The 72089-nt window shown below is 42.6% G+C and overlaps 2 protein-coding genes across 2 annotated transcripts in view; one reads left to right on the top strand and one right to left on the bottom strand.

Annotated features, from left to right (window-relative positions):
* Positions 1-15172, top strand: part of ltk (leukocyte receptor tyrosine kinase) — a 186992-nt gene extending 171820 nt beyond the window's left edge. Inside the window, exons 20-29 of the mRNA XM_028822370.2 lie at positions 1-19; positions 3731-3821; positions 3982-4046; positions 4198-4327; positions 5875-5972; positions 6258-6350; positions 8378-8479; positions 8893-9027; positions 9255-9345; positions 12660-15172. The exon at positions 1-19 is cut by the window's left edge and continues 168 nt beyond it. Coding sequence (XP_028678203.2) covers positions 1-19; positions 3731-3821; positions 3982-4046; positions 4198-4327; positions 5875-5972; positions 6258-6350; positions 8378-8479; positions 8893-9027; positions 9255-9345; positions 12660-13535 — 1700 coding nt within the window. The 3' untranslated portion in view covers positions 13536-15172. The remainder of the gene's footprint in view (positions 20-3730; positions 3822-3981; positions 4047-4197; positions 4328-5874; positions 5973-6257; positions 6351-8377; positions 8480-8892; positions 9028-9254; positions 9346-12659) is intronic.
* Positions 15173-18470: 3298 nt separating this feature from the next.
* itpka (inositol-trisphosphate 3-kinase A) lies at positions 18471-69118 on the bottom strand. The gene is made up of 7 exons (XM_028821254.2): positions 68289-69118; positions 36477-36573; positions 35799-36012; positions 31495-31699; positions 24677-24778; positions 24507-24578; positions 18471-20385 (listed from the first exon to the last, which is right to left on the bottom strand). Exons 1-7 carry the CDS (start codon positions 68940-68942, stop codon positions 20182-20184), a joined length of 1548 nt encoding a protein of 515 aa, XP_028677087.1. The 5' UTR covers positions 68943-69118; the 3' UTR covers positions 18471-20181.
* Between the last annotated feature and the right edge of the window lie 2971 nt (positions 69119-72089).

The raw sequence follows: 72089 nt of genomic DNA, 5'->3' as shown, positions 1-72089 counted from the left end.
GAAACATCTCCCTACTAAGGTAAGGAGCCTGAAAAAACCTGCATCAGCCAGTGCCTACTTGTTCATCCTGTCTTTGCCTTCAAATTATAGGACACCTGTTCAAGCAAAGCTAAATGAACATGCTACCCAAAAATGGTATTTTTTTTAATAAGTTACTTACCCCAAATAGTTTTGTAGTGATGACAAAGAAAAAATTTTAGTCTCATGTTTTCATTCAGAATTTAGATAAAAAAGTTAATGACATAATAGAAGCCAATGGTGACCAATGCTGAAAAATGGCAAACAATATAAAAAAAACATTCATGGGAAAAAAAAGGAATCTCCCACTACATGTTGCATAATCCACATGTCTGTTATAAAGTCATATGTTCAAATGTGCAAAACATATACATTTTTTCCAAAAATGTTGTTACATATATAGTCCTGGAAAAATCCGCGCACACCATTAACAAGAAACCCAAATCCACATGGGATTGTCTTGTTGTGGCCATGAAGCCAGACTCAGGCTGTTACTGTATAAAATGTTGATTTCTTTATTTTATTTAGGGGAAGCCAGCCTTAACTCAGCTTATACACAATCACAGACACAGAAATGTATCACATCAATTAAATAAAACAATGATAATGAATGCACTGAATAAATGATGAATGCATAACCAATGTGCCTGCAGAAACCCATTTAAAAAAACCCAACAGCAAAAATTAACACAGATGGAAAAGATACCTGACAAAACATGAGGCACAACAGATAAACAATAAACACTCACGACAAAGTCTAAACACACAAATGCAGATTACTGTGAAAAATGAAATTAGATCCCAACTGGACACCCTTTAAAATGTAATGTAATGTAAAGTTTTGTCCTACTGTGGTGGGGTTGTTTACTTTGTAGAAGTTGGAAGTGCTCCACAGACGAAGATGTTTTCAAGCTCATACAGAATCACAAAAACAAGCAGGTGCAATACAAGAACGCACATCCAACAGTATTTTCCAAGGAGAATGTCATTATAATCCAATTGAGGGGTGAATGCAGTGAAATAAAATTGCACAAGATGATTACAATCCTGCTGGTGTCTTGTGGCTTACTTTAAAATCCAGCTCCTCATCTTCTTTCCCCCAGCAGCCCCCCGCAACAACAATTAAAGCTGCCCAATGATGCAATACTTCTCTGGATGCTGGGAATTGCGTATCATTTTAAGTAGCTCTTCTACAGAAATCTTGAACTGAACATAAGACACTTAAACATTGAATAAGGGAGAGAGCCAGATCTTCATACAACTGGACAACTGACATGGATTTATGCAACATGAGTAATTTTAGATTATTTATGTATTTATTTAAACAATTTGCTGTTGTACAGCATTGGTCACCATTGGCTTGTATGGTGTCAAACTTTTTTTCTCTCCATTCTGCATGAAAACGTGGCATTACATTTTTTTCTTGGCCATCACTACAAAGTACATGGGGTAAGTAACATATAAAAAATACCCTTTTTGGGTGAGGTGTTCCTTTAAATGTGTAAGCTGACCATGGTGTAATTTGATGTTTCTGCTTTTTCGTAAAACAACTGAATTGACCAGTCCAATTTAAGAGTAACCATGAGGCACTGACACTCTTGCTTACCAGTAAAATGATTTCTTTTTTTTCTTTTTTCTTTATTTATTAATTTTATTGTAATCATTCCATACAAATAGATCAATTTATAACAAAAAAAAAATTGAAGACAAATCAAACCCCACCCCTGAGAAGGAGAGCTTAGCCAAAGGAGAATTGCTTAGGGCTTTTTAATAAGGCAACAATAAACAGAAGAAAGGAAGAAATATATATAGGTAAATAAAAAAATGGAGAAGGGAATTAAATGCGGTAATAGTTATTTCTCTTATTCTAAAATAATATTGATTAGATCCTGCCAGGTTTTAAAAAAATTCTGTACAGATCCTCTAACTGAGAATTTGATTTTTTTCAATTTCAAATAATATAAAACATCGGTTTCCCACTGACTTATCAGAGGAGAGTTAGGATTCTTCCAATTTAACAAAATAAGTCTGCGTGCCAAATGTGTAGTGAATGCAATCACCGTTTGCTTGTCCTTCTCCACTTCAAGTCCGTCTGGAAGAACACCGAACACAGCTGTTAATGGGTTAGGAGGGATTGTGACCCCAAGGCTGTCTGAAAGGCACTTAAAAATTTTGGTCCAAAATGATGTTAGTTTGGTGCAGGCCCAAAACATGTGACCCAGTGAGGCAGGAGCTTGGTTGCAGCGTTCGCAGGTTGGATCTTGCCCTGGAAACTCTTTGGACAGTTTTAAGCGAGACAGATGAGCTCGATATATAATTTTTAGTTGAATAATTCTATGCTTTGCGCATATGGAGCTCGAGTGAATTCTCTGCTTTGCTACCTTCCACTCCTTTTCTGATATATTGATTAAGAGATCTTCTTCCCAATGTCCTCTTGGGTCTTTGAAAGGTAGGGACTCTAATAAGATTTTATATAATGTGGAAATGGTGTTTAATTCCTCGAAATTGAGCAGTATTTTTTTAAAGCATGATGGAGGGTACGAGGTGAGGAAAATCGGGCAGTTTCTGTTTAACAAAATTTCTAATTTGAAGATAGTGAAAGAAGTGTGTAGCTGAGAGGTTGAATTTGGAATGTAATTGTTCAAAAGATGCAAATATGTTGTCTATATAAAGATCTCTGAGCATTTTAATCCCAAAACTTTTCCAGGTATTAAAAACTGGATATGTTTGCGAGAGTTGAAAGAGTGTGGTTCTCTTGCAGAGGTGCCACGGATAAAAGATTTTCCATCTTAAAATGCTTTCTAAGTTGGTTCCATATTCTGAGTGAGTAAAGCACAATTGGGTTATTAGTATATTTGCGATAACTTGCATTTATTGGAGCGCAGAGCAGGGAGTATAAAGAAGTACTACAGGATTTTACTTCTATTGCGAACCAAACCTGTGTATGTTCATTTGTTTGTGTCCAGGTTTTTATGGCTTGTATGTTTGCTGCCCAGTAATAAAACTGAAAATTAGGTAAAGCCATGCCACCTTCTGCCTGAGGTCTTTGTAGGGTCGCTCTTCGGATACATGGGTGTTTTGAGTTCCAAATGAATGAGGTTATTGTTGAATCTAATTTCTTAAAAAACGATTTATTGATATATATTGGAATGTTCTGAAATAAAAAAAGAAGTTTAGGAAGGATATTCATCTTAACAACGTTAATTCTTCCGGCTAGAGTGAGATGAAGGGTTGACCATCTATGCAAATTTTGCTTAATTTTTTCCATACAGACGGCAAAATTTTGTTGATAAAGAGCTTTATGTTTAAATACCTAGGGGTAAATATCACAAGTAAACTGATCTGCTATGGTAAAAGGTAGGGTGTCCAATCTAATATTATATGCTTGTGAATTCACTGGAAAGAGTATACTTTTATTCCCCAGTAAAATGATTTCATTTATCAGAAAGAGGACTAACTGGAAGGAGCTGTTCCTTCAGATTCTCGGTATGGATCAAGAGACCAGTTGTTAACAGAAGGTGTTTTCTTAGCCATTCCCTGCTCCTTCCTCTTACTTATTTAAGAGTTCTGCCTTGTCCAGCAGCTATGAGTATTAGTCCAAAAACGGTGATCCTGGTGATCACATGTTAAAAATATATCAAGATTCTCTATAATCAAATAATGAAGAACATAAATTTGATTTCATTCTTTTACATTCATTTCTTCCCTCCAGGGCCCTGGGTCATGGAGCATTTGGTGAAGTATACGAGGGCCGTGTGTTGGGAATTCCAGGAGAAAGTGGCCCACTGCAAGTTGCAATCAAGGTAAGACTTCATTGGAACTCTTCAAAAGGGACAGAGTGAAAGCATGAGTAAATGCAGCTAGAACAGAAGGTGACCCTTCTTGTGACATCCAGTTATTTGAAATTATGGAGGTCACTGTAAATGTGAAGACACGTGGATGAGTGTGATATCTCACTTACAGACACTCCCAGCAATCTGTTCTGAGCAGGATGAGATGGATTTTCTCATGGAGGCTCTCATTATGAGGTAAGAATATCCCACTACTGGGGGTGTAGGACAAAAATATGCTGCTTTAACTTAAATCACACTTACATAGTATGTCCCCCGTCATCACCCTTGCAATTCCTTGGTCTCCATCAATCTTTGTGATAAGCTGCTTTCTGGAATGTCTTTGCAGTAAGTTCAGCCATCAGAACATTGTGCGCTGCATTGGAGTGAGTTTGCAGACACTGCCACGCTTCATTCTGCTTGAGCTGATGACTGGTGGTGACATGAAGAGCTTCCTAAGGCAAAACAGACCTCGACTGGTGAGTGGCCAGTAATCCTAATCCTACACCTGACCAGCCAAGACACCATTGCTGTAACCACAACATGCTAATGCCAGCCCTACTTGACTTGCCCACAGCCCTTTTACCAATGGACATCACTACTGCTTCCCCTCCTAGGGTCTAGCAGCCTGCCCTGTGCTTGTATCAGTTTCTCATGAGCTCAGAGTATTATAGCAGCCACCTAATAGTTTTAGTCCCTCGTGCAACCTTTCTTGTAGTATATGCTTACAGCCTCTACACTTGTGTTTTTCAACAGGTTTATTTAGTGACTCTTTGTAATTCTTTGTGGTGGTGCACCTTAATGACTTGTAGGTTGTTGATTCAATGACTGGCACTCATTCACAGTGTGATCCTGATGAAGTCACATACCCATCTTGTACTTCAACTGTGCAGACATGGAAGGGCATCTTACTGTAGCTTGTGCTGGTGATCATGTCCTTGTAAACAACAGTGTATCTGGTTCAATGCCCCCACCAACGACTCCCTGGCTGACCTTTAGAAAATCTTTTATCCTGCTGGCACTCCAGTTGTAGAAATACACCAGTATTTATCTTATAAGAGAGAACAGATTGCAATGGGTATTCACTGTGGAAAGGTGATAAAGGTTACTTGATTAATAATATCCATGTAAAGCACAAGAATGGACAGTTCAGCACTCGCTTATTGACTTCCTGGTAACCTTCAGTAAGTCACCTGAACCGCTGGTGATCCAGTATCAGACAGAGGTACAACAAATTGTACTATACTAATATCCATCCATTATCCAACCCGCTATTTCCTAACAGCGGGGGGTCTGCTGGAGCCAATCCCAGCCAACACCGGGCACAAGGCAGGAACAAATCCTGGGCAGGGCGCCAACCCACCGCAGGACACACACACACACATACCAAGTGCACACTAGGGATAATTTAGGTTCGCCAATGTACCTAATCTGCATGTCTTTGGACTGTGGGTGGAAACTGGAGCACCCGGAGGAAACCCATGCAGACATGGGGAGAACATGCAAACTCCATGCAGGGAGGACCCAGGAAGCGAACCCAGGTCTCCTTACTGCGAGGCAGCAGCGCTACCACTGCGCCACCGTGCCGTCCACTATACTAATATGTCACATATGAAAAGTACTCACTTCGCAAAAGTACTCTTTGAAAAAAGTTTACTTGATTGACACTGGTCATGTAAAGCACAAGGTAACTGTATTTAAAGCTCACATTTGACATCCTGATTGACCTTGAAAAAGTCTCATAATTTGCTGGTGTTTCAAAAATACGAATGAACACAGTAAGGCCAATGAAAAGTGCTTCAATTGAAAATGTATGAATAAAATAAAGGTTGCTTGATTACTTCACACCTGAAAGCACAAGGTAGCCAGTTCAATGCCCACCACTGGCTCCCTGAGTCTAGCAGCTGAAATGCCCAAGTGATTGTCTCATAACAGTGAAATATGTTAAACAGGTGTTCACTGTGGAAAGATGCTATGTCATTATGTCTTGTTCTTCCTAATCTGACTGTATCTCTTCTCCTGGCAGACACAAAGGTCATCACTCTGCATGCTGGACCTGCTACACATGGCACGAGACATTGCCTGTGGCTGCAAGTACTTGGAGGAGAATCACTTTATTCACCGGTATGGAGAAGAAGGAGGGAGTTAGGCTTAGTTGAAGTCAGCAGTTGCAACAGACATTTTTTTCTTGTGCCCTGCCTAGATGGTAAACACAACAGTGACCTTTGTAGAGCTGGGCGCCAACACATTCCTGTGAGTGGGTCGCTGCATTCTGTGGTGACTCTGAGGCCAGGCTTGTAGGTTACTAAGTGTTATAAAGTGTGGCCTCCAGAACACAGCTCTGATTGGAGAGTCTATATTTTTTTCACACATCCTCGAGCTCTTACAGTTTTTGTTTCACTGTTTTAGAGACATTGCTGCTCGGAACTGTCTTCTGACTTGCGCTGGATCTGGAAGAGTAGCCAAGATTGGTGATTTTGGGATGGCTCGTGATATTTACAGGTACTCTGTCCTGTCAGTTAGTCCTGTATTCTCCACAGTTGGCAATTCTATGAAGGCAGGATCCCATTTTGTAAAATGAGTTATGAGTTCATATTTTCAGCATATATCATCTTTCTGTATGTATAGTCAATTGATCATTCTTTATTCTAAGTAAAGGATAAACCTTGAGATTCAACTGTGACGACGCGGGTTCTGCTCCACATTCCCATCTTGCTTTCGGGAGCCCTTGAACCCTGCACCGTCGGTAATGTCACCGATGAGCTTGGCAATGAGGCACAACAAATGGAGCAAGGGGATTGTGTAAAAAAGTGCAAAGTGCTTTTATTAAAAACAACAAATCAAAACAGTGTCCAAATAAATAGTGTAATGTCTATCAAATCCTTAAATCGTCAATCAATAAATTATCCAATAAAACAGTTGTGAAATGGAGGTTAAAATAACAAATAAATCCTTTAAAACGAGGTTAAAACAACGACTGGAAGCAGTCCTTTAAAAACAACGAAGCCCGGTGTCTTCTTTTACCTGGCGGCTCCCCTGCTTCTCCCATCAGGCTTCTCAACAGGGGAGTCGCCCTTCCTGCAGCTGACCTTCTGTCCGCTCATCTGGTCTGGAGGCTTCCCGATCCCTGACTTCGGTTTAGCACTCTCCAGACCGAGACTTAGGTTTTTCCCCAACGTCCAGGACACTCAAGTCAGGGAATTCATCACCCAAGCCTCCTGACTCCTGCTGTCTTCCACAGCGAGCCATCCTTCTCGGTGGTCACTCCCGCTCTTCACAATGCTCAATGGGAGCAACCACTACCAACTGCCCTCGGTGTTGGCCAAACACCCCGCTAGGGCACAACTGACAAGCTGCCTGCGCTCGCTATCTCTCTCTCTTACTCACTCACTCTCTCACACACAATGGCTTTCTCTCCACACTGCTTCCTGCTTTCTCACTCCTGCAACCTCCTTTTCTTTTACTTTTTGTCATTCTCTCCTACTAGCCGCCTCGCGCTTCTATATATTACGGGGACGTGGATCAGCTGTGGCAATCAACAACTCCCGGGAACAATTACGGATGCGGACGACTCCTCACCTGTACACTTAAGTGAGAATCGCCCGCATCAATGAATCACCCCAGGAACCGATCCGCAACACTTACCACGCCCCCCTCTCTAAGCTGCGAGTGCGGCGATTATTTATTTAAAACTGGCCCTTTTGACATGAGCTGTGGACCTGTTATACCACATCAACATTTTGACACTTAAAACTTCGAGAAGCTAAACAACTTTTTCAGGGATATATGGTTATTTAGCAGATAGATCTGAACCTGTGAACTTATGGTTTCATGTTGCATTCTTTAACCATAAATTTACACTGTCTGGCACCTGCTATTTACGTAGGATATAGAGCAGAAGAAGTTTAACAGATTGCTGACATTTTGCTGGCCAGACCAAACACACCCATATTTTTGATGGGAAAGGTAACTGGAACACTCAGAGAAAGCTCATATGAACACAAACATGCAGACACCATGCAGATGATGAATAGACTAGGTATTGAATCTGAGTTCCCAAAGCAATGAGGGAGCAATACTAAATACTGTGCAATCCACCTGCAGAGCCCATAAAACCTTCATGTATCCATGTGCCAAATCCACCTTATCCAGTTTTTGGATTGCAGTGAACTGGAGCCTACCCTGTTTAAATTGCAAGATAACCCTAAACAGGACACCAGACCATAATTTGACACTTTTATTCCTACCCACACATACTCATACTGGATAAAATCAGAGTGGCCTTGGAGATGTGGGAGGATACTTCAGTACCTGTAAACCTCACAAAGACACAGGAAGAGCACGCAAACTCAACACTGAGACTATGCTAGAAGTTTAAGCAGAGTTTAACATAGCTCCAAAGACCATGGGGAGTGAGAAGAAGCTTGAAAATGTTTACAGAGAATTGATTTTGATTCTAACATAATTCTCATACTCTTTTGGAGATGCTGATTTACATTCTATGCCTTTCATGTTTCTTGCCCCATCAGAGCCAGCTACTATCGAAAAGGGGGACGAGCAATGTTGCCTGTTAAGTGGATGCCCCCTGAAGCCTTTTTGGAGGGAGTTTTCACTTCTAAAACAGACACCTGGTAAGAGTCAATGCCCTTGGTGCCAAGTATCAGATGATTTAGGCATATAACTGTTGTTGAGCTGGACTCCAGGAGGTAGAGGTGATCAAGGATGGGAATGGTCATAACTGTTGAAGTGACCAGCTGTAAATGAAAGAGAGGCAGACAGTTGGTGAACTGCCTTGGCTCAGAGGTCACAAAAGCAGACTCTAGCTAAAACCAGGAAAAATATCAGAAATGTCCAAGCCCTGGGTAAAAAGCAAGTCTGAAGATCTGCTGGGAGGTTTACCAGGCAGACTGCATTAGCTCACCAGGGCCAGAACAATGTGAGGAATTGGTAAGCTTTGCCTGTGGTGTTTGTTTAACTAGTGGTGGGATCCATATGTATTTCTGTTAGCAGTGCTTTCATCAGAGTTTTCTGTTGTGCCCTTCAGGTCATTTGGGGTTCTTCTTTGGGAGATCTTCTCTTTGGGTTACATGCCATACCCCTGCAAGACAAATCAAGAGGTTCTGGAATTTGTTACAAGTGGGGGAAGAATGGACCCTCCTAAGGGATGTCCTGGTCCAGTGTAAGTGATTCAAGTGGGTTTTTACTTGTTGGCAAGGACATGAGTCATGAAGTTCTTTACAACTGGCAACAGCCGTAATGTCACTTCAGTGTACTTGCAAGGTTGTTGGCATCTAGTGGTGCTAGTTTGAGAGCCTTTCGGACACATTTGGAGCTCTTTTAAGACAGCATGGGCACACAGGGTGAGGAAAAGTGGATATCCTTGACACAAGTTACTCTCTTTTGCAGCTACCGCATCATGACCCAATGTTGGCAGCACTGCCCTGAGCACCGGCCCAACTTCTCCACGATTTTAGAGAGGATTGACTACTGCACTCAGGTAAAGGAGTTGCTTGTTGGTCAACCAAAGTTTATTATTCTGGAGGCATCTATACTCACTGCCTGGGTTTGTGGTAAAGAGAGTATTGGAGTTATTAACTTTGCTATTTCCATTGTAGGTAATTTGTCCGCTGCTGATGCTGCTGATTTATCTTAGCTAGCTGGCTATATTAATTATAGAACAAATGTTGCGTTACATTCCTAAGGCAGGATAATGAAGCTAGTTAGACTCCCATCTCCTCATTGTAGCCTTTTAGGACCTGCAGGCCACTTTGTCTGTGAGGTTAGAATTGGCCATGGGATAGAAGAGGTGGTTACTAGTAATATGTGGCCTCTCTGTACATATTTGTGGAATAAAATTCTGAAGAGGAAAGTGCCAGCCTCTTGGAGAAGGCAGAGAAAAGTGATAGTCTGGGAGGTTTGTGTCTTATAGTGTGATGGGAGCCATATACAAGTACCATGGATAATTAGGTGGGAGTCTTCCAGTGGTGCCATCTACATGTCATCCAAGAGAGGTCTCTATTTTACTCCAATCCCAGTTTTGACTTTTCACGTAGGGGGCTGCAGAATTTGGAGAGATTTTTTTCATTATAACATTATTTGAATTTAGAATCTCTGACACATGTAGGCCAATTTGCTATTTAAGTATATCTCATTTCATTTTTGCTTGACTAGGACTATGTTACCACTTGTGCCTTTTTCATCATTAAATCAATATTTGTACAAAGACAATAGTTTCATCTTTGCTGTACCTTAGCTGTACAACTGCAAAGAAAATAAATCAATTTTTAACAGCTAATTAAATTATTTTATGAAAAAAATTGTCTCTAAGTAAATTACATACAGTATATCAAGTCTTTTAGGAATTTAGCAGATTGATCTGCATCAGTATATGACCGAGCGTACTTTACATCCACCCTCACTTTCACTCTGTCATTCATGTGTTGGTAATGTGTATGTGACCTTTAACTCTTGTATTTTGCGTGAAGTCTGCCACTTCAGTAATGTGTACTGTATTGTATGTTTAAGTCCATAGACCACATCACATACAGTAATCAGAAATCTAGGGCTGTAATTCTTTCAGGAAAGCAGTTAATATGTAAGTTAAAGATGTGCTTGATTTCACTGTCAGTATTGCAATTACTTTTACTTATTTGGCTGACGCCTTTATCTAAGGTGACTTTCAGCATTTATGATACTATTGCGTACATTTCTTTTGTTTTTTTTTAATTGAAATGTTTTTCAGTCTAGTTTCAGACACATGGGATAATTTTAATGCTTTTCGGGATCTGTGTCAATACTATATACTGTCTTTTTATATTTTTTTTCTTGGACCAGAAAACATTTTATTATACTTCAGCTACTCCCTCCATTCTTCTTCAAAATCAGAAATAATCTTACAGGCCTTATAATAAGGGAAGATTCTTTCCTGTGGCTGAAATTGAAAAATTTCTGATTTATTTCATTAGTTGAAATTTTTGTCATATTTCACAAGGCTTACTTTCTGAAATTATTAATGTACCAAAATGACAGCATGTGTGCCCTCTGCTAGGGGCAAATAATGACAAACCAAGTCAAGGATGCATTGCAGCATTCTTCTTAATTTTATTGTGAAGACTACAAGTTAAAGACCCTGCTTCAACCTGATCTTTCATTCCAGCTCCTTTGTGTATGAAAGACAACCAATAAATTGCAAGCGATAAATCTATGCTGGGCAAATAAGGTGCTGTAAATTTCAATACACTGTAATAGTGATATAATTAAATTATATGTAACATTATATGCTATATTATAATATTCATACACTGATAAAAACAAATGTTGAACGGACTCACTCAGAAGTAAGTAAAGTTTTGTATAAGCAGCACGGTGATGGATTGCACAGTGCTGTCCAGCTGCATGTGGATGTTGTCTCGTGTGGAGTCTACCTACTTGTGAAATGTATCGGTCGGTGTGGATTTTTCAGTAGGTTCCCTGTTTTTCCTCACATAGTCCCAAAGTCGTTTGCGATTGGTCAGTTGTGTATTTCGAACTGGCCCAAGTGTTAGTGTGAATACGTCAGTGGGCCCTATGATGGACTGGTACCGTGTCTAGGGCTGTTTCCTGTCTTGTGCCTAATACTGCCAGGATAGACTCTGGACCCTCATAACCCTGAATTGGACAGAGCAGGTGGCGCAGTGGTAGTGCTGCTGCTTTGCAGTAAGGAGACTGGGGAAGATTGTGGGTTCGCTTCCCGGTTCCTCCCTGTGTGGATAGCGCTTTGAGCACTGAGAAAAGCGCTATATAAATGTAATGAATTATTATTATTATTATTATGAATGTTTTGTTAACGGTGTTTCTATTTATTATGATTGTGCAAGTATGTGTAGCCTGTGTAGTGGGTCTTTACAGGTCGTTCTATACTCTCATTGAGACATACTCAATCTGGCTAGACTGAATGGTATGGCAGACCCTCTTCTAAGGGGAGGTTTACCCCTTCGTTTTGTTTTTACTTTGTCATAGCGTCCTCGGGCTCCTTATTTGTTGCGTACCAGGGGCCTGGCCAGCTTCCTGAAAGCATGGTTCCCTGGGGAAAGATCAAACGGAGCCCCTTAAATGTTTCTTTGTAAACAAGCCATTGTAACAATAAAATATATTACAATGATGACAATATGATTATAATGACATATTACAAAAAGTAAACTGGTGTAATTTTGGTGCATTCTGGACCACTTTGAGAAATCTGAGAAAGAATGCAGTTTATTATGGTATCAAAACATGCCCATTAATAAGAGTCTGTGTGACGTAAAGGGCAAAGCCTTGCCATAATAATAATAATAATAATTAATTTTATTTCTATAGTGCCTTTCCCATGCTCAAGGTGCTTATTTAAACAGTAGGGTCAGTCAGTCAGTCATTATTCAACCCGCTATATCCTAACACAGGGTCACTGGGGTCTGCTGGAGCCAATCCCAGCCAGCACAGGGCGCAAGGCAAGAACAAATCCTGGGCAGGGCACCAGCCCACCGCAAGGCACACACACACCCACACACCAAGGACAATTTAGGAACACCAATGCACCTAACCTGCATGCCTTTGGACGGTGGGAGGAAACCAGAGCACCTGGAGGAAACCCACGCAGACACGGGCAGAACATGCAAACTCCATGCAGGGAGGACCTGGGAAGTGAACCCAGGTCTCCTTACTGTGAGGCAACAGCACTACCACTGCGCCACCGTGCCACCCAACAGCAGGGTATATAATATATATTTGGCTTTGATCCCCCAAAAACTTACTTTGTTTTCTGAGTTTATGCCTCTGTGTCCCTCTTTTTAGGACCCTGATGTCATCCATACACTTTTGCCACTTGAGTGCTCCCCTGCGGTGGAAGAAGAGGGCAGTACAGTGATGCGTCCTGATATTTCTGGGGGTGCAGTTCCCATGCTCGTCACTCCTGCACTAACCTCTGAATCTGATGTCCATCCGAACGGCCAGCATACTGAAGCCTTCAAACAGAAGATGAACCTGCAGTGCCCCCTGCAGAGACCACAGGAGTTGTCAGTCCAGAGTGAGAGCTTACAATGGACAGTGTCCAAGGCAACAAACAGGGGTTCACCTGGGGCTTGGCTCTGCTCAGACCAGGACTCAGCTATCTGTTCAAATTCAACCAATCCTAGGCTAAAGAATAAAACCAAAAACTTGTGGAACCCCACCTATGGTTCATGGGTCTTAGAGAGCTTCACCCGCAAAAGCACTCAACAGCAGCAGTTGCCATTTCAGCACTCAGGAAACACTTCCAACACCACCACCGCTGAGAAAGAAGACTCTGGATTTGAGGGCAATGGCAGTTCTTCCACCTCAAGTTCCAGAGCTTCACCACCTTCTCCTCGGGCTTGCCACCCACAAAGTTCCAACATGATGCTACGTGGAGCTGCCAAAGGGGCCACAGTAGGAATGGATCTAGTTAAACTTCAGAGCTTTCCCTGTGGAAACGTTAATTATGCTTATGAAGACCAAAACTATGAGACAGAGAGCCTCCCTCTGATCATGAAGGCTTTAGGAGAACCCAGGAGTCAGATGGTAGGGAGCACTGGCAGTCCCTCACTAGCAAGTGAGCAAGATAGCCAACTAGTCAACAAGGCTGAAAAGCCACCCCGGGACCGGGACTCTGGATTCTCGTTGTCCGAAGACCTTAGTGTGACTCCCGTGTAGAACTCCCTCACTGGAGACGGGAGAGACACCGGTGACGTGAGGAGATATCTCCATACAGGAGACCTCGTAATCAGAACCACAAACCTAACAGCAAGCAATCGCACTTCTACACCTACAGGTTATATGGATGGCTGTGCGAGACAGTGATTCAGATGCTAGCTGTCCGGTCACTCACTCTAATTATTGGCTTGGTGCTTCTGGCCCCCCTGGTGTGGGGTGCTGATGAGCTTTTTGAAAGTTCTCGGTTTTGTATTCCTCTCTTTCACATAAAATCAAATTGAAATGCAGGATGAATATGTACTATACATATGATTTGAAAGCAACGTCAAAGGTAATGGACATACTGGAATTGCCAAGAAATGCCTGACAGTACTGATATTTGTGATGGTGGAACCAGTAGCTCCTTCTTTCATTCGAATGAGAAATGACCTCACTTAGCTTGGTCACACATTCATAGTTCAGTGTGAGAAAACGGCTGACAAGGAAATGTGGGCTTTTAGTGATGGAGGAGATGCCAATGGCTGATATTATTAAAGGAATTCATTGTGCCTGTGGGTGCTTGCGGTGTCGGATGTTGAGTAAAACACCTTAAGGCTATACGAAAGGCAACAGAAAGTTTAATGTCGACGTTTGATAATCAAAGGAGCCTGGGATATGATTGTTAATGGGTCCTGTCATTTTTAAGTATTCAGTTGTTTGTGCCCATTTTCGAATGTCAATATTTAATTCTTTTTTAAGCATTTGCTTATTTTTTATCAATACGACGGAGGCCATTTTGTGTTTTGGATTTTTAGATATTGGTCACCATGTTGTTTACGATTGCTCTACCTGTTACCGGTCACGCTGCGCTAAACCAAATCCTGCCCCCAGGCCGTGGTTCCATACACGATATCCTAGCTTTTGACTACTGAACAAATCATTTTACATGCCACTTACTTTCTTTTTTGATTATGGAAATTCATTTTTTACTTTGGTCTTGACTCTCCTATTTGATTCTTAATTCTGTGTTTTGTGTTGTCAAAAATCTCTCTTGCTTTAAAGGTTTATAAAAACTTCTATTTTTTTTTCACCATTCATCTACTGCTCTATTTTCTCTCCAATTCCGCGAGTGCATCACAACAATCACATCTTGTGGCCACAAGAAACTCCGGTGCTAGATTTGGTCAGAACGACGTGTTGTTGCCGGCTGTTTTGTCTCGCTGCACTATGACTGCCTGGTTTATGCGGGTGACATCGCTTTCCATTCAGTGGTGACACGATCAATGGGGCTACTAGCTATGACACTGGGCACTTCAGGTGTCCCTTGATGATTCCTACTGTATTTGCTCATTACCTTTAGTACAACCTGTGCACTCAAACAGGCCTCACCCTAAAATGGGGACGGTTTGGCATCATCCTTCACCATAGGAGCACTAGGCATGCCTCTGCCTTAATCCAAGGATTAGATTTGCAAGTTGCCACTGGCTTAGACGCTTAAAACAAGAAAGACAGGCTCAGGTTTATAGTTGAGAGAGACAGCCTTGAGTGGCACATGGGGCGTCACAAATGCAGGTGTCTTCTTTCTTTATTATTTCTATTGATTACTGTCTGCCATTAGGGAATAGCTGGCCAAAATTAAATACATTTCTTAACTGTTAGCAATTCCTAATATTTGTGAAAGAATATATGCACCCAACTGATTGCAGCACATATACACTATCTTAGGGGTGTCCATAGCCCAGTGGATATTAACCTAATGACAGGGGAGATGCCAAAACACAAAGAAATTGATGGAAAGCTGCCTGGTGTCAATGATCAGTGGTGAAAAGTCCACAAATCGGGACTCGCGCTCACAGCCGGGTACCATCTGAGGACCTGCAGGCATTACTGTGGCAGACAAGAAGAACAGCCATCGGGAACCAGTAGAGGCCCTCAATGGAAAAAGGTGACACTCTTTTATCTTGTCTTTGATTTCTCATGTATTTACCAGCGTTTTCCTGTGAAGAATTTCCTTATTCTGAATCTTTTCCTTGAAGACTGTTTCCAAATGAGGATATGATGGGTACAAATGTAGAGAAATGCCCAAACAACTGAGGACAGTAAAAAAATGGAGTCAAAAGCTGATTTCTGAAAGCCTTTTTTAGTATAGTAGAACTTATTTCAACTGTCATTGTGTCAGTTTTCTACTCTGGCATTCTCACTTAGAGTAAGTAGTAGAGAGCTGCTGTCATTGCTTTGTTCTTTTTTGTTTTTTTTTAACGCCTTTTGAGTTTTAAGTAAAGTTTTCCTCTAAATTATGAACAACTTTTAACATAATAAAGTCTTTTTTTAATCTCCTTTTGCATCTTACAAACTGGAAGGAAACTGAATTTTCACGGTTTGGTGACACAGAGTGTGGCTGGATGTTTGGGGCGGAGCTGGATGTTGGTGGCGTCCAGTCACCGTCAGATGTACTTGTGCGTTCACGTGCTGGGGTTCACTCAAACTGTCTTCCATGTATCATCCTGGAAAAGCCCAAGAAAGATCAAAAGGCCATTGCTAGGTAGACGGCCATGTTAACCAGTGTTAAATGAAGGGCAATGTCTTATTAGGGTTTGTTTTGACGATTAGTGTTATTACTAAACTAATTCTGTCAAGTTACGTGTATTTTGGTGTTATTTGAACACAAGTATGGGTCGTTTTTTTTGACCTGGAGATGCTTAAAATGTTTTCCATTTCAAATAATGATATTTAAAGTCGAAGTATTATTAAAATTCACCTGAAAAAGGAGTTTTTAGGGACATTTTAGCTTCGTAAAGTGGGGGAAGCCTGTAATTGTTACTTTTTTCAGGGTTCTGGTTGGCTGTATAGAATCTCCAAATACTTTATTTAGTACAGTTTTAAATACCATTCAGTTTGTTTCTTTAGTTGCATCGTAGATACCTCACAGCTCCAAGACACTGTCTACAATTCTCTACTAGGTCCCTCTTTCTGTGGAGTTTGCAGATTCTTCCGTCGTTTGGGGGAATTTTCACAAAGAATGTGCTGTATCTTTTATGGTTTGCACAACAGAGCCATTTAGGATTGTTCTACTGTTGAACTATTTGTTTATAAATGCCACCCAGGTCATTACTGACTTTGACTTCACTGATGTCATGGGGTAACCTGTTCATAAAAAGGGTTTCATGGTCTTAAGAAATGGTTTTCACCTTTATAGAGATGTTTTATGCCAAGTGGCGGGCTCAGGTGAGGTACTGATAACAGGGTAACAGCTCATCAGTTAAGGGGTGCTAGTTACGAGAACGTAGCAGCACATCATATGGTTACACTGCCATGGAGGAGCATCAGTGCTTGGAAGGCCCCTGCACCCTTGCATTCTCCCCAGTCAGATGTCATTTTCATTATGTGAAGGTAGCTTTGGGGATTTTGTGGCTGTTAGGTGTTTTAAATGGAGCAGCCAGGACACAGGGGTGTAGCGTTGGAGGGTACCAACAGGTGGCAGTGCTCCCCAGTAGTCTCTAGAATTGGAGGTCACCTCAAGGTTCAAAGGCTATTCAAAATTAAATTGGAGCAAGATGATGGAGGAGAGAAAGGGGGTGTGGAGTGTCACCTTTGAAGCAATGGGCCGCTGCAGTACCCTGCCATGGTGTTTGGGGTGTACAGAAGGGATCTGAGGTAGTCTGAGATATGGGGTCTTTGTTCCTTTAATTTTTTCTTAGGATCTTTTTTCTCCAGTTGGCAGCAGACCACGAGCCATAATGCTGTGATAAAGCCGCACCCTTATCTCCCAAGAAGAACAAAGTCAATAAGGCTTCCAAGGAGTGGAATGTCTTCATTTTATTGCAGACTTTTGTACTGTGAAGCTTTCTGTCATTTTAAAGAGAATTCACAGTGTAGTACAAAAAGGGAATAGTGTTCTCAGTTCTTAGGATAGCTCAGCAGTGCAGTAGTCACCATTACAAACAACCATTTTTGGTTTAATTTCACATTGTAATAACCAATTTCAATGATTAACCCCATTAGGCACAAGTATAAGTTAAGAGACAAAACAATACAATAACATGGCTTTAGAATCAGCATCCACCTTAGGCCACAAAGGTCACCGCAAATCTGTATGTACAGCTATTTACAGAAATCACTTGTTTAGAGGGAGGCGCACTGGGTGGTCCTGGGGCTTCTATGTATGTGCAATCAGCAAAACAACAAATCTGACAGTTTGGCTGGCAGTGTGGCCAAGTGACCAAAGCCCATAAACCAACAATCCCATTGAATGTCCGAGTGCAGCCTGGGATGGCACAAAGTAAAATACAATTTGCTGACAGGCAGTATGGCCGAGTGTCTAGACACTGGACATTCAACACAAGGTGGCCAGTTCAATCCCCACCACTACTCACTGTGTGACCCTGAGTTTTACTTATAGAAAATAAGAAAAATGCCTTAAAGCGCCCCAGGATAAAATTTGCTCAGGAATAGCATGACACAGAAAATTGAGTTAACGTGTTACCGGCGCAGGTCACATAGCCTTTCAGTGTTCTAAAAAAAGAAAACTGCATGCATTTTAATCACCATGGGGTGGTCTTCACTATAAAGAGATGTATACAAAACACAATTAGCCCCTAAGGCATCAGAATGTAAAGCACAGGGTTTATGGTTCAAACCCCCCCACAGATTTGGGGTAAAACTCAAGCGACAGTGCTGACACTGTAGAAATGTCACCGCCATCACTGCATTTTACAGGGAGGATGCTATAGAAAGTACAATTTGCTGGCAGGCAGTGTGGCTTCAGAACGTAAAACACAAGAACACATGTTCAGTTCCCCCTACTTCTCCCATGCAAGTCACTTAAAAATCATAAATCCAAATGTTAGTTTAAGTCACTTTTGAAAACAAATCTTAAATAACCAGATGTAAACAAGTGAGAGGAGACACAAACAATGAAAGAGCAGTTCAGAGCCCTTGGGGACTTCCTGTCTGGATCAGATCTTCTGGTCGATTATGGCAGCTTGTGAAGACACAGACCTGCTCTGTCTGGCAGCACACTCAGTCAGAAGTGCCAGCATGGGCTCAGTCCTGACACTAGGTGTCACTGTGGCTCTCAGGACATCACTGGGTTCATCTGTGACGCACTGAGCTGCTGCCACCAGGGGTCCCTGTCAGGAGAGCCTTTTATTGACCCTTTTGTTTTTTTGGAATGCTGTGAAGGCAAAATCTTTAGTAAAAAGTAAAGCTGCAAATGGAGTGTCTAAGGAAGATGATCTGGCTGTTCCTCAAATCTAAAAAGTGATGCATCTACATTAGAACCAATATACAGAATAATGCAAACATTTTTAAATAAAAAGAAATATAAACAATAAATAGAAAGGAAAAAAGTCAGAGGAGTAAAAATAGTCATAAGGGAAAGTGAGTCATCTTAGTGTTTTACTGTGTACTGTAAACATATTGTGTGGTATTTTAAAAAGGCATGCAGCACAAACCTTGTTGGTTAACATGGAACGTGTTGATAAAAAATGTTAATGAAATTGACTAAAACTAAAACTGTGAACCTTCTCATAGTCACTGTTGGCTGCGGTCAGTACATCTGCACCTGTCGCGGTTGCCCTGTGGTGTCGGATGGGTGCACAATGCTCGAGTCTGCACGTTCTTCCAGTGCCTATGTGGCTCTTTATCTGCGTCGTCCACCCATACCCTTTGTAGGTTAGGTCAAGTGAAATCTCCAAAGCAATCGAGTGTACCCTGGTGCTCCAAGCAGGCCGCGTCCCCATCACAAGATGAAAGCGCATTCAATAAATGGATGGAAACCCCACTAAAAATCCAGAGGTCCACGTTCAAAACCTGCCCTGAGTTCATGTGCAGTCCACAGTGTTTCTGTGACTTTTCTCTGAATGCTTCAGCTTTCTCCCAAACTCCAGATATGAAGAGAAGGCAAGGATGAGTAAAATAAATGAGATACAAGGAAATAAAAGAAAGAAAGCCTGAAGTGGGAAGACCAAAGAATTTTGAAATGACACAATTAAGGGAAAACTGAAACAAATCTCTTAAAGAAAAACTCACACACTGTAGCTAGCTATCTGCAATCAGGGCTAGAAACACGGGAAGGATGCATTCACTAGACTTGGTAAACCGGGCATTCATGCCCAAAGAGACAACTGCATCTGCCCAGTGGAGCGATGGATGGAATGGGGGTGGAGAGAGAGAGAGACAGAATCAGGGCAACTCACATTCCTCCACACATGAAAATATAAATGAGATTGGGCACTGGGGTGGGCAGCACTGCCCCAGGTACCAGCGACATTAGCTGAGTGGCCAAGCTAACCTCAGATTGTCCACACTAAAGAAAACAACATTCACAAGAGGCACGGCCCACTGACACTAGAAGAAGGGCAGGTACAGGTGGGCTACACCCAGCTTTTCCAGTCGTATTTGCAGCGCCAATAATGAAAGGCCAGGGTGTGCCATTGTAATTCTTGAAGAATTCCCCTTGGGCTCTTTACCTTTGTCGTCATAGTCAGCCTGGACCAAACAGTTGCTGCCCCAACAAAAGTCAAAAAAGCAGAAGTCTCCCCAATGAAGACCAGTTGACACCTAACAGGTAGCTATTGAGGAGTGTCAGTGTCCACTTTTTGAGTGTTTCTGCTCCCTGTTGTCAGTGCAGTCATGCAAAGTGTGCATGTCCATCTGATCCAGTCATTCATTCATTCACTATATCTGTGATTAAGTTGACCATGTTGTCAAGACCCCAAAGGTAGCCATCCTCACGATTTCCTTCACACCAGGGGACACAGTGGTCCAGGGTCTGGCCATCTGGAAGCAGTGTGGTTTTTCCAAAATCGATGAGCCACACGCGCACCAGCTCCTTGTGATCATGGATGAACAGCAGTGAGCTCCCGATGACCTACAAAGAGGAATCCAGAAAAGTCAAGCGTCACACACAAACGAAATTGATCTTTGACTCAACAGACGAGGGCTATGAACACAAAGGTGACCTGTGATGCCCAGGCCTGGCCTGGTCCTTGATGATATCTGCTTTATGACCCTGGCATGGAGAAGCAGGTGCTAGGATGTTTAATAACCCCCTTTATAGGCATTAATATAATAGGAATCTGATAAGCCCTCGTGGCAAAATGAATTTGGGATATCTCTAAATGAAGCCCATACATCTCAACCCCTTTTGATTAACAGCAATGCCTTTTAAATGACTAATCTTTAAACGATCATTATTCACCCGCCTCAGCTAGTTTTAATCGTTTAGACATCTTAGCTCACTGATAGACATCTTCATTTGTATTCCATGGATTGCTGCAGTGTTTAAGAGATTCTGAAATACTTAAGATAGCTATAAAATATTTTCAAAGACCGCCTTCACTTAAAAGTACTGTATGTAGACCAACAGGTTGAGCCTGTGTTCCTAACTAGTCATTTGAATACGTTAAAGCAAGTAAGCAAGCTTGATAGTATATATAGTGCCTTTCTATGGTGAACACCGTACCAAGTATAATATTAAAACATCATACATTTCAAACAGTGCTGAGTGTCAAGGCCCACTGCTGCCTCTCAGCTACAGGTGGCCAGGTTCACATCCCTTACCAGTGTAGACTTTGCACATTCTCCCCGTGTCAAGCTCGTTTCTTGCTCTCACTATTCTGGTTTCCTCCCATATCTCCATGATTGTTAAGTGGTGGCCCTGTGAGTGTATGCCCCATGATGGACTGGCACCCTCTCCAGGGTTTGTGTATAAATTACTGACCGATTAGGCCTGAGGACCATGTAACCTCGAATTGAACCAAGTATGAAAAAGAATGGAGCAGTCTGGTTTTACACCTAAGAAGTCTGCCATTGAGCGCATCCTGGCACTGAGGGTTCTCATGGGGCGCAAACGGGAATATCAGCAGAGTTTATTTACAGCCTTTGTTGATTTTCATAAAGTGTTAGACTCAGTTGATCGAGCTGCCCTCTGGGATATCCTAAGACTTGGTGAGATCCCCCCCAAAGTCGCTGGATATCATGGCCAGCATGTAAAGCGACTGTGGGGCATCTGTTGGTGAAGAAGATTCACTGATCTTGATTTTCCCGACAACGCTGTGATCTCCATGGAGTCAATAGAGGCTGAGCAAGAAGTCCGAGTGTCTGGGCTTGCGAGTGTCCTGATAAAAAACAAGATCCAGGTCTTTAATGACCTCTTAGGCACAGCCATCAGCAGTGTGTCTGTCTGTGGAGAGAGTATCGACCTCGGCTAGAGGTTTACTTTCCTCGGCAGCAACATTCATGTCTCAGGTGAGCTTTCCTATGAAGTCAGTAGATGGCTTAGGAGAACATGGGAGGTCATGAGGTTGCTGGACACTGGTGTGTGGCGCTCCTGATATCTACGCAAAAGTCTTTACAGTCCTGGTGCGTCCTGTTTTGCAATACGGTTTGGCAGACCCTATCTATCCCTATCTAGTGAAATGAAGACGGGACTCCTTCAGTACTGTGTCTCTTTGGAGAATTCTTGGGTACCACTGGTTTGCCTTTGTGGCGAATGTGCAGGTGCTCAGAGTCCTGAACGAGGAAAATTACCTGCACTGTGTGGAAGCGTCAGTTATGGCATTATGGCCATGTGGCACGATTCCCCGAGGGAGATTCGGCTCACAGGATCCTCATTGTTGAGGACCCAAACGGCTGGATCAGGCCAAGGAGATGCCCATACAACACTTGTCTACAGAAGATAGATGGACATTTCTGGAGGGTGTCTGCCTGGGGGGTTGCCAACCAGGATCCTGAGCTGTTTGTTTGTGTGGTGGTGGCAGCAATGTGCTGTATCAGTGCATGCCCCCTGACTTGACTGATATAAAAATACTTCTTTTTATTAATATTGCCAAGATGGAAAAAAACACATATGATGGCAGGATGCTCAAGAATAACTGTAGAATCTGTCACAAATTATTTGTATAAATAAAATTAAAATAAGTAATCACTACTGGTTCATTTATTAAGTTATTTTTCTCAGAAGTCTTTCACATTTTCAATTTTGTTGGCCGTTCTTAGTGTCTACTGGAGAAGCTCATTCTGTTGGAGCCAGTCATAATACCCCAGATTATAACCTTTTTACATATGTTACTTGTACAGAAAGATACACTTAATCCAACTCCACACCTCACCCCACCCCATACCACTGCCCATAGATACCCACTGCACGTGAAACCCAACTTGCATGTGTTACTGACATGGCCTTCTCTTTCATGTGGATACACGACTGACTCGAGGAGAACGTGCAAACTACTAACAGGCAGCGGTAGGCCAGAATTCAAGCCCAGTCTCCTGGAGCTAGAAGCACTAAGCGCTGTGTCACCATGCTGTCTTTACTAAAATGTGAATTAAAGCAGAAGACCTAAAACAATCTTGCCAGTTGGCCAAGGTTATAAAGATCCCAGACTGTCAAACTGAGTGAAAGGCCTCTTTACATGCAGATCAGACATTACTGTACAATCAAAGAGTGTTGGCCAATGAAAAATGTATTTGGATTAATTTGTACTTTTTTCTTCCTTAAATTTAAATACAGGAAACTTGTTGACAGTGCTTGAGTGCTGAGGTTAGTGCATCAACTCACATCAGAATCAACACTGAGCAGCCTTTGCCATCCTAAGTCCTCACTTGGCTTCACCACACTGGCTCTTTCATTCTCTGGACCCTGATTCTCTCCTGAAAATGACTCCTCTCTGAGAAAGGGTGCAAGATTTGATGGTGTCTGGGTCTTTAGCCCACTTTGATTTGTGATTTGATATGTGTATGACATCAAGTAGCGATGGTGGGAGGGTTGTTGGGTCGCTCTTGGAGTTTCAAGCTCATTGATATACAGTCGTCCATATATAAATCGAGCAGCTTTTGGAATAAATAGAAGAACAGGCTTGATATGCTGTCTTGGCACAGCATAGCAGAAGCGTAACCCTTCAAAGCCCCTCCCTCCCAATGCCACTGGCTCTGACTGGGCTTGTCTACTATGCCTACTCAGTATGAATCTGTGCCAACTCCCATTGTCCACGCTCCCTGAATAAAGTCACACGGCCTCCTGAACGTAGGACTTGCTTGCTTTGGATTTTGATCTCCTCCCTGCCTGACTGTTTGACTTTGTCTTCTCCAGGCCTTTCCAGTGCTGCTCCTCCCTTGTTTATACAGGGCCTTGTTTTACACCTTTTGTCACAGACATCATGGATTGCTTGATTTTATAAATAGTTCTCCGTAAACCAGAGGCTTATTGATTAGATAAGAGCCTCAGGAAGCAATATTACAATAATATCAGAAAAGCCATTTCAATGGGGTGGTGCAATAAAAATGGCAGATGTTAGTTAAACAGTCCAACTTAAACTTAGAAGTTAATACATTTTCTTTCTAGCCACTAGCAAACCAACATGGGATCATGGAAACCAGCAGTGGTTGAGAGGACAGTCTATCACACAGACCAGTGTAGGGTTGCCAACCAGCCTAACTTTTATATGGTTGGGATGTGAAAGGAAATCCAGTGTACCTGAAGAGAATCCCAAACACACATGGGGCAAATATGCTAACTCTACATGACTTGAATACAGCACTCTGGGTCTGAGGCACTAACCAGTGCACCACCTTTACTGCATATACCAGTCCATATTGCCTTCAGGATGTGTACACATCACTGACAAAACTGCAAGTCCCTCTTCTTGTGAAACTGCCTTTTCCATTACGAAGTCTCATGATGACAGAAACCTTCCTGGCAGCACTGGGTGCAAGACCAAACCAATCCCTGAAGTGACATCAGGCTACAGTGGGGCACAGCTACCCACACTCAAGCCAACTGTAAACTAACAAGCATGTCTTTGTCAAGTGGGAAAAACCTGGAGAAAGCTCACTACAAATGGTCAGAATGACCAAAGTCCACACCAAGCCAGTGACCAGGATGCAAGTATCAGCACTGACCAATGCACTGCTTCAGATGACTTACTCTTAAAGGTTTATACTTGAGAAGATGCTTGTCTAAAAAGTAATGGCAGTGCACTACCAGCTCACCTCATGTCTCTTGAAGAATTCAGAGCGGTCCAGAATATTCCGGATTTCTTCTAGCTTGGTGAGGTAAGATTTCTGTGAGGAAGTAAGCACAGTTGCTCAATATTACTACCACACTTTGAGGCCTGGACCAGTACAAATATACCCTCAGTAGAAATTTCTTAGAAACTCACCAAAATATTCCTGTTGTTCTCCACAAAGTCCTTGATGACCTGGGCCACTTCCTCTTTCGTCCTTGTCTTCTTAAAGTCCGTGTTGCAGGTGCCGTCAGCCTTCTGCATTTTGAGGGAGAGAAAAGATAACACTTGACTAACAGCAAGGCCAATTAGTGGGCTATGAGTATGTGAGGCTGCTGTTCCTGTCCTCTAAATTCCACTTTGTCATGTCAGAGTTAGTAAACCCAGCATGCTGGCATAGACAACGCTTTAACCACAACTTCTTTGTCTACATAGTAAGCTTCAACCCACATGAAATGGCAATGGCACATCAATTAGAAGTTTGGGTCCACCGGATGTAGCTGAGTGGTACTCGTGACAGTTCTACATTGTGTATGTGGGTTAGAAGATAGATGGCTTTGGACAGCGTAGTGGTATGGTCTTTATGATTTAAGTGCCAGTTTAGCTATTCAGCCAAGTCTGAACATTCTCCCCAGGCCCCGTGGATTTTCCCTGGGTACTCCAGTATCTTCCCTGGTCCCAAAGACATGCAGCTTAGATTAGCTGAGAACTCGAAGCAGACCTTGTGTCAGGGTGGGCAGCCTATGATGGTCTGGGACTGAGTTCCTTACTGCCTTGCACCTGAAGTGGCCAGTATATGGTTTTTAGTGGCTGTAATGATGCTATGGTGGGCACTGAAATGGTCCCAGTGAACCCCAACAAAGATCAGATGAGTAAAGAACATAATTTGCGACTTACAGTGGGATCAAGAGAATCTGGACCATGGCAGACCACAGTGTCTCAGTGCAACTTTGTTTTGTGTGTGCTTGACTTGATAGTGTCTTGCTTTGCCCAGGCTCCATCTTGTCAACTCTGCACCTCAAAGATGAATCCAGGCAAGTTACAGAAAATGCTAAGTGCGACTAACTGTGCCTGCTGGCACAGCTCCTCACAACCCGGCTGTAAGCCTAACAAGCTAAATGTTTAATATTGGAGGAAACAGCTGCTGCCTGGCCCTGTGCAGGATCACTCAACACTTGAGAGTGTGTTAAGGAACGCTTCGGTGGATGTAAATAACTAAATGAGTGACCTTTCACACGCCTTATCTTGTCCACCACAAGAACATTTGCTTACACTTCTCTCTCTCAGCTCGCCCACACTTGGCATTTACTTAACACTTGAGCTCAGGGCTTCCCTTTCCTTAATCTGTGGACCAAAAAGAGCATTGTGAAGAGACAAACATGAGACAACAACATGGCAGGGAGACGTGGGAGAGGCATCTGGTCACAATCCGGGCATACTGCTACACTTGGGGGTGCTGCCTACACAGAGAAGACCAATCATGTGGTGCAAATTAGTGAGGTGGCCACTCAAAACATTGCACTTTATAAAGCAAATCACCCTTCTACCTACCAATGCACTTGGAGGGCGCAGCAGAAGGAAGAGGGCATGGAGGAGAATCTCGGGGGTAACAGTCTACATTGTTCATGAGCTGGAGGCAAATTCAAAAAGGGCCACTCATTGAATACCACACTGACTTCATTCCAACCTGGGCTTGATCTTACTTGGACTTTTATTTCAGTCAAAAAAAGGCCCAACATAGTATATTCAATTTTAACCTAAAATTAACAAGGATGACTCAGAATTCTTAAATCTTGGGTGCTTGGAGTTGTGAGCTGATAAAAAAATTCAGCCATTTCAGTGAGGCTGAGACAGACGCCCATCACGTTCAAAGTGGGCTCACAGCAAGTCCCCTCGGTCCCAGGCAGATATAAGTCAGGGTCATTAGTAAAGTTCAGTACACGAGGCATTAGATCATTCACCGAACTCCAGGGGCCTACGCTAAACATGGAGTTAAGGAGTCGTGGAGAAAACCAAAAGGTTTAGATGATTAGATATTTTGTTTCTCTGAGTACAAGTCCCCCACATGGTCGTTCTTTTAATTTATACCGTTTTATAACATTTGCCATACGCATCACAAACTTAGCAATGCACAGTGCCTGCAGCTTCAGCATGGCAATACCAAAACAAATAATAATAATTCTTTACATTATATAGCGCTTTTATCACTACTCAAAGTGCTCTTCCATGATATACACAAAATGGTAACGCCATGACGCCACCAAAGTAATGATAAAAATGAATAGCATGTCAATATCCACGAAAGATGCTGGAAATCAGTTTGTGATGGGTCCTCACACTTCTGTGACATCAGAAGCCAGTACACACACACACACACACATCCATATGAATGACAGGAGCCATTGTGAGCCACTCACAATCTCATCTGGAGTATGTAACACTCGAAATACACAACACAAGCAAAATTAATGAAGAGTGATAATAAAAACACCTAACATTCTCAGACCAGCTCAGGGATGCGAGTGCCTATAAAAGATGGTAGACCACGACCATACCCTGCCATTACAATTGTGCTCTCCTTCCGCTTGTTTCTTTCAGCCAATGTTGCTTAAACTCCCCCCTCAGTGCCACTGCGCTTTTTCCGTGTCGTTTTCTTCAGATTTATTAACCAGGTCCCTACTCCCATCCGTAAGTTATTAACAGGAACTGAGTGATTTTATTTGTCTACCCTTTTCTGCCTTTCAAAGTGAGGTGGTCTCTCCTCTTTTGTCTGTTGGCACTCGTTCACAAAGGAGGTTGTTGAAAAGCAACACGTGGACAGAACTTCAAGACACTGCCTGCTACTGATCACACATAAAGTGGCTGGCGCTGTCATTTGCTCTTTCTTCACCACAACTGCTTAGACACAAAATTCATGACCAGCCATTTAAATTAGACGACTCTACTCTCATTCATGCAATGTGCCACGTCAAGTCCTGTCAGTACAGCCTCTGATGAAATTAGGGTTACGGTTAGGGTTCCCCATCCTCATCTTCACTTGTTGTGTGGCATGTGACCAAAGTGCAGTGAGGTTCCTGCACTTCGCTGCTGGGTTCATAGTCTGTGACAGGGTGAGGAGCCACTGCTTCTCCAAGTCGAGAGGAGGTGGTTTGGGTGGGGGCACAAGGTCTGGAATCATCTCAAACGTCTACCTGGGAAAGTGGATCAGAAGTGAAGTGAAGCAAAGATTATAATGTGAAAATGTTGTTTGTTTATTTGTGCAGATGACAGTGAATGCAAAAGATCGGCTACTGGATGTACCACTACAGTATCTGCTCCTTTGACTGCCCTGGCCCTGCTTGGGTACCACTCATGATGGTAAGTCTGAACTGCTGTAGGTGGCCTGTTGAAGTACCTGGCCTTTTTCTACTCGTTCTGTAATCATGGAATGTGCCTTTCTATTTTTAATGTAAACATTTGTTTCTTCCAAATGAAAATAAGTGCTAAAGGAAAGGTCTAAGTGATTAGTTCAGTTAGAAGCAGGAATCATTGGTCACCTCACAGGTGGCGCAGTGGTAGTGCTGCTGCTTTGCAGTAAGGAGACTGTGGAAGATTGTGGGTTCGCTTCCCGGTTCTTACCTGTGTGGATAGCGCTTTGAGTACTGAGAAAAGCGCTATATAAATGTAATGAATTATTATATAGGAATAGCAACAAACTGTGCTCAGAAGCCATTAAGAAGGCTCATGCACTGCTGGGTTATACAGCACAATGTGTGGAAGAAGAACCACAGACACATGGAATAAACTAGCAGGTAGTGTGGTAGAGAGAAAGACTTTAAGGGCCTTCAAAACTCGACGTGCTGTTATTTTGGAGAAATAAAAAGGATAGGATTGGTACGCTTTGTAAAGACGATTAAACAAAATCAGGGTACAATGCAAAAATGAATGAACACTTTTGGAAATGTTTAGATTTATACAGTAATGGTAAAAATTGTGAAATAACAGCATGAATCACTGAAAAACGGGCCTTATTAAAAGTAGAAATGGATTGGTATGAAAACCTTCAGCCACTGTGAACTGGGATATTGTCTGCTTTAAAACTAACAGCAGGCTACATAATGGAAGCCATGTTGTATTAGGTGCCATGTGTGTGAATTCTCATCTTGGAATTAAAATTAGAAAAATCATTGCAATACCACCTTCCATGCATGTAGCACTGGATCAACAAGAACAAGCTCATGAAACCTTTGGTCTGATTAAATGGCTGGAGGCTTCCCGTCAGAATGTCTGCTGGGCTGAAGTGCTGCATAAGGCCAGGTGGGATGAAACCCAACACTGAATTGTATTTCTCCGCCAACTAATAGACTGAACTATTAAATACTGAGATAGCACAGAGATGAGGAGCACAGGCCTAGAAGAACGACACAACACATAACTCATGGTATTTTTCATTTGCTTGCACTATTCACACTTTTAAGTGCCACCCTGATCGCTGTGAGTGTGGAGTTTGCACTTTGCCCGTATGTATGCACCCTGGTTCTCCTCCCACCTACCCAAAGACATGAAAGTTAGTTTAACTGGTGAAACCTGATTAGCCAGGTAAGAGTGCAGTAGTAATGGCAGTATGTCACATGTTTAGAGTGCAGTGAAATTCTTACTTGTGTGTGCCCAAGGTTCCTTCCTGCCTTATGCCCAGTGCCGCTTGGATCAGCAAAATCAGACAGGTCAACTGAACAGGTTTATTCAGGGGATAAATGGAATTTGCACACTCTTCATGAACCTGGGTGTACCTTCTGTACTCCTAACTTGTATCATTTTGTTTGGAGTGCCATCTTTTGCATTTAACTGGCAAAACCATCTTATGACGTTGAACAGCTCTGCTGCACTTGAATGGTACACAGGTGAACAGCCAGACACAATATTACAAGGGGGTCTGGAGCTTAGGCAACAGGAGTGAATATCACCTGGTTCATGCCAAGAGCCTGGTATCACCTTGTTGTGCACACATGATGCAGATGGGGGCACTGTTCTTCACCTTACGTGCAGTATTGCCTAAAAGGACACGTTTTTCTACACATCACTAAAGAACACCCTTCTTCACTTGTACACTCTTCATCCAATTCAACTTCTACTAAATGATGATTTAAATACTTGCAGCTGAATTCAATGCAACGCTGCACACTCTGTACTGAGCCAAACTACACTTCTTCATTTTTTTGCATGATCTATATGAATCCGCTTTACAATGTGTCATGATTAGCCGTGTCAGGCAGCCCACGTATTATCAGTCTCTCTCTGTAGCACAATACAGTCATGCTCAAGTGTAACACCAACACTACACGTGACTGAGAATAGTAGGAAACTCACTGAAGCTGTAAGCAAGAGAGAAATGTTGTGCTGTAAGAGGCACGTGTGTGTCACCAAGTGTGTATGTGTACATATTCAAAGTGAACTGCAAATCAGTGTCTAGGTGTGGCAAAAATTTCAGGACATGGTCTTGGTCAGTCGGTGGTTTGCTGCAGCAACCTCCTTGTCTGCATTCCTGTGCCAGAAGCCAACACAGGCGTTCACTCCGATCACATGCACACCCTCACAGCAGTGGCATGTCTTAACGTGGCAGCCTCATGTCACACCTTTCCCACTCGTCTGCTTTCTCATAACCAGACTGTGCAGCACTTGCATTGAATATTACTCCTTACCAACCAGTGTGACAGGCTCATTTTTTAAAATTACTGAAGAAATGATTTCAGCCATGTGCTCAGACTGCAGTTACTCACTTTTTGTTACTGTTCTGCATCTGGATAAAAAGCAAAAAAAAACACTACAATGAATTTCTCACCCACCCACTTCAAGTGAGGACAACTAAAAGTGACTAAGCAGGAGAGCCACACACGTCATCTGACTGAGCACAGAGTGCGTCTGGTGACAGCTTGGTGTCACAGCGTGACACAACTCTGCACTACCAGGCAACAGGTTGCTTCGGCTCGTCACCGTTTGCATGCCAGAAGATGAGCTAAATGGTTTTACATAAGAAAGTTTCATGCCAAAAAACAGCCATGCACATACAGGTTTGCCTTGTCCTTCCACTGATGGCAGCGGGACATTGCAACTGAGGAAGAAGACGAAAGCAATCGACTTGTAAACACTGAGACTATGAAACGAAAACTCAGATCCCATCATGCCAGGCATACACTGTGAGATTTTGGCACGATGTTAAGCCCAATTTGCAGTTGCCCGACTGATTTTTTTAGTCTGTCTGAATTTTAGCTTCATCAGGCGTCGTTTCACGTGCAGTATGAGAGTGTTTGCAATACCAATGGCATCGTACAACTGGAAGAATTTCTGTCATGTCAAATTCCTGTCAATCTGTCTTATAGCGTCAGCAGTCTCATTGATTTTCTGCCTTCAAATTGGCAGACTGGCATTGCATCGCATTGCAGTATGTTGTGTTTTTTGATTTAAAAAAGCTAACTATCATACACCAGCACACACACACACAAGTAAATGGCCAATGACAAGACATTGCCTGGATGACCTGAATGAAACCTACAACAGAGGTAAATCACACTGACTACCTCCCTCGATACTCTTGAATACAGACAGACCATATTGTTCAGGCCTTCCCTTCTCCAGTAATGTCTTTTTCTTTTCTTTGTAGTTTCAGATCACAGTGCAGGAAGAGTCAGCAACCCAGCTCTCTTTTCACTGGTGGACATTCTGTGAAGCCAGTGGCCATATTATTTTTCTGAATGGGTAAAGTTTTACTGCAAAATGTCAATGGATACAAGTGTCTGTCGCAGCCACGTACACATCTCATCTGAAAAGTTAATCAGAACGTGCTCATGCAATTTGGGCACATATACGACTGGCGACTCTATCGTGCAGTGTGAGTAGTCACTTGACCACAGTTTCTAAAAATCGTCAAATATGACCAGCATGACAGCAGCTTTCCTTATTAAAACCGAGTTTGTAGATATGGCAGAATCTGTACACACCTTGATGCCCTCTATTCGGAAACCAAGCGTGTTGGTGGAACTCAGCGTCTCCCTCCACTGCATGTACCGAGGTTTAGTGACAGCCTGTTGGGTGTGCTCCTCATCGGTGGGGGCATTGGGGTCCACTTCCATCATCTTCTTGTACATGTCCTTGCGCAGCTTGGGACGCTCGCGGGCTCTCACCAGCTCCTCTTCCAAGTACGTCCTGTCAAGAGACAGTGGCATTATCAGTTACACGGGCACAGGTCACTTTGAGCTCTTTTATACTGCATTAGGAGGAGGAGTATGCGCCATTTGTAATACTGTATAAATAAGGCCATGGCCATCTTGTGCATTCGTCAAATGTGTGAGAAGCACATACACGTTTGTCACTTGATACTAACTGGAAAAGAAACACTACACTGAGAAGGCCTAGTGAGGGTCACCCTTTAAAGCCCCAGACATTCCCAGCATTTCCTCACATAATAAGGTTAGTTTTAACTTAATGTTTTTGAGCCCACTTAATCCAACTCAGGATTCCTAAGTTATAAACCCAGAAGATGATCTGTGAGCCATGGCTGGACCTGCCTATGCCACCATCTTCTGCTGCTTCAACTTCACTCTCATGCTCTTATTGTTCACCCCTGGCGCAAGTGTCTTTTCTTTTTATTAATTCTTTTGTTGTTTTTTAAATATTATTTTGTAAATTCTGCCATTAAATATCCATCCATCCATCCATTATCCAACCCGCTGAATCCGAACACAGGGTCACGGGGGGTCTGCTGGAGCCAATCCCAGCCAACACAGGGCACAAGGCAGGGAACCAATCCTGGGCAGGGTGCCAACCCACCGCAGGCCATTAAATATGTTTGTCTTTTCTTTATATTGTATTATTTCTCAATGAACATTGTTTGGTTTATTACTTTTCTTACTGTATTATGCTAATAGAGTATTTCCTAGTCCTTTGTCTTGCATTCCTTGTCCTCCCATTGAACCCAAGGAGATGGGGGCTTTGTAGTTGGTGGACAGATTTTAGTTCCTCACTTAGACATTAGTTTCACTACTTTTGTCCAGCTCTCTTTTTGATATTATACATTTTAACTTCAGACTTTTGTATTTGTAAGTGCATTTGTCTCTGTTTTTTTTTTTTTTTTGGTTTATGGACATTTTTGGGATTTCATTCTGGTTTGTGGATGCAGCTTTGTAAATCTTTAGACTTGCCTCTTTTAGACAAATCTTTTTAACTTCCTTTTATTCTTGTTTTCAAATTTCTCTTAAATAAATAATTATAAATGAACACTGTTTTTGAGGTTTTTGGGTTTTTGGGTTTTATGTGGTTTCCTTGCTCCTCTTACTAGTGAATATAAGCCTTGGTTCTTCATGGCCTCTGGAGGCCTCAAAGTTTGTTTTTCTGTTTTGGGCAGGTGAGGTCTACACTTTTTATTTAGACCAGTATGGTCTGATTCTTGTTTTGAGGCCCACCGCCATTTCGAGTTGTTGCAAGCTGGATAAATTGAAACTCTGCTGAGCTCAAGAAATGTGTCTATATTATGACCATGAAAGACTTTCAGCTTGCTTTACACTCTTCCTTTGGCAAAACTATCAGTGTCTTAGTACCCCTTTAATCCATTAATATTAAATCTCACCAGACCCTAAGCCTTTCTAAGCCTTTCTAGAGAAAAGCCAAGCAAAATGACACCTTTTATTGGCTAACTAGAAAGATTACAATATGCAAGTTTTCGAGGCAACTCAGGCCCCTTCTTCAGGCAAGATGTAATCACATGTAATTACATCTTGCCTGAAGAAGGGGCCTGAGTTGCCTCGAAAACTTGCATATTGTAATCTTTCTAGTTAGCCAATAAAAGGTGTCATTTTGCTTGGCTTTTCTCTACATTCATAATGGCTAACACGGTACAACACCCTAGTACTAAGCCTTTCTAGTATTTCTTTTCACAACATAGAATTGTTATGTGTTTGCCTATGATGGTTGTAGGTTTTGTGGTGTCAGTATGATTTAGAACATCACTTTTACCTTTCACCTTTACTTCTTAAGATAACATGTCTCCCTTCTTTTGAATTATGGACTCCATTAAGGCCAGTTGCTTGCTTTAGATGGCCTGTTAGGGTGACATACCTAAACCAAAATGTATAAGCTAAACATCACTTTCACAATAGGTGTTCACTGCTATTCAATTATTTAGGATGGCATATGCATCATACTGTGGTACAGGGGTGTAGTGGTTAGTTCTACAGCCTCAGGTGTGTGCACTCTCCATGTCAGCTAATGTGCTTCGTGTGTGTGTCATAAGAGAATTTGTGAGTTTAATTAAGATGTTGTGTCATGCGATGCATACTTGGCTATGTCATGTGTTAGTGAGTCAGGTGTAATGTGACTTGTGTGTGCATCTGTGAGATAAGCACAGCACGCTGAACAGCAGTACACCACTGCATGTGTGTGTGTGTGTGGCGTTAAATTTCTGTACTTGTGTGTTTGTTTAAGGCATCGCAAAGTATGACTGCATATGTGTGTGTTGTTATATTCTTTGCACACTTGTTACACTATTACTGATTTGTGTACATATGAGAGATGGTATCTGGTGTTCTGCAGAGGAAGTGGCCCGGGGATCACAGTGTGAGCCCAGCTCTTTATGTCAGCTCAGGAAACCTGTGGTTAGCTTGTGAAAAGTGGTACCTCTCGGAAGGGCAGGAAACAGTCTGACAGGCGGGTCAGGAATTCATACTTCAAGACGTCCATTCTGGCACTCCCAAAATCTTCTGAATTTCTTTCCGACCAGAGGCTGTGACTGTTGCTGCACTGGGCAGAGCAGGTTTGGCGGGTTTGTATGGGGGGGTGTGTGAGAGTGAGGAGGGGGAGTGGGTAGTATTACAGGTGATCCACTGATCAGAGTGCAGAGCCCTGTCTGCATTTAATCGTTCGTATTTATTTGTTTTTTCCCAATCTTACAACTTACCAGTGTCTGGTTTATGTTATATTTTGCAGTTTGTATTCTCTCCTGGTGTATTGACAAGGCCTCACTTTGAATTAGGACTCTCAGCTGCTGTGGTCATTCAGGCTACAGTTTTCTGAAAGGACTACATAAGACTCCCAGTTGCTACAGCATTTTGTTCAGCAGCTGTGGAGATGTAACCCCCGCTCCTAAGTAGGCCCCTCGTTTAATTTTTATTGTTTTAGTCGGGTCTTTTGGTCTGCCTTTGGATTGTCTTTTGAGTTACTATAATAGTTTCTCCTTTGAGTTTTGCAAATTTGGACTTTTGATATAAAGTTATGATTTGGTTTAATTTTTGGTTTTGACCACTCATTCTGTTTGTAAGATTTCATTTTTGGATACCACGTTGACTTTGTTAATTAACATTTCTTTCTGTACCTTGTTGTTCTTCTGTTTTTTGTTTTAATATTTTAAATTATATTTTTGTCTCTTTATTTCATTATTATTAATTACATTTTGCTGACCTTGTTCTTTATGTGGTATGATGTTATATAGTTTTTGTTATTTGATTTAATTATTTAATAAATATTTAGTTAGTGTTTTCTATGTTAAATATGGGTAGGTGTTAATATATTTTGTAGCCTTTTCAAGTAGGATAAATCATAATTTCCTCTATATCCTCTACATCTACATCCTCATCCATATTCTTCACCTACAGATAATGCATCAGCTTGCAGTCATGGGCATGTGAGCTGGCATCACACACAGAATCAAAGATGGTATGTGTGATGATACAAGGTGACCGCCATGTGAATCAGAAACCCGTCACCACAGGAAAAGTTCAGGGTGAACAGCTGATGCACAAACACAAAGCTGTTCTCTACAGAACCTAGTGAGACAGCAACAGTTGTTCAAGCAAGTGGGGTCACACAAGAGTAATAAGAAAGTGGGCAACTCGGATACCATGACTAGATTCCATCATATAATGCATTAAGGAAGAGCCAGCAAATACCCACAATACATCCATGGGAGCAGAACCATGTAAACAGAGATGTGTGTAAAAGAATCACCGCAAGTAGGAGCAGAAGACACCACTGTGAGCGAAAGTGATAGTCAGTAGAAGAACCAGAGTGAACACATAAGGTAAAATCAGAAGGCATGCTTGAGCAAATATCTGAGGAAGATCCAAAAGGTGCTTGGACACAACCATAATTACTCACTAAAGCCAAGAGCTGGGTAAATAAGAGCACACTCAAGCATGGTCCCACAATCCTGTCAAACCCAGTCATGGAGAAGTACAGTATTCCGATACAAATGAATGCACATATTACACCCATGTGTTAGGCTCACCATCCTGCTGACCTGTCTGTTTCTCACCTCACTCCCATCTTGCAGTCCATGACGCATGGCCCATCAAACTCGGCCAGCAGATCTGTCAGCCGAAGGAAGGATTCTCCGTCTCTGTCTACCACCCCATGGTAATTTGGCACGTAGGAATGCAGGATGTCATTCATGAGCCTCTCAAAGCAAGCCTTTTCGTTTTCGCTGAACTTCTTCAGAATGGTTCCTTCCTCCCCGGCTTTGAAGCTACCTGGAGGAGAAATTAGCACAACCTTTGTGAGAGAGACAGAGCTGTTAGACAGCCAATAAAGTTCAAGGAAATGACACTACCAGATAGGTATACCTGTTAATGGCGTGCATCTGTATATCTTTAGTGAAAATCCTCAAAGAATGAAGTATGAAGCTCAGAAATACACTTAACTCCTACTGCATTGAACCCAGAAATGGCCTGCCATCCATGTGCCAGGTGAGTGCATGATCTACTGTATGGAGTGGGGTAATGGGTTGTTTCACAACGTTAGGAAGCCAATCTGTTAGTAAAGGCCTGGAGCCTAAACATGAAGTGGTGTTCTTGTATGTATTACTTTCATTTTTTATGAATTTTTTATAAAGACAGAAAAGCCACTGATCCCTGCCCAAATTAATTTAAAGGCATTTTTATAACATCACCCAATCACCCTTCTCCATTTACTCTTTAACTCCTCTGGGCCTTACCTTTGTGCCCTGCAAGCTGAACCCAGGCATAACGCTTCCTTGGTGGAACAACCAATGGGCAGTGAACTATCGTTTTGATCTTCCACCAGGGACGGTTCTGAAAGCAGAAAAGAGGACAGTTTGAGCACCATTCTGTTAGAACTCCCATGGCATCTTTAGCACTTGCCAGGTACACTGCCAACAAGGCAACATCAGGACATTGCACTCTAAACTATGAGGTAATCTGCTCCTTCATTTCTTAACAGTCTTTAGTTTCCTGCAATAAAATCTTTAGCTTCAAACTTGTCTTGTGTTATCTTATATCTAAATTTAGAGCTTTGTTGTCCCAATTTTGAAGTCACCTGACATTAAAACTACACAGTGAGTGTTTCTAGCGATGACCATATACTCACCCTGCATGCGAGTTCCAGCCCCTAAACCTCAACCTGGTAAACGTAGGTTTGATGATCGAGGCAGTGGTCCTTGAATTCTGAACAGTTTGCCTGGAAAGATTCAGGCCCACACACCTCATTCTTTGTTGAAGTCTTAGCCTTGTATAGTTCAGACCAACAGTTGATTTCATTTGTCCGATTTAAGTCATCAAGACTTATCACTCCATTAGACCCTTGAATTCTTCAGCCCACTTGTTCCTTTGCTGTATGGCTTAGGTTTAGATGCTCCATACTTTCATGTACACCATTTGAATTGTCATCTCTGAACTTTAGGCCCACACTTTCCCCTGCAAGCATTATACCCTCATGTATCTCCCCTCCTGGTTTCTTAGCCCTGTGATGTGATGTTTTGGCTTATGAACACCCCAAACCATATCCCCAATGAAATGTTAAATTTAGGTCCTTGGGAGTTAGTACTAGGGTGTTGTTCCATGTTAGCCATAATGGATGCATTGAGAAGTGAAGCAAAATGACACCATTTATCAGCTAACTGAACAAATTACAATACACAAGCTTTTGAGACAGCTGAGGGCCCTTCTTCAGGCAACAATTCAGGACCTAAATGCTTTCTGTTTCACGAATATCCCTTCAGATGCTTTGCTTTGACAGACAGACAGACAGACAGACAGACAGACAGACAGACAGACAGACAGACAGACAGACAGACAGACAGACAGACAGACAGATAGATAGATAGATAGATAGATAGATAGATAGATAGATAGATAGATAGATAGATAGATAGATAGATAGAACAAACTTTACTTGTCCCCAGTGGGAAATTTGGCTTTTTACAGAAGTGCTTTAAATTTATAAATACATAGACAAGTAAGTAAGTAAACACATAAATAAATATACACACACACTTTGGTCATATTGGAATTACTATAAAGCAAGAAAATTAAAAAGAAAGATAAGTTCTGATTTAGATGTCATAGTCCCAGTGAGGCATTATGCAGGCGTACTGCTGTTTTTATAAGGTTTAGTCTGCCAGATGTTTTGCCATAAGGTAATCAATACCCATACAGTTTGGGTGGATGTTGATGGTGGCACAGTTGAAATTAATCTGACCGATAATTGAGCTTTACTTATGACGCGGCTGTCAGACTGCACAACCTGCACTTCTTTCTTATCTGCTCCTTGAGTTATGGCACTTTCCCAGCTAGAAAGCTTTATTTTGTTTACATTTTCACATGATGAGCATGGTGGGCGAGCTTCCTTTTACAAGACAAACTTGAGAAGGCCTGCCAGTGAAAAAAGCGTTGGAGGAAGTGGTTGCAAGTGGCTGTACAGGCTACTTGTGGGTTAGGGTCTCTAGCCAATGTGGGCAACAGCAAGGACAATCCGGAAGAAAACACAACACTCTCAAGTCTGTTTAATTTAATTCAGAGTTGCCAGGCAGTACTAAGGCACAAGATGGGAAAACAGCCCTTGAGAAAGCACCAGTTATTCACCAGGTCCGCTCACAAGCAAACCACCACTTGTGCAAGGACCAATTTAGAATCACCAAGTAGCCTGACCTTCATGTCTTAGGAATACTTGAGGACGACCAAATGGATAATCCACAGAGATATAGGGAGAACATGCCAAGCCCACACAGACAATCACCAGACGCTGGATTTGAACCCGAGACACTGCCAAATGTATTTTACTTATTGACTACAGAAGTTCTTTAGGAGAAGGTAGGTCCAGTACACCTGGGAACTAGTATGTTTAGAGTTTAAATATTTTTATTACAAAAGCCTACAGTTTCTAACTAAAAGTGAATGTTTTGGCCTCTGCCTGCATGCTAGTAATATGGTGGGTGAAACGGCTTACTTTTAGCGTGTTTATCCATATAGTCTGAGGAGCACTACAGTACAGTACATATATTACCAATAAAAACATGTGTATTGTTTCAGGAGTGATGCTAATAAACATTGACATCCTCAACACTACTGTTCATTAGTTATCTGAAAAAAATGAAACACACAAGCAATACAAGATTAGCAGGTAAGCAAAAATCTGACAGTACTGTAACCACTAAGTAGTGAACAAGTGGTGTGGAAACGGACATGGAGCCCATCAGCTAAGTGTGTTTGTCTTTCTTAATAAATATATCTGTAGTACTAGGGTGTTATACCGTGTTAGCCATTATGAATGTAGAGAAAAGCCAAGCAAAATGACACCTTTTACTGGCTAACTAAAAAGATTACAATATGCTTACATCTTAATAAATATATGACTATATTCTTGCCAGAGTGTCTTATTTTAATATAATTCCTCCCCACAAATGTTCACCTTAGACCATTAATGCTGGCATCCCCCATCGGGACCCATCTCGTCCAGGTACGCAGGAAGTCCTTATGACATGCTAAGAGCTACACAGAAGCTTGAGATCCATCCTCCTTTCTTATTTGCCCACTTTTTGCTGGTCAGAGTTGGAGGAGGCTGGCAAGCTGAGGCAGGAGCCAGTTCAGCCTGGAAAGCCAGTTCACTGCAGGGAACACTTACTGTAAGTACCCACACACACTTGGCCAATCACCCTGATGTCATATCTTTTCGAGGCTGTGGAAAGAAGCCAGAGAAACATGATCTTGAGGGAGAACGTGTGGACTCCAAACAGGAGCTATCCCAGGAGAGAATCAAACCTGGATCCAAATACAGTGAGATTCATCTCTGTACAATCAGCTGTCTCCATGTTAGTAAACTGGCTTTCCAAGACAAATGTTATCAAGCTTCACTGAGCTTGGTCTTTGCAGTGGGCGTTCAGTGACGCCCTTTCAGAAAGTTCACTTACACTCTCAAAATTAGGTAAGAAAGAGGAAGTCAGAATTTTGAGGAGGAACTGCTAAAATGCTACAGTGGCCCAAAGCCCTGAAAATACCTTCAGAGTCAGTGTAGCTTGACTTTTAAAAAGGTCACCAAACACAAAAGGGCGGCAAGTGTGCAGATCTTTGTGAGATGTCTGTGTGTGCCAGCCCAGGACTCACATGAGACTACGAGAGAACCACTGTGCGTGTGAGCAGCTATAAGAGCCTGCTGATTTGCAACCTGCTAATGGAGAGCTCCATTTAGCTAAAAGGCAGATTTTTTTTTTAATCCTTTATTCACCATATACAATTTCTTGTATTAGGAAATTGTCGTTTTTCGTGTATCCCAACTTACTCTCCAGAGACGTAAGGAGTACAAAACAAAAACAGTAGGAGTACAAAACAAGGAGTTTTGGGGTCACAGCACAGATTCAGTTATTTGCACAGCACCCCTGGAGCAACTGCAGTTTATGGGACTTGTTCAAGGGGCCAATAGAGTAGCATTCCTTCTGTCACGGCCAGGATTCCAACTGGCGAGTTACCAGCCCAGATCCATAAACCAGAGACCAGCCGCTCTGCATAATGGCAGATATGATTCAAATCTCACAGAGGGCACCTAGAGGGAGGGAGTGGGAGTGTACCTCTGAGAGAATCCTTACCAGTAACAGTCAAGAACATACTAAAACAGCATACTGAGCAACTCAGGTTTTTAAAAGATTACTAGACCCATCATCATTTGCTCCAGCAAAGCCTACGTCAATAACACGAGATAGTCACTGACACAATGGTTCAAGATACGGGGCTCAAAAGACTGAGCCCCAGTTTGGCCATAAGTACGAGCAGTCAAATCATTTGTGCCAAAGACTGAACAACTCACCAGCATTCCTGAAATGCTGGGGTCTCACAGATTTTTTGACACATATTGTTTACCTCTTCTGAAGTTGTAAATGTCAGAACCCCACACTTCATGGCCAAATGTTTACCCAGACTACAAACTCTCCAGCTTGGAATTCCTTTTGCTGGTGAACACCCAGTTAATTTAAACATAAAGCAGCACCTTTATTCCTCTGAGCTAAAAACAAACAAAGATTACACTAAGGTCCCTCCTCCTTAGAAAGAGCACAATGGATTCCTCTGAACAGCATTCTTCAGACAATAACAGCATTCCTGGAAATCATTCACACATGCAGGCACCTGCCACGCTGGCAGAAGGATGAGCATCCGTCCGCCTCGAGGACTCTAATGCACCTTAGAGCCCAGCCTTTGTCCGCTAAGACGTGTTGGACTTTAAATCCTCTTGTATATCCTGTCTGACTCCACCAAGTTCTGCAATGACATTTAGCTCTTGGAATGCTCATGCTGTCAAACTCCACTTTGTCGGATTTGTCCCTGGTTGTCTGGTTTTCTCAGATACAGTTGACTAGCACCCTGAACAGGCTGAGAATCTCCTATTGAGCATACTTGTGCACACACCCACACTCACTCACGATCAACATGGTGTTTTACAGCAACAGAATTTAATTTTTCAGTATCCACTACTTTGTCAGATCATTTTTCGTCTCAGATCTCATATTTTTCACCATATTCTGTTCATGTCAGACCCACTCTGTGCCTTCCTTGTCACACCCCGTTATAAGGGTCTTTATCACCCTCTGTTGTGTTCTGACTCAGTCTAGAAGGTAGCCCACCACATCCTCCTGTAATGTGATGTTCCATAGTTTTTGTGACTGACCCTGCTAGGTCCACCTGTTTTCCAGACATAAGGCTTATCACCCTGTCAGATTCACCTGAAAAGTATCCAGTTCTGCTTTGTCTGATCCTTTCACTTAATGTCACTTCATATTATCTTCAATGTGTCCCACTTCAGCAGGTCCCAAAGTTCAACAGCAGCATCCCACCTGAGGTCTGATCCTGGCCTGTAAAATTGCTTCATCGGCCTTAACCACACAGAGGCTTGGATAGTTTCTATTCTTTTCTAGTTTTATCTTCTCCTCGTCTGGTTCTTCTACAGACTTGCTTTTTTTGGTACACAGTATATTTTCAATGACACAAGTGCCCTGCAGTATGTACTCCACAGAATCTTATTCTTGATGTTTTGAAAAATGATCTCTTGCCATGTACTCCAGTTGGTTCCCTTGGTTCTAAAGATGTGCATGTTAGATTACCTGGTGACTCTGGACTTTCCTCATATGAGTGTGACCAAGTGAGTGTATATGTGTGAACGATGCACTGGTACCCTGTCCTGGGTTGTCTTTGTCTATTTATTTCATTTAATACTGTATTAACCTTCTAGGGCCGGACCCGCTCTGTTCCACCCCAAGTCCTGTTTGTGAATGTTGCGTCATATCCCAGCATTTTGCAGTGGCACCTAATTGCAGTTGTTGTACAGCATTACCTCCTTGCCATAATTCAACATTAGATTTTCTATCTGTTTTCTTTATTACCTGCACAGTGTCTGGCCCCATCGTCCCATAACTCCTTCTTTGCGTGATACTGTCAAATCTCATTACTCAACAGCACTTCCTCCATTATCCCAGTTCCCACTTTCTACACCATTTTTCCTGCGGACACACTTTTCAAGCCTTGCCTCCCACATAGTTTGCCTCTGGTTATGCCTCCCTGTCTTGGTTTATTGGAAACAGTAATTATCTGGCTGTCATTCAAACCAATTTTGCTGGTGTTTTTAAACAGGCTCACAACTGCCACTCCTTAAGTCTCATGGTCTTTTCTACCTCTGTGCTACACTGTGTGACCAAACATCATGCAAAGACCTTGTTAATATTTAGATAATCTGAACTGTGTACTTGAATTATGTACCTGACTATTTTTACAAAGTATCTGTTCACCTTTACCCGTTCTAGCTTTGTCTCATTCTCCTCCAGCTGTTAGCCTTACTATCTCAAATCCATCTTGTATTATGGTCATCAGAAACTCGTACCCTCTTGCCATATCTTAAATGCTAACAAACAGCCCACTCAAGGTGCTATGGCCATGGGAAGTGGTGCTGTTTTGTTCATCAACATGGTGGTGAGTGTCATCGCCTGTAGCTCTACCACTTGCACTTCAGAACAGATAATCCATCGGAAGCTAAGCATGTTTGGATCCAGCCAGTACTTGGATGGGAGACCATCTAGGAAAGGCTTGGGTTGCTGCTTGTGAGGCCAGCAGTGGGCACTTACCCTGTGGTCTGTGTGCAGATCATAATGCCCCAGCTCAGTGATAGTGACATTGTGGTAAAATATGGTGCCAACCTTTGCATGAGACGTAAAGGTGAGATCTTGACTTTCTGGGGTCATAACAGATCCCTGGGCATCCCTGTTGGGAGTTTCCTGATGTCCTGGCTATGGCCTTGTCCATTCTGCCCCCCCCCCCAATCATCCCCATTTCTGACAAGATAACTATCTCTTACCCATTCACCAGTAAACAGCTAAAGTGTGGAAGTGTGGTGAGTGTTCTGGCGCAAGAATGGATGCTGCAGTTTGGTGGTGGCAGAAATGTCTCTCCTCTTTGAGTAAGCTAGAAAAGTGACATATAAATGCAATTAATTAATGCCTTAATTCACTAATCCCATCCTGTAAAGTTACACCCTCCCACTGCCAGGTCTGATCCACTAGATTCCCGATTTTGCTATTCAATAATTTCCGTACGATGGTGTGAGACATCATTTCTTTGTTTCAGATCCCTGAAAATTCCCGTAATTGTTCAGCATTTGACCCTGGTAGATCCCCGTTACATAACCCCATTTTGTGAGCTTGTTGCTCTCTTCTGTAGGCTGCCGCCTCCATACCCAGTTTTTGTATTTCATCCAAGGAGTCGGACTTGCCACGCACTATTCCCTGCTTTGTGTTGATACTTTTAGCTATCCATTTTTTTATACTTGTATCTCCATGAAGTTGACATGCACCATTTTGTAACATTACTGCCCTCTGTGTCTGATTTTACCAAATCAACATTTCTGATTCTGCCAGATGGCACTGGTCGAGTGTGTTACCTAACTGGTGTCTGAGTTTGCTATTTTTTCATAATATTCTTGCTAATATTTCACTTAAGATCAGAAGTACATGTAGTATGGCAGGAGTGTTAGGCCACTCTCCATGACAGGGTACAAGCTGGGTTGTTTGGGAATATAAGTAGTGTGCTCAAGGTGGGGCCTCTCATGGGGTGTACCTGGACACACTTGAAGGACTACATCACCTGGTTAGCCTGGGATTCACTGAGAATTCCCCCTGTAGAAGCTGGAGAAAGTCATTGGAGGTTAGGGTGGCCTGGTCTGTCACCATCACCCTACCAGGGCAACTGAATGGAAGGTGAAGATGTCACCGTTCTACTTCACAGAGTGATCATTTTAATGATCCTGTTAAATGTGAAAGTCTTCAGATTTACCACAATGAACAGCCATAGTGAGACGTCACTGCATCTCTCTCAAGGCTGCGAAACCTGCCCTTCAGTCAACCAGAACAACCCTCCCAGGATGAATGATGACACGTAAGTTTACAACTGTCAGATCCTGGAAACTGCTGAATTAAAGGCAAAGGATACAACCCCCCTGCCCCCCCCCCCCCCCCCCCCCAGACAGGGTGGTCACCCAGGGAACTCCCTCACTCTCTGAGGTTCAAGTGGAAAAGCAAACAGCCGTATTGCTGCATTTAAGAGCTTTACAATCTAGGTGGAGTGTTTGCTCAACGTGGGAGTCATTACGTAACTCTGTGTGGGGGGGGCGCTATCAGAGTCGTGGACGCCAGTTAACCCCGTTGACTCGGTGGTATTCCCTTTTGATTTGCTCTGCCTGGTTTTAGCACAAAAGCGCTGGGTTGCTCTGGAGACAGACTTGAGTGCCTTATTTTTTACAAGGATAAAGGCTAAGACATAATAAATTACAAGAAAGATGTAAAATAGTCTCACTTGACATTGTGTAACATGCGAATATTCCCGAGCTATCATGACAATGGGTAATGATCATTTCTGAGCACACGTGGATACTCATAAATCACAGTGACAAGCCCACACAGTGAAGGTAAGGGTGGTCTCTGTTCCTGTGTCTCCCTGCCAGCACTCAACCCTTCTTCCCTGTTGCTTTCGCGTCATTTGTGATGTCTCTCAAATACATTCTATATACCCAGCAGGGTTGAAGAGAGCCCGATCAGCCATCTTGGAACCTGCACAATCAACATGTGCCACACCTGATAAACTGGGACAACTGTGAGTTTCTCCTGAACATTTTCACTTCACAACACAGCATCCCACATCAGCTGTCAGCAGCTTTATTACATACAGTGGTCCTCGGCCCCTGACTGCTTGAGTTCCATAGCCAAATTAAATGTCCCCAGCCCTGCTTCACCCAAATACAGCAAGGCTGACAAGTCACCCGTGGCAAAATCTCCTGGCAACAGGGTGTAGCTTAAAAGACATTTACCGGAGGCTCTGGTGACAAGGGAGGCCAGTCTGGTATTTCAAGCTTTGTCAGAGCTGACAGGACTGTTGGCTCTCACCATGGTGAGCACTGGGGCAAGCTGCCAAACTTGTTAACCTGCTATTTACTCAAAAGCCAAGAGCAGTGGGCTCAGGCTTTTGAGAATCGCACACGATGAGCTAATCTAACCTGGGCTTAACTCTTCATTCTGCCTTCTTTTGCCCAAACTGAGGCTATCCGCAGCATTGCACTGTGTGGCCTATGGGAGACTCTGCCATTCAGTCTGCTCCTGTCCACTTAAACTACTAGTGACACACGGGCAGATTTATATGATTTGATGTTTAAATTTAAATGACCCCCTGTAGTGGCTGCTGATTAACACACTCCATCATATATGGGCTACAACCGACTGTATACAACAAGGCAGTGCAGCGGCTAGAGCAATGGACTGACTATCTGTGTGCAGTTTGCATGTTTTCCCCTTGTCTACATGTGTTTTTTTAGCAGATTAAGGTAGGCGGGTGCTGACCTGTGACAGGCTGCCACCCCCCTTTACTGCACTGCACCTGATGCTGATGGGATAGGTTCAGCTTTCTAGGACCCTCGGTCAGAATAAGAAGGTTCAGTGATGGATGGATAGCTAGCTATAATGAATCTACTGCCTGCAGAAAGAATGGCAAAGTGTGAAGGGCAGAGCCTGTTGGCTGGGGTTCTGTGGTGTGTTTGGGTTTGACTTGAATGGGTGCCACTGAAAGGAGAGAGCATGCACTTATTCCAAGACTGCTGCCAGGTGAAGCCCAGCCTTAACCTGGGCTCAAAGCCAACAAGGCCTCTCTTTATTACCTGAAAAGGCCCTGGGCTGCATGTGGACTGGCCTAGTGCCTGTCAGCTATAATTCCCAGTAGTCAACAAGTGGCAGAACAGGGTCCAGCCTGCCAAGAAGAAGCAAGCAGCTCTGCCAAAAAAGGCCATCTTGTTCCAAGGTAAGCCCCTGTTGCTAAGGCAGCACTTTCTACTGATAAATGCACTTTCAGAGCAAGGATTTTTGAAATCGCTTTGAGCCATTAATCACTGTTTAAACATCCGCCTTTACAGCTGAATACACCGGAGCTCAGGCCTGAACTCAGCCGACTAAAGGTAACGCCAAGTTGGAGCCTACAAATCAGCACCGTCAACATCTTCAGCAGAACGAAATTTGTATTGTGTATATCACATTGGACATTTTTTGATTGTTCTATAGGCATGATTTTAACTTGTTTAATTTTAATGTATTGCAGCATTATTTGTAAACATCCTTGTGACGATACTGGCTGTACAAGGAGCTATACTGAGTAAAGGAAATGCATAAAACAAAGCTGACCCTTAGGAACTAAAAATCAGCAAACCAGTTAATTGAGAACTGAGCTCTTAGAACGAAGCTTCAGCAAACGTAAGGTGCAAAACAAAAGAATATACTGTACATCATGTGGCATGCACCCTGGAGACTGAAATTCAGTTAACACCATTAATGTAACAGAGTGCCCATGACTGGAGGAAACCAGGAGTTACAATGAATATATGTAGTCTAGAACTGAGCCAGGCTGAAAATCAAAACAGCTACCATTGTGGACTTGCAATGAACAAATCAGAACTCGGGAACAAGGACTGAAATTTTGAATAGTAAACACAGCCGTGTTTGTGAACTAACTCACTTAAGCCAACTTTAAGCGTCAATTCCTAACCCAGCAGTACTGGGGACTAAACATCAGCAGTTCACATGGCATTTTAAAACACACAGCAAGTACGCAGGGAGAGTGTGTGGAGGTCTCAAGAATAATTCTGGATGCTTCAAAGTTTGCTTTCTTATACTGTAGAAGTTAAGTCTGGGATTGACGAAGCATCACCCATGAAAAACAACCTAAAATGAACCTCAGAGAGTTGCAGAAAGAAAAGACTCTCCAGGAATGACGCAACCTCTGGTGAGTTGACCCTGAAGACGGATAAAAGGGAGGCAGCGGCAAATGTCCTTCATGCAGGTGAATGTGACACTGAAGTAGCAGCTCCACTTTAACATTCAGCGTCATTTGCACCAGGGTCTGCTCTTCTTGTCAGTAATTGCCAGTATTTAAATAAAATTAAGGGAGCAAACTGAACGAAAAAAGGAGTGAATTTAAAAGAACACACAATAGGAAAGTTAACCATTTAAAGCTTTAGCAAAAAATACACACTCCAGAATTTCTTTGTCACAGCTCCAATTAACAGATTTTACATCATTTTGACTCCAATGACAAAATGATCCTCAGTGTTCAAACTCATCACGAGATGGTAAGAACATTAATGTAACAGCATAACGTTCTCAAACCCACACCATCAAATTTTGGGATGTGGGGTGGGATGGGGGCCTTTACTGTCAGTACAGGGTGCAAGGCAGAAAACAGCTGTGGCCAGAACATTAGTCCATTGGAGGACATGTAAGAAGAAATTTGAAAACGCACTGCCAGTGGACTATCAATAAGGATGAATTTTTGCAGACTTGATTGTTCCCTAAGCATTTTTTATCTTTTTAATCTTTTTGCTTCGATACATAATCACAGATGGATAAGCCTGTACTGGCAACACTGGAACTATCCCTGAACAAGGCACCCGTCTATCACAGGGCACATCGGGTTAGGGTTAGTTTTAGGGTTAGGGACCAATTACATGTCAACAGCTTACCTAAAGGTCACATTCCAGGATGGAAAAAGCAAAACTTGAGGGTCTGAAGAAAAACACACACACATGGAATATTTTCTAAATCTAAACATATGGCAACCAAGTTTGGGATTTGGACCCAAGACTTTAGAGCCACAAGGTGGTAGTGGTAACTGGCATTTCCTTTGCTACTCATATTTGATGTTGTTTTACATTTGAAAGCATGAACTAAAGCAGCAAATTTCAAGGTTCTAATTTATGAGGAACCTTAACACACAGCCAAGAAATGTGTTATGCACAGAAAAAGAAGACACTCGTGCTGGCAAGTTCTTAACCTGCAAAAGATCAAAATGAATGAATCTGACCCAGCATGGAACTTGGACCCAGATACACAATGATCCCATAGTGAACAGGCAGTTCAAATAAATGCCATTTTGATTTCTTACCTCCATTCAACAATGAGATTAGTGCATAAAACCACGCATATTGAACTTCAAAAAAACTTAAAGGGGCCAAACTGCACTGCAGACAGTCGCACTCATTTAGCCAATTGTCAAACGCACTCTAGAGCTGTTGATTCAAAGTGCACCCTTGCCAAGTGCCCACGATATGAACATGCTAGCTTTGCTTAGACTGGAGGGCACTTCAGGTGAAACGTGAGAAAACTCAGCAAATTCTGAAACCAAAATTTGGTGAACAATTAAACCGTTACGACTTACTGTAAGTAACAGTAGGTAAGAATGCACTGCAGCTAAGTAATCATAAAAGATGACAAAAGTCAACAAGCATATCCACTGTAGTCCTCAGTTTGGCCCAATGCTCTCTGCCTAGTGCTATAATCTGAAAGACTAAATGGTAGCACAGAACTTAGAATTGAATGTGAGTGTAGGCCAGTGCCCGACCTGTTCAGTAAACACCGGCAGGTTAGTGGAGTAACCACAGATTCATTGAGCAACAGGACCTCTAATGATATGCCATTAAGCAGGCTGGACTTCTACCTCACAATGTTGGCGTTACATGGTTGTGCCGCAAAAAGCTGATGTGCACACTACTGCTGGTTTGACTTGATTCACAAGTTAAGCTCTGGAGTGTAACAATATTTTAAGCCCAACTTGAGGACGACTGTCCTCAGACATTATACGTCATCGTCCTAGCAGCTGACTGCGCTTTCCAGCACACATGTGACGACTCTTGGGGGAACCACCAGCACTGGACATAGAGCAGGCTAGCAGAGAGCTGCACATCTCCTCTGCTGTGTACTCCCACAGACTGGCTCTGAATGTCACAATACCTTCACATAACAGCTGTGATATTTAAAAACATCAGCTGGCTTCCTCCTCAGTCGACTGCACAACACAGGGAAGTGCAGCTCTGAGGTTTGATGCTATCAGTGTATTTGTTTCCTTTGCTCGTGCATCTTAGGTTCCAAGCACAGATTTCGACCAAAGAACTACCTCAGTGGAGAGGGTGAGCAACTGGAGATTACAACAAGTGCTACCCGCAAGAGTGTGTGACATTCGAGTCAGCCAGCGTCAGACTGTTGTGACTTTGACGAGGGTTTTTGTTTTTTTTCCAGTGAATTTTAAATTCCTGACTGTAGCAGTTGGCACTTCTTTGAGCAATACTCAGATATGATCATTTGAGGTTTTTTGCCTTGGGTGGCTGTTAAACTTAAAGCAGATTTGAGAATCTTCCTTCTGATACACAAAGACTTATAAAGCTGCACCCATTTAATTCCCATGAAACAGACAGTATGCTGTGATCATAACACAGAGGTCTTTTTCATAATTCTCAGGATAAATTAAAGTCTGGTGGGAAACATAGCCTTTTGCGACCCCAAGAAAGATCTGCCATTTGTTATTTCAGCACTGCATTTGGGGGTGTTGGTACTACTCTTCAAATTGCATTACAGTAAGCTCTTTGGGAATTCTAGGAATCATTGTTGCCACCAGCTATTCAATTTCTTATTGTCATTGATGAGGCAGTTTCATTTTGACTCAGTTATTCCCCCTTTCCTTGGGACACGAGCTCCATGTGGCTACAGAGATTGGCATCTGCAGAGACAGGGCCAAATAAATCGCAGCCATTACCCTACTCTGTAAAAGGGCCCATGGGCACTAGGTAGCCAGTTGGCACTGGTCAGCAAAACACCAGACTCTTCTGATTAGTGCGCACCCCCAGATCTCTGTAACCTACAGTTTAGTGGTATTCTCAATGATGTTATGCTATCATAATTTCCTTTACATTATTCTAAAAATTGCAGGAATTGCAATCAAGTAATTATAATGCATATTTATCTAGACAGCACCTTGTGATGTACTGGCGACCTGTCCCGGTGCTGTTCCCGCCTTGCACCCTACCCTGGATAAACGGGTTAGAAAAATGGATGGATGGCGCTGGATGGATATTTATAGATTTACAATTAGGAGGAGATATTTCATGCCGACATAATATTCTCAAAACTACCTAATCTAAGTCTGGGGTGGCAAGGACAGGAGCTGTGTTTAATTTAAAATGTTTTATTCATACATATGTACATTTGTCTAAGAACAAAGCTGCAAAAGGTTTTTAACATCTTAGCAGGGATTGAAGACACTAGATGGACAAGGCGCAGGAGGGGTAGAGATGCTCCGAGTGTGGCTCTTTGTGCGGCCTTACTGGTGCCATCAGGGCCAGTAGGTTGCCGAGACAATGAGGAGGCGCATGGTATCACCTGCAAGTAAACTTGAAATGTCTGAATGTTGATAAGAGACCAGTCAGTCAGTCATTTTCCAACCTGCTATATCCTAACACAGGATCACGGGGGTCTGCTGGAGCCAATCCCAGCCAACACAGGGCGCAAGGCAGGAACCAATCCCGGGCAGGGCGCCAGCCCACCGCAGGATAAGAGACCATCCGAGGGTAATTTATTGTAAATTTTAAAATGATGTAATTTTAGAGTTGGTTAGTTCTGATGCCTACCAGGTTTAGAGACCTGGGTTCAAATCTCAGCCTGGACATTGTCTTTGCAGAGTTTGCCAGTTCTTCTTATTGTCTGAGTGCTCCACACTCTACATTGACCTGGGGGGATTGAGCACATCCTGCGATAAATCTGCTGAATTACTCAGGATTTCTAATTTTGAGTGCAATGGAGGACATCAGTGCATTTGTTTTATGAAGGTGGTGACGAGCTAGAGGTGAAATGATGGATAGTTTTCACAACATCAATTTGTGATGAAAAAATATAGACACAAACAGAGAACAGGCAACAAAAAAAGAAACCGCTGTAGGCAGAAACGGGGGTCTAGTGGCTACTTGTAAATGTTAGGCCAAAAACTGAGCAAATGACCCATTTTCCGGAGTCACTGAATTTGCGTGTTACAGGGTGTCGCAGAGTGGAATTGCTGTTGGTACATTTACTCACAGCGCCAGGGTCCTCGATTCAATTTCCATACCTGGACATTTACATGTTCCTGTTTTCTCTGTGTTTCGGGAGTTTTCTCTCCGCCGCATATGTCTGTTTCATCAGACATCTAAGAGTTGAGCAGGCCTAATTGACTGGTGATTCTGAAATGGCCATGGTGAGAGCATCCATCCATCCATTTTCCAACCCGCTGAATCCGAACACAGGGTCATGGGGGTCTGCTGGAGCCAATCCCAGCCAACACAGGGCACAAGGCAGGAACCAATCCCGGGCAGGGTGCCAACCCACCACAGATGGTGAGAGCATGTGTGTGTCAATGAGTGTGTCTACCACAAACTAGCACTCCATCCTGGCTTAGTTCTTTTCTTCCATCTGAAGCTGCCAGGATAGAAGTGATTTTTCTGTGACCTTGTACTGGAAAATAAAAACAGACTTAGAAAAGAGATTTCTGCATATGAATTTATTATATACTATATAGAGTGACTTCTGACTAAGGATGTGCAGTGGAGGCAAGTTAGGAAAAGTGGAAACCCCTCCAGTGCACTCCTTTGTGCCCATCTCAGTTTCTTTTCTGTTGCCCTGTGCCCACTGCTGAGGGTAAGAAATTGAGATAAGCTCACTAATCCTAAGAGAAAACTCTTAAAAGAAATGTGGTAAGCTCAAAAAAGTAGGAGAGGGGATAGGAGCACAGCATGAGGAAATGCCTCGAGTAGTTGCAGGCATACTACACAGTTTTTCTTTTGGTGACAGGAGATGGGCAGAGGGACTTGTGTCAGAAATTAAATAAAAAGGAATGAAAGTGATAAGAAACATCTCAGCATACTTTGAAAATGCACTTGTTGCATGTTGGTTGATTTCACTGGACTTTGAACTACAAACACTATATACAGTACATACACACACACACACACACATATACAGTTGGGTCCATAAATATTTGGACAGAGACAACTTTTTTCTAATTTTGGTTCTGTACATTACCACAATGAATTTTAAATGAAACAACTCAGATGCAGTTGAAGTGCAGACTTTCAGCTTTAATTCAGTGGGGTGAACAAAACAATTGCATAAAAATGTGAGGCAACTAAAGCATTTTTTAACACAATCCCTTCATTTCAGGGGCTCAGAAGTAATTGGACAAATAAAATGTTCATTTCTAATACTTGGTTGAAAACCTTTTGCTGGCAATGATAGCCTGAAGTCTTGAACTCCTGGACATCACCAGATGCTGGGTTTCCTCCTTTTTAATGCTCTGCCAGGCCTTTACTGCAGCGGCTTTCAGTTGCTGTTTGTTTGTGGGCCTTTCTGTCTGAAGTTTAGTCTTCAACAAGTGAAATGCATGCTCAATTGGGTTAAGATCAGGTGACTGACTTGGCCATTCAAGAATTTTCCAGTTCTTTGCTTTAATAAACTCCTGGGTTGCTTTGGCTGTAAGTTTTGGGTCATTGTCCATCTGTATCATGAAACGCCGCCCAATCAATTTGACTGCATTTAGCTGGATTTGAGCAGACAGTATGTCTCTGAACACCTCAGAATTCATTCGGCTGCTTCTGTCCCGTGTCACATCATCAATAAACACTAGTGTCCCAGTGCCACTGGCAGCCATGCATGCCCAAGCCATCACACTGCCTCCACCGTGTTTTACAGATGAAGTGGTATGCTTTGGATAATGAGCTGTTCCATGCCTTCTCCATACTTTTTTCTTGCCATCATTCTGGTAGAGGTTGATCTTGGTTTCATCTGTCCAAAGAATGTTTTTCCAGAACTGTGCTGGCTTTTTTAGATGTTCTTTAGCAAAGTCCAATCTAGCCTTTCTATTCTTGAGGCTTATGAGTGGCTCGCACCTTGCAGTGCACCCTCTGTATTTACTTTCATGCAGTCTTCTCTTTATGGTAGACTTGGATATCGATACGCCTACCCCCTGGAGAGTGTTGTTCACTTGGTTGGCTGTTGTGAAGGGGTTTCTCTTCACCATGGAAATGATTCTGTGATCATCCACCACTGTTGTCTTCCGTGGACGTCCAGGTCTTTTTCCATTGCTGAGTTCACCAGTGCTTGCTTTCTTTCTCAGGATGTACCAAACTGTAGATTTTGCCACTCGTAATATTGTAGCAATTTCTCGGATGGGTTTTTTCTGTTTTCGCAGCTTAAGGATGGCTTCTTTCACCTGCATGGAGAGCTCCTTTGACCGCATGTTGTCTGTTCACAGCAAAATCTTCCACATGCAAGCACCACACCTCAAATCAACTCCAGGCCTTTTATCTGCTTAATTGATAATGACATAACGACGGACTTGCCCACACCTGCCTATGAAATAGCCTTTGAGTCAATTGTCCAATTACTTTTGAGCCCCTGAAATGAAGGGATTGTGTTAAAAAATGCTTTAGTTGCCTCACATTTTTATGCAATCGTTTTGTTCACCTCACTGAATTAAAGCTGAAAGTCTGCACTTCAACTGCATCTGAGTTGTTTCATTTAAAATTCATTGTGGTAATGTACAGAACCAAAATTAGAAAAAAGTTGTCTCTGTCCAAATACAGTGGAACCTCGAGATACGAGCACCTCTGTATACGAGAAATTCAAAATACGAGGAAAGTATGAGCGAAAAATTCAGCTCTAAATACGAGCATTGGTTCGCGTAACGAGCCACGAGCCAGGCTGTGGGTATAGCTCGCGGCTTAGCAAGGGGGCGTGGTAGCAGTTGCGAGCCGCGATCTGCGGTGTCTGCGTTTCTCACTTAAGTGCACAGGTGGGAAACTGCCCACATCCATGATTGTTCCTGTGGCTGATGGGCTGCAGCTGCCATGTCCTCCCCGCATATATAGAGAAGCGCGAGCAGGTTAAGGGGGAGAAAAAGTAAAAGAGAGAGAGAGAGAGAGAGAGAGCAGGCAGGCAGGCAGGCAAGTGCAGGCTCGCGTGTAGCTGAACAGGCGAGCCAAACAGCTGAAGCAGGACGGTGTAGAGAAGGTCAGCTGCATTAAGAGTGTCTCGCCTGTTTTAGAGCCCGCATGGGAGAAATAGGTGAAACGCTAACAGAGAAGAAGCACCGGGGATTGTCATCTGTTTTTAAAGACTGCTTCTTGTTGACGTTTTAACCTCGTGTTAAAGGATTGTTATTCTTGTGTATTTTAAACCTCCACTTCACAACTGTTTTAAGGATTATTTATTTAAAGATTTATTGAATGCTCTACTGCACTTTGGACACCTGTTTTGATTCTTTTAATAATCAGTTATATTATTTACCAGTGTTATTTATTAAAGGTAGACTACAGTATATATAATTTATCAGTGTTATTTATTAGGAAAATTGATTTTTATGTTAATATATTTGGGGTGCAGAACGGATTAACTGGATTTCCATTATTTTCAATGGGGAAGTTTGTTCTAGATACGAGAAATTCGCTATACAAGCTCAGTTCTGGAACGAATTAAACTCGTATCTAGAGGTTCCACTGTATTTATGGACCTAACTGTATATATAAATACACATTGTACATATTATGAATGTGTGTTGACCTTCCTGAACTTAGTGAAGACCAAAAGAGATATAGGTGACTCTGTTAACCCCACAAAGATAATGGGCCTAGACGCCTGAAGCTATAAAGCAGCAATATTGGCCACAGTGCCACCATGCTGCCTAATATAGTATACTGTATATACACTGAAATGAATCCAGCAGATTTCCCATAACTAAATAGCGAAAGCACCACTTGAAAAAACCAGTAGATCATAAGAGGAAGTACATTTAAGATGAAAACTAAAGACCACTTCTTCATTTTGAGACCAGTTGGAGTCTGGAACCAAGTGCAAAGTTATGCAAGTAATGTACAGGCCATGCTGTTTAATTTAACCTTTTCACTTCATTAAAAAAGTGACTGACAGTGGATGGATGCACAACTTCATTCACCTGTTATAAAGACTCACTTAAATCAGCGACATTCGGTAAAAGAAACAAACCAATCAGTCCATTATAGGGCACATTCAATGACATGTGCCCATGGGGGTCGATTTAGAATTCTAAGATGCAGGAAAATGTACAAACTCCTCTTAGAGAGGGTACCTGGGCTAGGATTCAGACCTGGCTAACCACTGTGTCACTGTGCCACACATGTTCTTAAATGAAAAATAGATAACATGTAGTTTAGTTTTGTGTCTATGTATCACTAATGGGTGGCGGAGATAGTGTCAATACCACCTCGCCCCTCTTCAATCCCAGTTTAGTTCTTATTTAGGTGTGCTGCTTACACATCCTACAATACTCATGTCTATGTGGGTTTCTCCAATTCATTTTAGAGTTCTTCTATTGTCCAAAGTTGTTAGGTTAACTGGAATCTCCAAATATCCCCAGTGTGAGTAAGTGGATGTGTCCTATGATGGACTGCTTAGACCTTTGTGTCTGTTGTGGCCAAGTTAGGCTCCTGGCTACAGTGACCCTTGTTAGATGGATTGATATGAGGTTAACTTGCCCTATGCAGCGTTTGTTCCTCTCTTTCCTGTCCATTAGTCAGAATGTAACTCAATGGCACTGTCCTCTTACGCCATACACAAAGCTGAGTCACTGTCATACCCACTTACTCCTGGCCACACCACGTCATGCCCTGTCACTTGCCACGCTTTATCTAACTGGAAAACTACAAGTATATCCTTGCTAAATACTAATGCCAACAGGATAATCTCAGATAATTAATGAACGTGTCAGACTACTGGTTACTGCCCATTTTAGTTTCTTTAAAGCTTTCTTTTCTGTCATGTCACTTATGGCAAGATATCTTAATGCACACTCGTCCGCCACCTCATATGGCAGCAGCCATGTGAATATCAGCCAGGTTTCTTCAGACAGAATCCTCCTGGAGTTCTACTGGAGAACAGACCAGTTTCTAGCATGTCCGCACGAAGTATATGCCATCCCTATTTGGTCTGCTGGGGGTGTTGTTTTATAACTGCACCGTGGGAGTGCAGAGGCGGCTGTGAACTTGCAGTGTCAGTAAAAGAAGCGAGTTAAGGAGACCAAGTGTTTCATAAGAAACAGACTCTGCATCCTGCTAAGCATAATGGCTTCTTGATTGTATGTAACTGAAATTGCTTCATATCTGCAGATACACTGTGCTTCAAGGAACATGAAGTAGACTGAAGCCATATGCTGTACATCAACCACACTTCACACCCATAGGGGCCCTGCTGAATCTCTGACTGACTAACACACCTCTGATTGACTAAATGGTCTAATTTACTCCACAACCATCACAAAATATGTGGTCACTTACTGTGCAGCATATGAATATGGCCCATGACTGTACATCCAAACTTGTATCTCTTCTCACTTTGTACAGTAGATGGAAATACTTTATTCTGAGTAGAATCTTAGGCATTGCTTTGTTTAACGTTACTTACTGACACCTTTAAAAGAAAGAGACATCCAAACAGAAGACAACCTCTTCAGACAGACCCCTTAAACGCACTTCACCTGCCGTTTTTTTTACACATAGTATCTCTTGTCCCCCAGCACCGCCTTACCTCTCTACCAGTTCTCACATCTGTTAGTCAGATTGCCTTGTACTACGGACAAACCAGTTTTACAGACTGTTCATTCATTCCATACCCTCTCGTTCACTTATCTAATCAAAACTGATCTGCCCAGACTGTTCATGTGTCTCCAGACCGTGATCCAAGGCTCTAATATTCTTAACTAGCCAAAGCCCGCCGTAACATACGGCGGTGTAAGAACAGGAACGGAAAATGGTGAGAAAGGAATTCAGAAATCAAGAAGAAATAAATACTTCTTGAAAGATGCAGTTGTGAATAGGTGTTTTGGTGGAGACGACGGATAATGAGTCAAAAGATCTACTCGTACTACAATATCAAGTCTGTGCTCTGGTCTTTGGGTATCCGACAGTGCATGTAGAATTTCCAGCCAAGCAGGATTACATGTGAAAGTGATAAATAAATCAGGCTTTCCAAATTTACGTACTACGGCCATGGCATCCTGATAGTTTTGTTGCATGTATCTTGGACTTCCCGGAAATGTGGACGGTAAAATGTTCATTTTGCCTACATGTACGATGTTATTTTCAGCGTTTGCTTGCAGTGCGTCTGATAGTCCTTTGTATTGTTCCACGCGCAGATCTTGTTGATGTAATCTGAGATAGTTGAGACGCGCGCCCTCTGTTTTAACATACGCATCTACGACATACTGTTGGAATATTTTGCTGCTGGAGTGCAAAATACTAAATGTATTCCTTATTGCTAATCTGTACGCGTAAAATTGGCATTGAGTAAGCCTTATTCGCTTGGCGGTTCTTTTATGAGGAACATGTTGTAAATATTTGTGCCAGCCAATGTCTCTTAAGGGAATAAAAGTGGGTAAACCATAGGATCGCAATTCATATCGAGCGTGGAAATCTGTTTACAGGAGTTGCCTATGGGATAGATGCAAATGTCCCTTTCGGCAAGCGGTTCGCCATCTTCTCCGACGAAAATCGCTTCAACATCGGTGTAACATGTTGGGGCATTGTATCGTCGTAAATCCTGCCTAGGGTTTTCCTTGAAAACCATTCGTACAGATGCTGTTGGATTGGACTAAGCGATTTCAAGCATGTGTTTATATTATTTAGCGAAGGGGTTGATGGTTCTGAGTATGGAATCTAGCTGGAGAAGTAAATTTTCGCTGCATGCAGGGTTTGCTTTATTTTGTAAGCATACATCAGTAGCTTGCACTGTGTCAAAAACAACTGTCCATACCCTGGAGAGGTAGAAGTGTTAGCATATAGTGGAGAGATTTGGTGATAAATTAGCCCGTGTATTTTACAACAGTATGGTCCGTGGCCAGGAGATTGACTTATCTGTGCACCCATGGAAGCAAACGCTAGAGAAGAGTTGTATTCTCGAATGTGTTCACGATACTTTTTAGCTTCTGATGTTTGCTGTGTAAGAAGCTGTTGTAAAGACACAGGTGGCTCCCACAAAGGTGGTAAAGCTACTTTACCGTTGTGGCAGCACTTCGAGTACTTGTTGGATGTATTATGCTCAGCAGGCCAGTATAGTGCATGACAGTGTTTGCACTGCTGGTCTGGAGTCCCAATGTTGTACTCTTGGACAGGAAGACAGGAATTGGGTAAAGAAGTACCTGTGGTAACGGGAAGAGGATTGTGTGTATGTCTGCTGAGACTGTGTTGGTTTGGAAACGTTGCTTTGCAGATGTCGCATTGCAAGAGTTGTGAATGAGTTTTGTTGTGTTTAGTCAGACAATCCTGTGTAGTGAACTTCTTATTGCATTTCTGGCACTCATATAGTTGTTGGGAAGAATGACTTTTCTTGTGTTTAGCAAGTGAGGTTCGCATTTGAAAAGTTTTATTGCAGGAATCACACTGGAAGAATGTGGGCAAGGGTTTGGAGGAGGACAAATAGGAATCGAGAAATGCCGTGTCAGCTGCGTGTTGGCGGGACCACTTTTGAAGAAGAGCCACAGGCAGCATGGGGAAGGGTTTGGAAGAGGACAAATAGGAATCGAGAAATGCAGAGATGGCTGTGTGTGGGCGGGACCGGTTTTGAAGTGGAAGCAGGACGAACCAGAAGAGAAATATATATGAGATACCTTAACTCCTTTCTTCTCGGGTACCACTCAGGTTTTGCTCAATATCATTATTCCTAACACTTCCTCTATAATCCCAGACTTTGATTTACTTTAAGTCTTTATTCCCCGCACTTCCACATAGATCCAAGGCCCTGATTTGCTTAATGCCTTTTCTCTCAGCATTCATATTTTTATCCCAGGCTCTGATTAGCCTAACACCTTTATACCCTTCTACTCCAACAAAATCCAAAAATATACTTTCCTTCATGCCTTTTTACTCCCTTCTTTTCCCATGTAATGCCATGTGTTGCTTTAATTAATGTCCTTACTCCCAGCATTTCTCTTGTGATTTTGGGTTCCGATTTACTTTAAGCCTTTATCCTGGACCCTGTACTTTTACAGAAATCTCAGCTTCTGATTTGCCAAGTCTCTCTTTCTCTATTTCCCATGTGATCTCAGACTCATTTCCATTTGCAGTATGATCCCTGTCTTTGATTTTTTAATCTCTTTATTCCCTTCCCTTCCATTGGGATTTCAGCTTTAAATTTTCTTAATTTGCTGCATTTCCATTATGACCCCAGGCTTTGATTTCTTTAAATTTCTTTATTCCCTTTTCTCCAATGGTATTTCAGGCTTTGATTTGCATAATTCCTTTACTCATTGCATTTCCAATGTGATTCCAGGCACTGATTTAAGTATTATCTTTATTGCACTTAATTTTCCTTTCAATTCCACTCTCACTTGCCTTAGTGCTTTTTATTCCCAGTGTTATCACAGGCTCTGGTTTCCTTAATTCCTTTATGTCTAATTTCTTGTTAAAATCTTCCCTCTGCTTTCCTTAATGTTCTTTATTTCCTCCACTACTACACGATTGACTTAATTCCTGCATTCCCTGCATTTCCAGGATACCCAAGTTCTGATTTTCTTAATTCATGTATTCCCTTCTTTTGCAGTGAGATTTCAGTAGTTTGATTTCCTAATTCCTTTATTCCATTCTTATTTCAGTAAAATATCAGGGTCCAAATTACTTAATGCTTTTATTCCCTGATTTTCCAGAGCGATTCCACCCTCTGATTGTTATGTCATGTCCTGCATTTCACAGTGATCTGAGACTACATTTTTCTTAATACTTTCAAATGCTGCATTTCCAATAGTATCTTATGCCCCACTTTACAGATTCACCGCATTGAAGCACATACACCTAAGGACACGTGTGTTATCATGGACAGCCGGTACCCACTAAGCATATTAAACACAGTGATTCCTGCACTTCACTGTTACCCTGCTTGAAATTTTTTAAATGCTCAGGCCAAATCCAGTAAGGACTGTGGTGGCCCACCAGAACGTACAGGAGTCAGGGCTGAGACTCCCTTGCCTTCTGAGTTTTCCTATGTAAAAGTATTTGCACACTTCGATGCCTGAGAGAATGTCTGTGATAAACAAAATCAAAACACTACCTGTTTAATCTTTTTCCAGACTGTTGTGCAACTAAAGTATGCAAATCATCAACCACAAGTTATTGAGCCCTGAATGTCACTGTGTGCCACCTGCTTTGCCTGAGAGAGGGGAGGTGACAAAAATAGGTCTAGGGCTGGCTGGACACAAATGGCCTCAGATGAATGGAGTTGTTAACAAAAATCAAGTGCAGATCCAGAAAAACGACTTCTGTGGAAATTATTTTCATTTGCTGCAAAGTACAAATGCCACACTCACATTCTGGCCGAAATGAGTGGCATTTGAATCCACTAAAATAGCCAGGTGGGCAAAGATGTGCCAGTGCATAAAGAAATATGTTCTGTCACAAGACATTATGATGCTGTTATTCAAGTGTGCCATTGGCCACAAATCTTAAGAGGTGTCAGAAATCTGAGGTGTCGTGTCAGACACGGTAACCACCATTACTAAGGTGCCAGTGTGCTTTGAACGTCCTTAAGCAAAGACCAGCAGTGGCCTGCAACACTGAATGTTCACAAATTGCTTTTGTTTGAATTGTTAAGAACAACGCCTTGCTCCAGCTTACTTGAAATACATTCTTGGTGAAATGTTAAGGGTTATGAGCACATTGTCAGGAATGCACGCCTGTCGCACCTTTCATGTTTAAGCCTCCAGTGCATTGCCTGGAGATCAAAGTGTATCTTAAAGATTGCGAAATCTTGCAGCTCACAGTCAGTCCTGACCTAACGAACAATTCCTGAGATATGGCTTCAACTCAGCAGTAGTGAGGCCCTTAAAGAAACATCTGGGCGTATTTATGTGGATAGCGCTTTGAGTACTGAGAAAAGCGCTATATAAATGTAATGAATTATTATTATTATTAAATGCTTCCATCCATCCATTTTCTTAACCTGCTGGATCACGTGAGGCTGGAGCCTATCATGGTAGTGCTGGACACAAGGCAGAAGCCAACCTTTCTGTTGTCCACAGGGCACACTAATGCAAACACCCACACAAAAAAAAAAACACATAAAACGCTGGCAAAATATTCAAATTCCGCACAGACATTGAACAGGCAGGGTACAGAATCGGCATCCACCTGTTTGCTATGCTGCTTGCCTTATCCATCTTTCCAACATCCTGTTTCTTTTTTTCTAAGTGTTGCAATCTGCGATCATCTAAGAAGTTATTACTCATTGTCCGTTCATATTGAATATGAGGCCTAGAGTGACAAAGCACTTAGCACCTCTGCTCCCAAGCTGTGGCAATCTCTTTCTCTTCACATTTTGACATTCATCCTTCTCCAGTCCCTGCCATTTGTAAAAGCAGCATAAAGACATCCATCTGCCGACAGGCGTTTTGTGCTGTTTGTATCATCTGTAATGTGATTTCTCTTTTCTGAGTCTGCCTTTTTCCTTTAACTACAATTCAGCTTATTTTTGTAGAGCACCCTTCACTAAAGGCATGCACAGAGCACAGTAACAATTGTACAGATAAAAAACAAATTATACATTTTATAATGTATATAACATGCACACATAACCCTACAAATTAGGTTAAACACATTGGAAGACAAGTCATTTCAAACTACTTAACATAAATGGAATCCTAACTACAAATATGTATTGATGTTATATGTCATTGTACTACACCCAAGTACGAAGTCGATGAGTATTACGAAAGACTATTTCAAATAGAACACATTATTATTATTATTCCTCTTATTATTAGGGTCCTGGAGCTTTGAGGGATCAACACTACCTACCGAGCCACCATGTTCACATTTCAGACTTACTCATTTATTTTTTAAATCCTTTTATTCCAGCAGGAAACCACAGCCTATCCTGGCAGGACTAGTGATGGAAGAAATGCCAGTCTATCGCAGAGTCAACTATACACTAGTGATTTGAAGTTTTGTGTGGTAGGATTCAATCTTCCTCATTTAATTTAATCACACATATGGTTTATTGTTCAATGCTAACATTTTCTAATCCCCACGATGACTGAGTCATCACAGACATTTTACTCAACTCCCAAATGAAGGCAGCATTTGGACTGTAGTTTCTAATGCCCTGAGTTGCTAGATCGTGTGTGTGTGTGTTTGGGCTAGTGGGGTTATTTGTTTCATTGTAGTGGTAATGTATCTCCATGGTTTAGTGGATGGGATTGACACTGGCTGGCAGAGCTGAAAACTGTATGGAGCAGACCAGCAGATCACATTCTTTCTTGTATTAATATTAACAATTAATATTAATATATCCTAATTACAGGCCTCACTCCAACGTAACAGCTTGTATTAACGACATATTAAACTGAACTGCCATATCTGTTAATCCATGACAATATTGTATGGCCCACTAGTTAGGTTTACACAGCACAGGACTGCTGGTTTAAATCCCACCACTGACTCACTGTGTGACCGGAGTGAGTCACTTCACCTGCCAATGTTCCAAGCACTGAAATACAAACACAATTGTTCCATCCACTTCCCCACATGCATACATTATCTGTACTACTTAATCCAATTCAGGCCTGCCAGAGTGCCAACCTAGCAGCACCTGACGCAAGGTGGGAACAAACCCAGGACAGCCAGTCCACTGCAGGGCCCACTACTGTATATGCTTGAGATTTAAAATTCATTTTGGATTGGAGGGCTCAGCTAAATCGAGCAATGTAAATGGAATATATAATTGATCTGCTGCCTGTGTGAATTTTGCATTCATTCTGTTTGGATGTAGAGTTCTCACACTCCCTCTCTCCTTCTTTTGTTGACGATTATAAAACAAGACTTTAGGGGTCAAATTAACAGGTTGGCACAAATTGCAAATGCACCTATTCAAAGCAGAGATGGTCTCAATTCCAGTGGCAAGTTGGTGCAAGTCATTTAATGTAGTCCGCCCTCAAGTACGCTAAACTGAAAATAATACAGGCAAAAAAAAAGTGTGCACTGTCATGACATGTCTGACATGCAAGTCTGAGTCCCATTTTGACATGTTCTGAACAACCTCTCCTCTGCACAGTGCTTTTCTGTAGTCACCAACATTCTAGGAGTTTTAACTGTTTAGCAGTTGTACAGGAACAGTACACACTCCTGACCTGCACCCATTCTTGCCGGGAGAGGCTATGATTCTCTGACTTTTAAAATTAGGTAAGCAACTTCAGTAAACAGACAGATGAAGTTATGTCAGAGTTGTGGGTATCCAAATCTAAGCCATCAGTGACATGCTCCAGGCAGAAATGGGAGCCATTCCATCACAGGGTGCACTCACTGTTCTTGGGCCAAGTTTGGAGTCACTTAGTACACCTTTGGGATCCTGGTGGAAACCCACACAGTCACAGGAAGTTCACACAGACTCCACAGAAGCCATGACCAGGCTGTGACCTGAACCCTGATCTATGGAGCTGCGAGGCTGTAGCATTAGCCAGTCCACTTGAGTACAGATCTGGTGAGTGGACTTGCTCAGAGTCAACACAGTGAGACAGAGGAGGAGATTGAACCAGCCAACTTAGGATTTACACTCCAGTGATTATACAACTAGGCCCTGCAGACTGAAAATGATGTTGCAGGTGTCTTTGAAGGCTTCCTTAAAAAAAAAAAAAACGCTTTAAAGTTTTTAAGTACTTTTTCTTTTCAGTACAATTCCTTTTCTTTTCTTTCAGAATGGAGTGAGTCACACAAGATAGGCCATCCAGTCAGACAGGTCTGACAGTACGTATGATTTTTGAAAGTAAACTGCCCAGGCTTAAGGCTTCCTTGCACACAGATAGGCGTGTGAAGGAACCAAAAATGGTCTTCTCACTTGGCACCCTCACAAATAATAATAATAAATAGTTCATTACATTTATAGTGTGCCTTTCTCAGTACTCAAAGCACTATCCACACAGGAAGGAACCAGGAAGCAAACCCACAATCTTCCACAGTCTCCTTACTGCAAAGCAGCAGCACTACCACTGCGCCACCTGTGAGGACAGTCACAAGTCACCTGCTTATGTGAGAGCCCTTGGTGCCACAGATTCTTCAACCAACACAACACAACATGGTGAATTGTTTTGCTTAGGCTCAGTTAAAAGTATCACAAAGGAGACAGATACCATCTGGAATACATCTGTTTAGTTCTAGCAAAAGGCAAAATGGTTTTCATGGTGGGTGTGATGGCTTACCTGGTTTAAGTACAGGCAGACACTGACTTCAATTCTTTCCCGGCCTTTGTAAATTCACTTTGTACTTTCTGCTTGCCTCTTGGCGGCACGGTGGCGCAGTGGTAGCGCTGCTGCCTCGCAGTAAGGAGACCTGGCTTTGCTTGCATGTTCTCCCCGTGTCTGCGTGCGTTTCCTCCGTGTACTCCGGTTTCCTCCCACAGTCCAAAGACATGCAGGTCAGGTGTATTGCCGATTCTATATTGGCCCTAGTGTGTGGTGGGTGTGTGTGTGTGTGTGTCCTGCGGTGGGTTGGCGCCCTGCCCGGGATTGGTTCCTGCCTTGTGCTCTGTGTTGGCTGGGATTGGCTCCAGCAGACCCCCATGACCCTGTGTTCGAATTCAGCAGGTTGGAAAATGGATGGATGGATGGATGCTTGCCTCTTAGACTTACTAGGCTATGCTGCTACTGCAGGTGTCCAGGTGTTTAAGATGTTGGATTGCCCCAACCACTGAATCACTGCAGGACTTTAGGTGAGTCATATGGGAAGTATTTTGTCTTCAGACTTGTGACTTATAAGCCAACCTGAACTAACTAAACAAATAAACATAATGTCTAGATGGGTCCTTAGTCACCTGTAACTCAGATACAATAAGGTGACAAATGTGTCACAAATACAGTACTTTTTTAATTCATTACTGTTCATTTCCTCTTGTTTCCCTTCCGATTTCCCAATAGCTTTATTGCTGGACCAAGAGTTTTATAGATGTGGGCTCAAGCTTGCTTTTTCTGGCACATTTACAAGATCTGGCCTCAACTTCAAACTCATCCATTCACCTGTTTTGTGAACATACTGTACACTGTTCACTGCATCAGGAGGAATGCTAAAATTTACCATGAATGGGATTCCAGTCCATCACTGGTGATACACATTCCTACAGACTTGTCACTATATTTATATACTGTATAGGCAGGGTGTAGGAAAGAACTGGGAGAACACAAAAGCACTACACAGACACTGATCAGGCTGAGAACTGAAATCCAAGAACTGTTAAGACATCGGTGCTTACTGGTGCACCACCCTAATACAAACTTACTTAAGGTAAACCCAGGAAGGAGGAGGATGAAGGTGGCTGACAGAGCGTCTTTGTTTCTAATGCAAGGACAAAGCTATGATCCATCTAGACTCATTTTGTGACAACAAACTGGCAAATCTGAATAGGCAGGTAAACATAAGATGTAAGGTGACTCACTGAGCTGTACAGACTAAGGTGGGGCTGCTGACTCTCCCCAAAAAAGAACTCGATGGAATACAAATTAATACAAACGCACTTGTAGTGCTGTGTGAGTAACACTGCTGTGTTCAAATGGCTCTTGTAAGTTTGTAACTAAAAGCTTCATGCCATAAGTTATGTTTATTAATAGACACAATGATAGCTTTGCTATTTGCTCTGTAAGGTGTTGGAAATAAATCTGAACTCACTACAAAAGGTGCTGTATACATTAAGAACAGAAACTCAAAGAAAAAGTCAACGTGGCAGATTTGCACAAGTATAAAAATAAATCAGACCACTGCTTAGTCAACATTTTCCATTTTTGCAAAATTCTTAATTATGACGTAAAATATTTCTCGTGCTAGTTAGTGATTCTGTATTTACAGTAACCATCCAATTCCATTTTCAAGCATACTTTACGGTTGCAGATGTCTATCCCAGCAGCTGTGTCTGCACAGCCAGACGTAATTCCAGGGACAAAGCCAATGCTTCAAAGGCTCGCTCAAGTCTGTATCAACAGTTTGAAGTCGGCAGTTATTCTATCAGGGGGTCTTTGGACTGAGGGAAAAAACCATGCAAACACAGAAGAACATAAACACAACACACAGAAGTTACAGAAATGAGGACCAATATGACGTCCAATAATGATACATCCATCCATTTTTGAATGAGCCTTTTCGACTATTTAGACACCGGAAACTAATAATGGTATCAGGTATAAGGGAGGAAGGAACATGAAAACTCAACACTAAAGGTGTCAACCCCATGTCAAAGGTCAATGTAGCAGTAACACTTCCCCCTCTGATGCCATACGGCCTAATGATGACACTCACATCTGGCCATTTTATGAAGCCAGTTGTTCTATTTCAGATTCACAGGAAGCAAAAGCCTTTTCTACTAAGACGGGATGCAAGGCAAGGACCAACTCTGGACTGGATGCCACACTACTCTAGTAAATGCTCACTCATGCACTCATCCAAATAAAGCCAAAATGGAGCTGCCAGTTAACTTATAGTGCACACTCCAGGAGCTGGGAAGCAATGATATCACCCAGAAGAAAGCCACATGGATAGGAGAACATGCAAAATGTGCATAGACAGGCTGAAAAACTGCACCTGGACCCCTTTACCTGTGTGACCACACTTCTGGAGGAAAACAGAGTTATAATAAATACTAACACATCTTTGATTAAGAAAAAGCTGCATGGTTGACTATCCATCCATCCATCCATTTTCCAACCCGCTGAATCCGAACACAGGGTCACGGGGGTCTGCTGGAGCCAATCCCAGCCAACACAGGGCACAAGGCAGGAACCAATCCTGGGCAGGGAGCCGATCCACCACAGGACACACACAAACACACCCATACACCAAGCACACACTAGGGCCAATTTAGAATCGCCAATCCACCTAACCTGCATGTCTTTGGACTGTGGGAGGAAACCGGAGCGCCCGGAGGAAAGCATGGTTGACTAGTTATTCACAAATGTAAAACAATATCTAATCTGGATGAACCCTAAAAAAGTAACCTGGCATGTACCTCAACCACAGATTGTTCAGGGTCCTTGTGAGATGAAGAATTTACCAGTGAAAACGAGCACAAGGTAGGAACCAACCCAGGACAGGATGCCAGCTACTGTGAAAGTCCATGTAATGGATATATATGGTCACATCTGCACTAGGAAATGGCACCAGACAGGATCCACCTGAGAATGAAAACTCTGGAGTATATATTAGGCATCCATACATTGATGTTTTTTTTATACCCATATTGTGCTATACCAACAAGCACAAAGTGGGGAGTCATCCCTGGATGGAATGCCCAATATATATCATGCTTCTACTTTTTTGCTATAGAAAGTTAACATCTGTTTTAGTTATGCTCCATCCTTCACCTCAACTTTCCTGCAGGTCACCGTGTCCCACTATTAGAAAAACTCTATTCTGTGTACAATTACTTGTCTTGGGTTGATTATGAAATATGTCTTCTTCGGCATCTCCCCACTACATAAACTATACACTTAAGGATAGAAAGTTAAGACACTATATTACAAAGATATGAAAGGCATTCCATTAGACAGATATCACAAGCATTCTATTAGATAGATAGATAGATAGATAGATAGATAGATAGATAGATAGATAGATAGATAGATAGATAGATAGATAGATAGATAAGGCATTCCACTGGACAGATAGGCACTCTATAGATAGGTAGATGGATAGATAGATTGAGTACGTCTGTATTAGATGGCTTTGTGTTCTTTGGTGTACTGGTCACTGAAACTTGAAACTCTGCAGAGAGCTCTGAGACGATATACTGTAAAGGGCGCTATATCAGGAGCCTGGTTACTATGAGTACATCTGCTTGTTGTTTCTCAAGATTTATTTACCCCGCTTTTACCTAATTTTCTTTCGCATTTCCTTCCTTTCACTTTTGACGATGTATGGCTAGTTCGGTGGGTCTATCAGGTCTCCTCTTTCCTTCAACTTGTAATCCCCGGCTTGCACACTGCTGTCACCAGCTCTCTCTCTCTCTCCCTCTCCCTTTATCGCTCTGCCCTATTTTTAGTTTTTTACATCAACAGGTTCCCGCTGGCCGTGCTAGAACTCGAGCCCCACCTCGACCTTCCACCACAATTCCCACTTTGACTGGCCAACGCCATTTCGACAGCCGCCACGAAATACTCACAACTGTTAGGTCTTCCGAGGTCTCGAGAGTCACGATGCCTTTGCTCTTCGTCTCGTTGTCGCTCAAGATGTCATCCTCGGACTCGTCCAAGACCGTCGAAGAGCCCGTGGAGGATAGAGAAGAGTTGGACAGTCTTCTCCGTAGGGGACCGTTCACCTCGTCCAAGTCCACGATCATTTCCCGAGGGCTGCCGCCTCCCTCCGGTGTGATGGTCACCTGCGGGACGCACTGCAGCTGCTCCTGCTTGCGCCCTTCCCTCGTTGCTGCTTGCGCCCTGTTTGGCTCATCAGAGGGAAGCACACCGTTACAGGTGTCAGACGACTTACGGCTGCTCCGGCGCTCCTTCTGAGACCACCCGGACTGGGTGCTCTCTCGGGAGGACCGTCGGCGTTCCTTGGGCATGTGCTTGCCGCGAGGGTGAGGAGAGCAGTGCCGGGGTTCAGTGTTGCGCGCCTCGAAGAGGGCACGGAGCTGGTGCACGCTGACCTCTCCACGAACAGGTTCGGCTCCCGTGTCACCTGCAGCCACCCCGGAGTTGCGACGCCGCGGGCCTTCAGAGGCAGAGAGGTTGTCAGTCGGGTTCTTGTCGCAATCAGGAGAGCACCCAGCACTAGCAGTCAAGCTAGTCATCCCCACGCTTTCTGCGATTTGCATACGCCGCTCTTCCCTTTTTTGTGGCAAACTTTTTTTTTCTGTACAACTACACAAAGCGCTCTGTGACGAAGCACACACTCCCCAAGTCACTCAGACGCACACAGCGTGCCTCCAAGCCGCTCTGCAGAGTTGTTTTTGAAAGCAGGCTGGGGCTTTGCAGAACTTCCTCCTACTTTTACCCACGAGCGATGCTCTTTCTTTTCTCTCCACCCCCACCTCTCTCTCTCTCTCGCTCGCTCGCTCGCTCGCTCGCTCTCCTTCTCCATCATTACCATCTGCCGATTCATTCTGTTTATGTGACCAAATCGCTCAAGTGGATACATCAGTACACATTTACCTACATTTTCATAAGCTATTAACAAAACAAATTTTGTACGAAGACATGATATTCGATACCAACTAAAACAACATGAATACAAAAAAAACACTTGTTGCTCATTCCAACCTTCAGCTTTCCATCTTGATTGTATCGTTTACGATGTAGCGGGTGGTCCACCCTGGCAACATCAGGTGTAAGAAGGAAGCCTGTCCTGGATGAGGATAACCACACTCTCCTACTGGGCCAGCTAACATGGCATACGTGCCTTTGGGAAAGATTGGAGCACCCTGAAAAGGTCCAACAAACACACAGGAAGAATGTGCAAGCTCCATGCAGAAGCTGCCTCAGCTGGGGTTTGTATGCAGGGCTCCAGTAATGATCCATTCAGTTAGCGAACTTCATTTTCCAGCAAAATATCAAAGGGAACTGTACTCCATCCCAGCAACAATGGAGGAAAATCAAGAACCAGTCCTGGAGCGGAAGTCCAGGATTCAGTAAACTGTATAGTTTTCTCTTTGGTTTAAACTCCCATATCTCCTAATGGTGGACTGTTAACCCTTTTATGTTCTTGTAAGCTTCAGGTGCATCAGACAGCTTGTCTTTCTGGCCATCTTATCTGCTCCATTCCAGGTAATTTTGAGTTAGACGTTGCTGGATTTGCTTCTCCCAGAATCCCATCAAAGTTGATTTACTTTCAGCTTATCAGATTTACAGTCTGACGTCACAAATTAGGGACTCCAGGAAAAGACATGTATATTCCCCTTTTCAAAGAAAAAAAAAACAATTCTGCATTCTACATTTTTTTATGAAAATGAGTGAACCTCTGCTGAACCTGGAAGAAAAAAATCATCTAAATTTGTAAGGTAAGGAGATGTTTAAAAACCATCTTAAAGGATGTGAAGTTGTGTGCACACAGTCCCAGCTTTATGATGTCAGAGGCTCACTTTACAGCTTATTGGTTGATTACAATGACTGTCAAACTGTCAGGTCCATTACTGGAAATGCCTGACACAGTTTACAGTATTCGTCAGTATGTCTGCCTCTGGTCTCCCTGTGTGCCCTATGGCATTATCCATATGCCATATCACTGAAACGCAAATTGTCTGCAGGTTTCCCATGCCAGCCTCAGATTTATCAAGAAGAATTCCACATTGCATTCTTGAAAAAACAAATTCATTAATGAAAGCAGCACAGAAGATCCTTGACGAGTTGACTCAAAAAGTCGTAAAGGTGACAAGTGATGTCATCGATAAAGAATTTTAAAAAACAGAATGGATTTGTGCTGGTCAAAGATGAAAAGAGGTCAGGACACGCATGCAGCAGTTCTCAGCTGCCAATTACTTAATTAGAATGGCATTATATCATACACAACAGGACAGCTGGCACAAGTGCCAGAGAACTACCATCTAGCAGTTCTTGGCCTGAATGACAGTGCAAAGGTCACAACTGAGGAAGACATTTGTTGAAAGAAGCATAAACATGGAGTGAAAGAAAAGGAACAGCTAAAGTCATTTTAACATACAAGAGAGTGAACGAGCAGATGATATCCGTTCACCAAGATGATAATCACGAGGTCTGGGTGCCACCAAATGCACTTGAGATAACGATAAAAAAGCATTGAGTGTGCGCCTACAGGAGATACAGTGCTTGTCATGAACTGAACATTTTGATGAATGGTCTGAATGCACAAAGCAGAAAAGACAGTTGAAACTCTGGGACGATAACTGGTATGGAAGGGATCTGTGAGCGATTATGCAATGGTGTAAGGCTAATATGTCCTTTATCAGCATCAGCAAAAGTGACACAGTAGTCTTTGTGTACACCATAATGTTTATAGGCGGCATGGTGATGCAGTGGTAGCGCTGCTGCCTCGCAGTAAGGAGACCTGGGTTTGCTTCCTGGGTCCCCCCTTGTGGAGTTGGCATGTTCTCCCCGTGTCTGCGTGGGTTTCCTCCGGGTATTCCAGTTTCCTCCCATAGTCCAAAGACATGCAGGTTAGGTGGATTGGCGATTCTAAATTGGCCCTAGTGTTTGGTGGGTGTATGTGTGTGTGTGTCCTGTGGTGAGTTGGCACCCTGCCCGGGATTGGTTCCTGCCTTGTGCCTTGTGTTGGCTGGGATTGGCTCCAGCAGACCCCCGTGACCCTGTGTTCAGATTCAGCGGGTTGGAAAATGGATGGATAATGTTTATAAGGACGATGGTGCTCCCCAGGCTTGCGTACCCACCTGTAAATCAAATCTGTCAATGGAATCAGCTTTAAAAGATCTATGAGGTGAAGAAATACTGCTAACATGGACATCTGTTAATAATAATAATGAGCTTACAGACTGGGCAGGGGTTGGTCCTGCTGCATCACAGTTGGGGTTGAATGATGGACTCCTCATTGCTTATTGCATTTGCATTTTCTCACCATCTTTATGTGAATTTTATCCAAAAGTTTGAATGTTAGGTTAATTTATTAACTAGAATAACAAAATTACTGTACAAGGTCAAGATAAGCTCCAGATCTGACATCTCACATATGCTCAGCTTTTTACTTTGCTTCTTTTCTTCATCCCTTAAGGTAAAGGAAGTAAATGGTTTAAAAGATTTTATAAGCTCAGAATAAATAAGGCTGACTTTGTAACAGCAATGCACTGGGGACTTGCTGACCACTGAATGCTGACAAAATGTCCAGAGTCATTGGGATTGAGGATATCAGCACCATGAGCCTAGGCAGTCTGCCTGACTTAGCAATTCTAAAGGTAACACTTAAAACCCACAAGTTTCAAATGCTTAAAAATAACTGAATAATAATAATAATAATAATGGGGACCACTGGCGAGGTA

Source organism: Erpetoichthys calabaricus, chromosome 16 (genome assembly GCF_900747795.2).
Source record: "Erpetoichthys calabaricus chromosome 16, fErpCal1.3, whole genome shotgun sequence".
Taxonomy (NCBI): domain Eukaryota; kingdom Metazoa; phylum Chordata; class Cladistia; order Polypteriformes; family Polypteridae; genus Erpetoichthys; species Erpetoichthys calabaricus.
This window is presented reverse-complemented; position numbering and strand designations above follow the sequence as displayed.

Bases quoted from the DNA above. Each gene is read 5' to 3' on its own strand.
- itpka (XM_028821254.2), bottom strand. From the start codon at position 68,942: ATGCAAATCGCAGAAAGCGTGGGGATGACTAGCTTGACTGCTAGTGCT. The intron at 36,574-68,288 runs GTGAGTATTTCG...TTCTGCTTTCAG, and splicing joins CCTCGGAAGACCTAACAGTT to AACCGTCCCTGGTGGAAGAT. The intron at 36,013-36,476 runs GTAAGGCCCAGA...TTTCTCCTCCAG, and splicing joins TCAGCTTGCAGGGCACAAAG to GTAGCTTCAAAGCCGGGGAG.